The sequence below is a fragment of the Rhinolophus ferrumequinum genome, chromosome X, assembly GCF_004115265.2.
Source record: "Rhinolophus ferrumequinum isolate MPI-CBG mRhiFer1 chromosome X, mRhiFer1_v1.p, whole genome shotgun sequence".
Lineage (NCBI taxonomy): Eukaryota > Metazoa > Chordata > Mammalia > Chiroptera > Rhinolophidae > Rhinolophus > Rhinolophus ferrumequinum.
Genome location: NC_046284.1, coordinates 85779489 through 85848751, shown reverse-complemented (window position 1 = coordinate 85848751; position 69263 = coordinate 85779489). Strand labels below are relative to the sequence as shown.

The following is a 69263-nucleotide window of genomic DNA, read 5'->3' as shown; positions in this document are numbered from 1 at the left end:
ATCAGTGGAATCATGTGGTTCTCTGCTTTTTCTGTCAGATGCCCTGTTCTTATGGAGGATAAGTTCCTCCCCCCGACCAAGAGGATGGATTATGATTGGTCTAAACCAGTCGTAGCAATTTTGCTTCCTTTAGATAGTGATACATTGGGAAGCAGGGGGCGTTTGATGCAGTTTTAGCCGATGAGATATACAGGATTATCTACAGGGAAGCCTTTCCATCCCAAATAAAAAGACAGTGCCTCATTAGAAGAAAGATTTTTGTCCCGGTCCCTTCTTCCGACATCAGATGTGAGATCTAGAAGTGCAGCAGCCATCTTGGGACCATGAGGCAATAAGCATGAAGACAAAAGTTGGCATGCTTAAAGGTGGTCACGATGAAAGAGGGAAGGAAAAAAAAGAAAGAGGGAGGGAAACTTCAACCCTGCTTACAGTATCGTTGAGCCTGATACTGTCAACCTCAAATTTTCTGGTAAAGGGAGGAAATAAACCCCTCTCCCTTGAAGGCACACTAACAGGGCTTTCTGTTACTTGGAGGGAGAAGAATGCCTAACTTAGAAAGACCTTTTTCACATAATCTCTTAAATACCTTTTGAGATGGCCAGGCTAGATTCTAGCATGCCCAATTTATGGACAGGGAAACTGAGCTACAGAGCTTATGTAGTTTAAATGTCTTCCCTCAAGTACTCACAAACTCCAGATCTGATGAAAAGGCAGGCATTTTCTTCGGGGTAGAAATACACTCTCTAAACAAGCACCGTCTCATCACATTGTGTGGGCCTGTGTTTGTAGGAACATCAAATGGCCCTGAAGGTGGCCATGGTTTGGGAAACCCTGGCTGCTGCCCTATTGGTTCATCTGGGGTTTTGTCCTGGGAGAAGTGCTGGGGCCAGTGATGGACGAGGAGGAAGTATGGTGGCTTTGAGTTAATTAACAGAAAGTGCCTCCATTCTAAGGAGAAAAAGAAATCCACTCTTCGAGACATTTAATGAAATCAAAACCATCTTTAATCCATCTATGGAAAGGAATAGATGAATTCTACTGACTTTAGATGTACCCTGAAGCCTGTTATTAAAACCAAGCCAACCCAAGCTACAGACCACCAGAGCCTCTTTCACCTCTGGGTCTCTGAAGAACAGGGTCCCATGTCCTGCCCCCCTCTGCCGTGGAGCCAGTGTCCAGCTTGGAGGTACAGACGCCGTCTTAGCCCCTCACCCTGTCTGGAGCTTTGCTTGCTGTAAAGGAAGGCCGAGCAGCTCCTAGAAGCCAGGAGGCCTTCCTGGAAGAAGGCTCCCCTGTGCATGAGCTTCTCAGCTTGCAGAGCCCATCTCCACATGGATTCAATCCACACAACAACATTGTGTATTCAGGAATTAATTCTTCTACAGTAATAAACCAACCCCATAATGTCAGTGGTTTCACATAATAATAAAATTTTATTTCTTGCTCTCATCACAGACTGATGTGGGTATTGCTGATTGATAGGTAGTAGACTTCCGACTTCCATGTAGTGGCTAAGGACTCCAGGCTCTTTGTACACTGTGGCTTCACCCTCTACTAGGGCTCTACACCTCCAAAAGATGGACAAATAGCAAACAGACAAAGCACAGCTGTTTCTTAAGGACACACATTATTTTAGTTGAAGTTCCATTCAGCTGGTCTGGTCATATGGCCCCATCCAGGTGCAAGGGAGGATGGGAAATGTTGTTTCCAGCTGGGCAGCTGCTTTGCAACAGCTCATCAGTAGGGCAAATGAAGCAAGACTTTTGGAAACAGTGAACTGTCACTTTGACACCCAGTCCGATGGGTGTTATCCCCAGGAACCTGAGGCTCAGTGCAGGCAAGTGACTTGCTTAAGGTCACACAGTTAGATCCACGATTACAAACTCGGTGTCTACTCTCCAAGTTCCTTGCCTCACGCTACCTTGACCAGCTAGCTCACTGCTTTGAATTTTAGGAAGCGTCTTAGGCTTAGTGCCACCTATTACAAAGCAGTTTTAACTTGAGAACTTTACGTCATGTTCAAAATGTCTTGGCAAGGGGGGAGGAAAACAACTGATCCCCATTTCACAGAAAAACAAACTGAGTCAGATCAGCACTAAACAGAAGTGAGAAGCCCAAGGTCACAGGCACTGCGGACCTTCCAAGCAATAGATGATAGATGATTCTCTTCCTCTGGCATCCCAAATTTATATATGAAAAGAGGCCGTCTGTGGGTCTTATGTGGCAATTAAAAGAGAAGCCCACATTCTGGAGCCTCTCTGTCATGTACACGGCTTAGGTGTGTTAAAAGACAAACTGAGACACATGCATTTTCAGGAATTCATTTGAGCAAATATTGATTCGAATTGGGCAGCACCCAGAAGTGGGTAGGAGTGCTCCACGACGGGGGGAGGGCAAGGCTTTTATAGGGCAGATGCAGAAGCATAGCAAGGCGATCATTGGATTGGCTAGAGCTTACGGCTGCCTTATCTGGGAAAGCCTCCATGGCTGTTTGTGACCGGTTATTCTTCAATTTTGATGTCTCGGATACGAGTGCATTGACTCTGGTAGGTTTCGGTTTGCTTGTGTAGGCTAACAAGGCGTCAGAGCCACCTCTGTCTAATGGCCTCCTTGTCTGACTACTGTAACAGGTTATATCTGAACTTTGTCTTCTCCGTCTGTGGTCTCCAAATACACCCCTCTGCGTCATTCCCTCCCCAGTGTGTGTAGCCTCAGGAGCGGCCTCTCCCCAGTCTATGTGACACCAGGAGTATGCACACCCTGGTGTGTGATGCCAGAAATGTCCCCATCCCAGTGTGTGACTCTAGAAGTATCCAAACCCGACTCTGTGTCAAACCAGCAGTGTCCACACCCCAGGCCGTATGATCAGGAGGGTTCAAACCCCCATGTGCGTGACCCCAGGAGTGTTCACTTCCCAGTGTATGTGACCCATGAGTATCCAAATACCCATTTGTGTGACCCCAAGGCCAATCACACCACAGTCTCTGATCTCAGCAGTGTCCACTCCCAAGTTGATACAGAGGCGTGTCCATCCACTGCTCTGTGGAACCACAGGAATGTCCTACCTCGACTCTGACCCCAGGGGTGCCAACTCATCATTTGCTTGATCACAGGAATGTCCGTACCCCTTTCACTGAGATCTCAGGAGTGTCCACATTGCAGTCTATGTGACCCTAGGACTGTCCCAACCTCAATCACTCTGACCCCAGGAATGTGCCCTCCTCTGTGTAACGTCGTGGATGTTCACACCCCAGCCTGTGTGACACGAGGAAGTGTCCAGTCCACAATGTGTGTTGTTTCAGGAGTATCCACTCCCCAGTGTGTTTAACTACAAGAGTGTCCCACATGCCCTCTGGATGACCCTGGAAATGTTGTTTCTCCAGTATGTGTGACCCTTGGAGTGTTCACACCCCCATTTGAGTGACCTCATGTCTGTTTACACACTAGCCTGAGTGAACTCCAGGAGTGTCCAAACCCCCAGCTTTGTGACCCCATGTCTGTGCACACCCACTCTGTGTGACTTCACAGTCACCCATACCTTAGGTGGTCTGAGCCCAGGAGGGACTACATCCCAGTCTGAGGAACCCCAAGAGGCTCCATACTCCAATCTGTGTTACCTCAGGGGTGTCCACAACCTAAGCTATCAGCCCACTGGATGTCCACACCCCAGTATGTGTGACCCTACAAATGTCCACTAACCAATCTAGGTGACTCAAGAGCGTCCATTCCCTAGTGGGTATGACCCTAGCTGTGTCCACGTGCAAATCTATTTGACCCCAGGACTGGCCACATCCCAGTTTGACTACAGTAGTGTTGACATGCTAGTCAACCTGACCCCAGAAGTGTCTACGCCACTCTGGGTGACCCCAAGAGTGTGCAGTCTCCAGTGTGAGTGATTTCAGGAGTGTCTACTGCCTAATGCATATGACTTCTGGAATGCCCAGATCCCCGTCTGAATAACCCAAATCTGTCCACACTTCTGTGTGTGTTACCTCATGTGGTGTCCACACCCCCGTCTCTTTCACCCCAAGGGTGTCCACACAGCAGTCCGTGTGGCCCCAGGAATGTCCACATAACAATAATACAATGGTATGTTCTGAGACAGTACCACATTCCTCAGTGCCACAGCTACCGACATCCTCTGTGGGTGTGGCCTGGAAGGGTGTGGCCTAATTCAGTTTCCTCAGCTCCCTCCAGCACCAGTAAGTGGTGTCTTCTCTTCCTATTTTCCCTCACTCTCCCCAGTTGACCACTCAATTTCCATATCCCTCCTCCCACCATGCACATGCACACACACGTCCCACATCCCCAAATAGGCCACCCCAGCCCCAGACTCTGCAGATCCTATACAAAACAATGGCCAAGGCAGCCGCCTCCTGCTGTAGACCCTGGCCCACAGTGAGTAGTGGAGAGGAAATCAGTACACCACTGATGGGAGGACAACCTTCCAGGAACTTATGAAACATCTAAATAAAAATTGGATACCTTCCTCCTCCCTAATTAGAACGTCAGCTCCATGTGGGCAGAGACACTTGTCTGTCTTGTTCTCTGATGTCTCCTCAGCACCTAGAACAGTGCTCAGTACATAGAACACATACATTAGGTGTTTGTCGAACGAAAGAACCCTTTGACCCAGCAATTACACTTCTAACTCTAACACACACACACATGCCCAGAGCTGTGTGAGCAAATCTGGTAGGAGCAAACAAATGGGAAAGTCTTGTAAATGTCCACTTATGGCCAATGACTGCTGCAGAAATGAATGGTGGGGGTTCATGCTATATACCACAAAGCACCTGCCGCACGTGATACAGATTGAGTGGGACCTTTGTGTACCTGCAAGGGTTGGGGTGCCTTCCACAGGACACGTTTTTGATACGGAAAAGTGGGTGGGAGCTGGCTACGGGGTGTGTGTGTGTGTGTGTGTGTGTGTGTGTGTGTAAAGAAAAACCAGAAACTGACCCCAGTGGTTATTTGAAGAGTGGAGGTGGGGATGACCTATGTAGTCCGTATACTGATGTATTAGTGAAACCTTTTAAACAAGCCTATATTCATGTATTATTTGTGTAACTCTTTATAAAGGAAAATCATATGCTAAAAACAATATCCATCACGCGTAGTATTTCTATGTCTGTGTATGAGAGGGGGAGTTATTTAGGGTACGTCTAGGAATAAGAATCTTAAATTCACATGTCCCAGGGGCTGGACAAGTAACCCACAAGAAAGGGGGACTCAGCTCAGGTTAAGGCAAACAGCAATGGGGCTGATGAATGTTCCCCGCCTCTTTGCAGCGGAGGGTGAGGGTGAGGCGAGAGATGTCTGGGGATGGGGAAGACCCCAGAGCTCACACCCCAAAAGAATTCAGGAACATTGTACCTTGGGACACAGAAGACTTAATAGCTTAGAGATCTTGGCTCAGAAACAGACCCATAATAAGTCAGAGTGGTCATCCCCTCACCCAGCTCCTAACTTCACACCCTCGACACAGACTCTCCAACAGATCAGAGATCTCACACTCTGGAGACACACCCCTAAAGAGCTCAGAGGCCTCACACCCTAGAATAAAGGCCCCTCCCCCCAGTACTTCAGGATGGGTGGTTTTTCTGTATTGTTACAAAGGAATCCCTTACACCATATTCCCAAACTGAATGTTTGTGAACCCTCCCCAAATCCATATGTTGAAGCCCTAACCCCCCAATGTGATGGCATTAGAATATGGGGTCTTTGGGCGATGGTTAGGGGTAGATGAGGTCATGAGGGTGGGGTCCTCATGATGGGATTAGTGCCCTGATAATAAGAGACCAAAAAGCTTGATCTTTCTCTCTGCCCTGTGAGGACACGGTGCGAAGGTGGCCATCTGCCAGCCAGGTGGAGAGCCATCACCAGAACCTGACCTACTGACACCCTGATTTTGGACTTCCGGCATCCAAAACTGTGAGAAAATCAATTTTGTTGTTTAAGGCACCCAGGCTTTAGAGCATTTTGTTATGGTGGCTCGAGCTGGCTAAGACACACAAGCTTTCACTTTCAAGGTCCTTAGTTTTATATCAGAGTCCTTGTACTTGCACCGCCTACCTCTGTCACCACTAGCAGTCCTCAGCCTGTGGCCCTCCCATTCCTGCCCCTTGAGCTACAGGTGCTGAGCCAAAGGTTGTCTGGAGGCCTCAGAGCAAGGACACTTAGCGCGCCATGCTGTGCCGTCTGCCCTCCAGGCTGTCAGCCAGGATGTGGAGCAGGACATCAGAGAAGCAGGTGAACGGGGTGACCCCTAGGGGCCTGGAGCACGGGTGTTGGCACCAAGGCTGGGTATCCTCCAGCTCAGGCCCGGTAATCAGGTTCCTTTCTATGCCGGCTATCCTGCTGTGCTGACATCCATTTTTCCCTCCTCCTCTCTCTTTCTTCCTTTCAAAGACAAGCAGAGGGCAGCAGAGGGACACGGAAAGTCTCTGTTCTCACACGCCGTCAGCCTCAACATGTCTGCAGGAGTGGGCCTGGCTGAGGGCCGGCTGCTCTGCTCCCTCAGGGTGGCTAAGGGGAGTCACATCAGCCGGGGACATAAGGATGGGGCAGTGTAGGAGGTGCCAGGAGACAGCATTGACCTTAAGGTTGGCCAGAAGAATTTCAGGGATCTTTCTCACCTTGAAGAGGACCTTGAAGAGAACTTTGTAGAAAGATAGAAGCCTTCCCTGTGAAGGAGGCAGGAGGGAGGGCATGATGGCCTGGGCACTCTATTATCTATAAAGGGTTATTGCGAAGAATAAAATGGATTCTATTCTGTATAATTCCTAGAAGAGGGCTTGGCACACGGTCAGCCTTATGTGATTACTATGTCTTGATCATCTTTTTATAAACCTGCCTCTCTAACCTTGCCTCAACAACCCTGCATGGCCTGGCCCTTGCCTTCTCTTCCTGCTCATGCCTCACTCACCTCACCCTTGGATTCTCAGCTACACTGGCTTTCTTCCTGTTCCTTAAGAGAGCCAGCCTTGCTCATCCTTGAATTTACAAAGATGGAGCTCTCCAGATGCAAAACAGGATCTGGGGAGTGAGACTGAGCGGGCAGGGCATTAAAAAATGGGAGGAATAGGTTGAGTTGATTTCCAAAAGATTATCAAAATTTGGGGATGTAGCTAAGCAGTGCTTAGCAGAAAGCTACAGTCTAAACGCATAGATCAGAACAGTTGAAAATCAGTGGCTGGGCTTTCATATCAAGAAGCTGGAAAAAGAAAAACAAATTTAACCCTAAGAAAATAGAAGGAAGGAAATTATAAAGATAAGAGCAAAAACTGGTGAAATAGAAAGCAAACATACATTGGAGAAAATTGACAATGTCAAAAGTTGGTTCTTTGAACAGATTAATAAAATATTAGTAATTTCTGTTTTCTCTCAAACAATTAAAAGAAAAAATATAAATTACCAATATCAGGAATGAAAAGGGGGTGCTATTACAGATCTTACAGATGTCAAAAGGTTAATAAAAGATTTGTGTAAACATACGACTTTATTTTCAGTGGAGCCCAATATGAGTCATTTTCTCATTCTGCTGTTTCTGTACCCCTGCGGATCCTCTGTACCCAGGAGGACAGCAGAACTCATCGACTTTGCTAATGCCTCCTCCACTAATGAAAATAGAACAGCACAGTATTTTTTTTTAAGCTGGAGCTCAGTGAAATTAATTGTTTAAAAGGTAATGGTTTGAATGGAATTGAACACTGTGAAATGGAACAGAATAAAAAACACAGGGTGGAATTGAAAAGTATTGAATGGAATAGAATGGAATCATAGAATAAAATAGAAGTCAGACTTTGCACTATGCACCAGGCACTGGTCCTAATTGTAGTAGATATCCACTACTACAATATTTATAATTGAATAAATATTATTGAACAGGTACTTGTTGTTTGGGACACAATGGGGAACAAAACAGAGAGATCTCTACCCTTATGAAGCTTGTGGTCTAGCAAGAGAGACAGATATAAGCATGTGCAAAAGGCCTTGAGGCCAAAGGTACAAGGATGGCCCTTATGGGGAGCAGGCAAAGGACAATGTGGCTTGGAGTTCAAGGGCAGTGGATGAGGCTTGTAGAGATGGGGGGTCATGGTAGGGAGTTTGAATTGTAACAAGATGACCAGGATGACATCATCATCATCCTCATCAACTCTTACAGCACTTGCTATCTGTTAGGTTTGCTCGAAGGCCTTAAAAACACAACCCTTCAAAAAAACTGTTTACAACAGTACTATGAGATATGTATAAAACCATGCCCAGTTCACCGAAAGGGAAACTAAAGCACAGAGAGATCAATTAAATGTTAGTCTGGCTCCAGAGTCTATTCTTTTAACCACTATACTCTGCTACCAGTAGTGCCAGACCACAGTCACCTCATAATCCTGTAGCAGATGTAATGTAAATATACAAATTACTAAAGAATGCAAAGCAAGACAAAGACCTGGTGGGAAGTGTGAAAAGGGCGGGAAGTTGCGGGGAGGAGGTGTGCCTTCCCACTGGGTGTCAAGGTGGATCTGTAAACACTCATGCTCAGAAGTATTAATTTCATCTAAGATGATCCCTTCATATCCCGTTCTGGTCATAGCTGCAGAGCTGGAAAGGAGGGGACTGGGTTACATTGGCCAACGGAGGGTTTGTACTCCGTGTCTTGTATTTTCTTGCAAAAGAGATGAATTTCAGCTTGGGGAAAACGAGAGGGTTTGGTGTTGGCCTCCATTCCCATTATCTTCGCCGCTATCCCTCTGAAGGAGAAAGGGAACCAGAATACAGTGGGGAGTGGTCATAGCAGACATATGGGCCCTCGTGAATCCACACATGGGCAATAAGACTACTAAAGTTTCCTCCCAGGACTCTCCCATTGCAATGGTGGTGAAGAGGAAGTATGGCTATTGGGGGAGGTGAGGAGAGGGAAACAGGAAACTTGGGTGTGACCAGTGGCAATGTGATCTCTTCTGAATTTTCTCTCTTTTTTTTTTAAGTCATGGAGGGACAGCAGTCAGACCCCTTCTCCATGTCTTATTCATAGGCTTGACCACATCGTGATGACAGTAAAGAGTATCAAAGATACCACCATGTTTTATTCCAAGATTCTGGGCATGGAGGTCATAACTTTCAAGGTAATCATTTCCCCAGATGCCAAAGTGCAAGTGGAGTACAATTTGATTATAATACTTTTGAAAATAACTGAAAAAAAAAAAACCCACAACAAATCTATGAGAAAAAATTTAAAGGATCAGTGGAGGAGATTCCAAACTCTGAATAGTGAAACTTCCAGAGAGAAAATGGAGAAATGGAGGGGAGGAAATTACCATAGAAATAATGCAGAGAACTTTTCATTCTTTATAAGGAAAGAGTTAACTGAATATCCATCCAGCACATTGACACTTAGATATGATTTTATGAAATTATAGAACATCAAAGTGGAAATGAAGATCCTAAGAGCTTTCCGATGTGTTAAAAAGAAAAGTAATTCAACTACAAAGGAAAAGAAATATGCAGATATCAGATTTCCCAAGAGTCACATCAAAGACTAGAAGACAATAGAACACATTCCGGAGTCTCAGTGTTAAGTTTTTAAAGCTGAGCGTACAATTGACCCCATTGAAATTTGGGTTGTGTTTATTAAAAAAAAGAGACATGTATATTAAGTAAGCAAATTGCTGTCTCTGCCATGGGTAGTATAAACATTATTTGGAGATAACGCAAATAATTTCCAGAAGAAATACACACACACACACACACACACACACACACTGGAAGCAGTTGCCCCTAGGGAATGAGACTAGGGTAGGGAAAGAGGCTGTTGGTTTTCATTAAAAGCCCTGTTCTACTTTTTTTTTAACCTTGTTGGGGCAGATAGCGGGGCTTTGCTTCACACTCATCTTGGAGGTTTAGTTCTAGATTGTTTTCTCTCCCCAAATAGGGAGACCGGAAAGCATTGTGTTTTGGAGACCAAAAGTTTAACCTACATGAGGTGGGAAAGGAATTTGAACCCAAAGCTGCTCACCCAGTTCCTGGCTCCCTGGACCTATGTCTGATCACAGAGGTGCCTTTGGAGGAAATGGTGCTGCACCTCCAGGTGAGTCGGACTTACATTCTTTTTGAGAAAGCTGCTGCAGAGGCGGTGAAAACAGAAGCATAACCCAAAGAGGTCTTCTTCAAACTTCAGGCATAACGGGTTTCCTCACATCCAGATAACAGCCGGACACAATTGTTTACTCATTATTTTTATTGACATCATTTTCTTTCACGTGAACAAATGTATTTTAAAAGGAAACTTTACATCACCCTTGGGAAACACTATACCTAAATGTATTTATGTAAAAAGAAAATGTTCAAACAAGTAAATGAAAAAAACATTATATCTTGGCACAAAGGGAAAGTAACTAAAAACAAATAGCTATGAAAGCATCACAATGTCATTCAATTCTAGCCATTTCCATTCCCTGAATTCTCTGGGCCTGACATTCCAAAGGGAGATTTGCAAGTGGTTAAGGAGGTGCTAAGGACTTGTCAGCGTCCACCGGAGGCTTTCTTGGTGTAATCAGGAGGATTGAAAGAGGAGTGAAGAGGAAATAATTTCTGGCTCACTGTTATTGAATGTTGGTGCTCCTGTAACACTTAAAATGATTTCATGTAAAGGGGGCATTGGTTCTCCTGCTGGGCAACACAGATGAGGCCTTGAATATATTCTCTGTAAATATCCTGGACTCCCTCTTTGGAAAGGATCAGTGAAAAAGCCTGGTTTAGAATAAAGTGGGGAAAGCATAGGGGTTAAGAGTATGGACTCTGTCCTAGACTGCCTGGGTTTGAATTCCGACTCTGCCACTTACTAAATACTAGACACTATTATCATCCCCATTTCACTGATGAGGAAACTGAGGTACAGAGCAGTTAGGTACTCTGTCCAAGGTCATACAGCTGGTATGTGGCTGGAGCAGAGGGAGGGAGGGGACAATGGTAGGAGATGAGGTCAGAAAAATACAGGGGTCTCCTAGGCCACTATAAGGAATTCATTCTGGGTCTCACACATGGACTGAGATTTTTGTCTTCTCCCATTTCAGGCTTGTGATGTCCCCATTGAGGAGGGTCCAGTCCCCAGAACTGGGGCAAAAGGGCCCCTCATGTCCATCTACTTTAGAGACCCTGACAGAAACCTCATTGAGGTGTCCAACTGTATCTCCCCATGATGGAGGTTGGCGCTCCCTGCGATGTTGCCGTCTTCCTTCCTTCCTTCCTTCCTCCAGAATCTTGCCCAGGCCCAGAAACCTCCAAGGACTAAAGACTTAGGCACTTCACACATCCCGCTGGGGGAACTTGAGATGGGTTTGAGATCAAAACTATGTGTCTCAATGTCCTCCTTCTAAGCTGTTCCAATAAATGAATAACCTCTCAATTAATATGGGCACTTCATTATCATTGTCTTGGTGTTATGTATGTGTTTGCCCAGCGTGTGCGGTCTCTGAGCTGTTTGGGGGTCAGCGCCAGGGTATGACCTCTACGGACCAAATCCAGGCTTAGGCCTTTGGGATTCAAGGCCTCTAATAGATTTCTTCCTGTCCCTGAAGCCATCCTTTTTCATCCTTTTAGACTCACCTTACCCACCCAGGTGCTGCCTACTGTTTCCTCCACCCCAGAGGACTCACTGAACCCCAAGATCTCTATGATTCCCATGGGACCTTCAAGGAACAGCCCAAATGATACTATCTCCTCTTAGTATGCCTTACCTGGTCTCACCCCCAGGGGATGTAGCACTTAGGCCTAGACTCATCTCAACAGAGGTTCAGCTCCTGGCACAGTAGATGGGACAAGGACAAATTTCCTCTATTTCTGTCTCCACCACCACCACCCCATTCACTCATTCAATTAATAAACATATATTGAGCACCTACTCTGTGCTTGGCCTTGTTCCAGGCTTTGGAGAAAGAGCAGTGAACAAAAGAGACAAACATACGTATGTTTGTGGAGCTGCCATTCTAGTGGGAGAGATTCAAAATAAATAAAATGAAGTAAGGAAAATATGAAGTATGTTAGAGGATGATAAATGCTTTGTAGAAAAAGAAACGATGGAAAAGCGGGAATACAGATACAAATCGCTGAGACAGTTTCCAATGTGTAATGGGATAGATAGAGGAAACCTCCCTGAGAAGGAGGTATTTGATCAGAGACCTGAAGAGATGAAGGAGAAGCCGCACTGATGACTGGAGGAAAAGCATACCAGGCAGAGAAGAGCCATGGCAAAGGCCCTGAAGCATGAATGTGCCTGGTTTGTGTGAGGAAAGGCAGGGAGCCAGTGCAAAGAGAGGAGCAGTGAGTGAGGGGGAGCAGGAGGAGGTGAGGTTGGAGAGGTGGTGGGGTCACATTGTGTAGGGCCTCGCGGGCCATGGAGAGGACTCTGGCTTTTACTCTGAGTGACAGGGGAGCCACGGGAGGGTTGTGAGCACAGAAGAATCATGATCTGACTTAGGATTTCACAGGCTCCCTCTGGCTGCTGTGAGGGAAGGAGGGCGACAGGGAGACAGGGAGGGAGGAAGGGTGGGCAGCAGATGGGTGGATGCATGAATGGTTAGATGGGCAAGTGGATGGATGGGTAGATGAACTGATATCCCTGCCCCTGGAGAAACTCCTCCACATGTTTGTGCTCAGGAAAAAGAAATAAGTTTGTAAATTAAGATTTGCTCTAATAGGGAAGAAAGTGGAAACAACCCAAATGTCCATGAGCAGATGAACAGTTAAACAGGTTATGATACTCGGCCATAAAGAAGAATGAACCAGAGGGTAAGAAAGGAGGGGGTGGGAGAGGAGGGTAAAGGGGATCAAATATATGGTGATGGAAGGAGAACTGACTCTGGGTGGTGAACACACAATGGGATTTATAGATGATGTAATACAGAATTGTACACCTGAAATCTCTGTAATTTTACTAACAACTGTCACCCCAATAAATAAAAAAAAAGAAACAAAAAAGAAGAATTATACACCTGAAATCTATGTAATTTTACTAACAATTGTCACCCCAATAAATTAAAAAAAAAAAGAAGAATGAAATCTTACCATTTGCAATGACATGAATGAACCTAGAGAACATTATGCTAAGTGAAATAAGTCAGACGGAGAAAGACAAACACCATATGATCTCACTTACATGTGAAATTTAAGAACAGAATAAATGAACAAACGAAACAGAAATAGACTCAGAGATATAGGGAAAAAAACTGAGGGTTGCTAGATGGGAGGGGGGTGATGATGAGGGAGAAGGTGAGGGGATTAGAAAGTACAAATTAGTAACCACAAAATAGCCACAGAGATATAAAATCGTTTGGGGAAATTTTTTTTTCTTTAGAATTTTTTATTGGGGAAGGGGAACAGGAATTTATTGGGGAACACTGTGTGTACTTCCGGGACTTTTTCCAAGTCAAGTTGTTGTCCTTTCAATCTTAGTTGTGGAGGGTGCAGCTCAGCTCCAGGTCCAGTTGCTGTTGCTAGTTGCAGGGGGCACAGCCCACCATCCCTTGTGGGAGTCTAACTGGCAACCTTGTGGTTGTGGTTGAGAGCCCGCGCTCCAACCAACTGAGCCATCTGGCCACCCGGGAGCTGAGCGGCAGCTCATTGACTTCATTCTAGTTGTGGAGGGCGCAGCTCGCGGGACCCATGTGGGAATCGAACCTGCAGCCCCATTGCCCAGAGCTTGCGCTCTAACCAACTGAGCCACCCGTCCGCCCTAGTTTGGGGAATATAATCAATAATGTTGTAAAGATTTTTTAGGGGGTCAGACGGGCACTTGTCTTATTAGGGAGACCACTTCATGGACTGTGTAGATGTCTGACCACTGTACACCTGAAGCTGAAGCTGAATAATATGGAATGTAAACTATAATTACATGTATATACACATATATATATACACACATATATATACGTATATATATTATATATATATACATATATATATTCACGGGATGTGGAGTACAGCATAGGGAATAGAGTCAATGGAATTGTAACAGCTATAATGATATCACAGGGGTAGTAGATTGGGGGAGGCGGGTCATCACTTTGTGAGGTGTGTAAATGTCTATTACATTGTTTTGTACACCTGAAACTAATAAAAACAAAAAAACAGGCTATGGTATATCCATTCCATGGATACTACTCAGCAATAAATGGGAATAAACTTATGAGGTCAGCATTAACCTGATACCAAAACCAGACAGACATAACAAGAAAACTACAGACCAATATTTCATGAATATAGATACAAAAATCTTCAACAAAATACTAGTAAACATAATTCAGCAACATATAAGACATATAACATAACCAAGTGGGATTTTATATCAGGAATGCAAGATTGATTCAACATATGAAAATCAATCAATGTAATACAGAAGATTAGTAGAATAAAGTACAAAAACTACATGATCTCAATAGATGCAGAAAAAAAGCATTTGACACAGTTCAACACCCTTTCATGATAAAAACACTCAACAAACTAGGAATAGAAGAGAACTTCCTCAACTTGATAAAGAACATTTACAAAAAAACCTACAGTTAACATCATACTTAATGATTAAGGACTGAAAACTCTCCCAAAGATCAGGAACAAGGCAAGGACATCCCCTCCAACCACTTCTATTCAACATCGTACTGGAGGTTCTAGTCAGGGCAATTAGGTAAAAATAAATAAATAAATAAATAAATAAATAAATAAATAAATAAATAAATAAATAAATAAAGTCATCCATATTGGAAAAAAGAAGCAAAACTATCTCTATTTGCAGAAGGCATGATCTTGTACACAGAAAATCTTAAGGAACCCACAACAAAACCATCTGTCTCTCGAGCTCTCTCTCGAGCTCAGTAAGGTAACAAGATACAAGATCACACAAGACTTAATCATATTTGTACACACTCACAGTGAATAATCCAAAAGTGAAATTAAGAAAACAATTCCATTTATAATAGCATCAAAAACAATAAAATACTTAGTAATGAATTTAACAAAAGATGGGTGAGACTTGTACACTGAAAATTATAAAACATGGCTGAAAGTAAAAGACCTAAATAAATGGAAAAACATCACATGTTCATGGATAAAAGACTTTATAGTGTTAAGATGGCAATACACTCCAAATTGATCTATGGATTTAATGCAATCCCTAGAATCCCTGCTTGCTTCTTTGCAGAAATTGACAAACTTGTCCTTAAATTCATATGGAAATTCTAGGGATCCAGAACGGCTACAACAATGTTGAAACAGAAAAACACAGTTGGAGGACTCACACTTCCCAACTTAAAAACTTACTACATAGCTACAGTAATCAAGACTGTGGTACTGGCATAAAAACAGATATATACATCGATGGAACAAAATGAAGAGTCCAGAAATAAATTCATACATTATAGGCAATTGATTTTTGACAAATGTGTCAAGAAAAGTTAGTGGGGAAAGAATAGTCTTTTCAACAAATGGTGCTCGAACAGCTGGATATCTACATGCAAAAGAATGAAATTGGACCCCTACTTCATACCAGACACAAAAACTAACTCAAAATGAATCAAAGACCTAAATGTAAGAGCTAAAACTATAAAACTTTTAGAAGAAAACATAGGCATAAATCTTTGTGACCTTGGATTAGGCAATGGTTTCTTAGATATGACACCTAAAGCATAAGCAACCAAAGAAAAATAGATAAATTGGATTTTATCAAAACTAAAAGCTTTTGGGACGGACAAGTGGCTCAGTTGGTTAGATCGCGAGCTCTGGGCAACGGGGCTGCCAGTTCGATTCCCACATGGGCCAGTGAGCTTCGCCCTCCACAACCAGAATGAAGCCAATGAGCTGCCGCTCAGCTCCCAGGTGGCCGGATGGCTCAGTTGGTTGGAGCGCATCCTCTCAACCAGAAGGTTGAGGGTTCGACTCCCACAAGGGATGGTGGGCTGCGGCCCCTGCAACTAACAACGGCAACTGGACCTGGAGCTGAGCTGCGCCCGACACAACTAAGACTGAAAGGACAACTTGAAGCTGAACGGCACCCTCCACAACTAAGATTGAAAGGACAACTTGACTTGGAAAAACACGACTGGAAGTACACACTGTTCCCCAATAAAGTCCTATTCCCCTTCCCCAATAAAATGTTAAAAAAAAAAAAACACGAAAAAACTAAATGCTTTTGTGCTTCAAAGAACACTCTCAAGAAAATGAAAACATAACCCACAAATAGGAGAAAATATTTGCAAATCACATATATATAAGGATCTAGCATCCAGGATATATAAAAAAAGCTTACTATCCAACAATAAAAAGACAAATAACCCAATCAAAAATGGGCAAAGAATTTGAATAGACATTTCTCTAAAAAGATGTACAAATGGCCAATAAGCTCATTAAAAGGGGCTCAATATCATTACTCATCAGGCAAATGCACATCGAAACCACAATGAGATACCACATCATACCTACTAGGATGGCGAGAATCAAAAAGAGAGACAATATCAAGTGCTGGAGAGGATGTGGATAAACTGGAACCCTCATACAACTGCTGTGGAGAACTCTTTTGCATTTCCTCAGAAAGTTAAACATAGAATTAACATAAGCCTTTGCAATTCCATTGGTAGTTATATACTCAAGAGAACTGAAAACAGACGTCCACATAAAAACTTTCATTAATCAGATGAATAAAGATAATGTGGAATGTTCATACAATGGAATATTATTCAGCCATAAAAAAGAATGAAGTACTGATCCATGCTACAACATGAATCAACCTTGAAAACTTTATGTGAAGTGAAAGAAGCCCGTCACAAAAGGCCTCCTATTCCATTTCTATGACATGTCCAGAACAGGCAAGTCTGTGAGACAGAAATTAGATTAGTGGGCTCGGAATGGGGAATAACTGCTAATGGGTACAGGGCTTCTTTTTGGGGTGATGAAAATGTTCTGGAATTAGGTAATGTTGATAGCTGCTCAATTATGTGAATAGACTAACCACTGAAATGTACACTTTAAAAGGGTGAATTTTATGGTACGTGAATTATCATTCTCATAAATATCATCCTAATAAAAAAGAAGGAACTATTAATAAACACAACAACCTGGATGAATGTCACAGACATTATGATGATCAAAAGAAGCACTTACTGTATGATTCCATTGATACGAAGTTCAAACACAGGCCCCAAACCCCAGTAACTTACGTTGTTTATGGGTACATATGTATGTACTAATGGAATAAAAACACTCATGAGGAAGATAAACACCAAACACAAGGCAGTGGAAGGAGAAAGGGAAATGGAATTGGTGCAAAGATTTCAACTATTTCTGTAATATTATATTTCTTTTTTAAAAGGATCTGAAGTAAATAAGGCAAAATACTAATGTTTGACACAGGTGAATGCTTGTTATAGTATTCTTTATACTTTTCTGTTAAACAAAACGGTTTGGTTCTGAGGCGAATGTTTGACTCCTCAGCCAGGCTTTGGCTGATGTTTCTCTAGGTGCTATTAACACCCAGGGGAGTCGGGTTCTGTGCTGGCCCTGGGGGACTCCACAGTCTGGAAGAGGCACGAATAGTCCCAATACCAAGGGCTTGCACCAAACTCTAGAACCTCAGAGAATGCCAGGAGGGAGGGAACCAGTCAGGGAAGTCTTCCGGGAAGAGAGGACGTTGGGGCTGAGTCTCAAATGGAGGCCTGACAAAGAGGTTGCTTGGCCCGGACACTCCACCCCCACCCTCACCCCACTGCCTGCCCTCGTCGTTGGTCTCCCCCAAAGCCTGGCCTGGCCCTGCCGATTCCCTTATCTGCCCACTCCCAGCTGCCTCCCTGCTGGCTGAGCTGTCGCCGCAGACTTCTGGGCCTGTGCCCCCTCCACCAGGATGGGGGAGGGGATAGGGTGAGGCCTGGCCTCAGAGCCTTAGGGTTTCTGGCTCTTGATGGAGGCAGGGCTCTGAGGCCCCCCACTCCCCACCCTTTACTTCTCTTCCTGAGCCCTTTCTCCCTCCAGTTATGAAGAAATGGGCCATGAGTCCAGTGGCCAAACCCTGGTCTGAGACATGCCTCCCGCTTGCCCTTCCCCAGGAGGACAGATTTCTCTACCTTCCCACCAACATTTCAATGGCTGTTAATAACAATAATAATGAGGAGGAGGAGGAGTGACATTACAGAGCTCACCACTTATGGGGTGCCAGGCAGGCCTTGTGTTGAGTGGCCTCTCAACAACATTCCATGTGGGCTCTGATTGTACCCATTTTCCAGGCAAAAGAACTGGGCTCAGAGGGTGTCTCACCCGGGAATCATGAAGCAAGTCAGTGTCAGAGCTGAGACAAGAACCCGGGGCCTTGGACGAAAGTCTTCACTTCTCTGCGCCTTCTCTCAGTCTGGAAGATGGGGGCAATTATACGCACTGACACCCCCAGGACCTGGTGAGAATGGGATAAAATTATGTCTGGAGAGTACTGAGCACTGCCTGGTGTGGCGTGGCAAGCACTGCTGCTGTTGCTGTTACTAGTATATTAGTGCTAAGAAGAGCTTTCGCATTATCATCATTGTTGTTGATAGAATTAGAATGAAGAATTATTAGTTTAGTATTAGTACTAACAATAGCATTAGTGTTAGATTAGAATTAGCATTAATATTACTCTCACTAGTAAAATTGGTCTTAGTGTTAGTATCAACAGTAGAATATTAATATTAGTAATTAGAATTAGTGTTGTACTGGTGTCAGCATACTATTAGCATCAGTACTAGAATTAGCAGTAGTCACAGTAAAAACAGGTCCAAATACTATCCCTTGTATACAGTAGGTACTCAATAAATAAATAAGAATACTTAACAGTTATTGAGATTTCAGATTCAAGTGAGTTAAAAATCACTTGACGGATTAAACCTCATTTAGCGGCCCTATCACCCTATGGAGCAGCTACTGTTATTACCCCATCTTTATAGATGAGGAACTGAGGTCCAGAGCAGATAAGAACTCGCCCAAGGCCACATGGCCAGTCACTGGTAGGACGGTCTGTAAATGAGGGTGGGCTGGCTCAAGAGAAGATGTCCTGAAACCACGGCCACTGAAGTCACAGGGGTCTTTGCCCTCATTCCTACGAACGAGGGCTCAGCACAAGGCATGGCACACAGCAGGAGCTCAATAAATTCAAAGTCATGGCCTTGCTCTTTCCTCCTCAAAACTCCCATTTTGCATATGAGGACACGGAGGCCCAGAGAGGAAGATGAGGATGGAAAACTCCCTCTGGGGTGGGCCCATGGGTGAGCAGACCCCACTGACTCAGGGCTCCAATCTTGCCCTCTGCCTTCAGTGGGTCTCAGTCTCCCCATCTGTAGAATGGGTGGTCAGAAGAGCTCCCTGTCCCATGAAGTCCTGGGGTCATGACTGGGTAGTCTTATACCTCTGCCCTATTGAGGACCCAAGTTGGACACCTACTATGTGCCCCGTGAGTGTGTGTCTGATGATTTCCCATGGAGAAAGTGCTCAGAATGGGCCAGGCATGGGTCTACAAACAGCGTAAAACACTGGTTGTTGTCATTGTTGTTACTATGTGGGGGAGGTAGGATGGGGCAGGAAGGTAGGGGCGGAGGTGCAGAGGCCCAGCAACTCTCCAGGGGTCCCTCTCAGCAGATTTAGGGCAGAGCCACAGGCCACATGGGTCCACAGCAATCCACACTCCCCTGTCCCACCCACCACAGCACCACCTGCCCAGGGCATACCCAGGCTGCCACCTGGTGTCTCATGGACTTCCTCTCAGACTTTCTGCCTCTGAATAGCCACCTCTCTGTCTCTTTCCCCCTCTCTGCAATGTCAGCTTTGTCTCCTTCTGTTTCTGCACCTGTGTCATTGGGCTCTGTCATTTGCAGGCTTTATCGTTCCCTTCTGTCCATCTCTGTCTCTCGTTCTCTTTGCCTCTCTTTCTGTCTTTAACTATCTCTGGCTCTCCCTGTGTGTCTCTCTCCCTCTCCCTCTGTCTCTCCCTTCTTTCTGTGCGCTCTGCCTCCTTCCAGCTCTGTGTCTCTTTCTATGTGTCTCCCCATTTCCTTTTTTCTCTGTCTCTGTCTCTCTCCCTTCTCTATCCTTTCATTTCTCCTTCCCTTCCTCAAGGATCAGCAGAGGAACCAACTCTGGTTCCCACCTGTTTCCCGCCTCCAGAGCAGCATGGCGGGCAAGAAATTGAAGCCGCTGTCCCTGTGTGCACCCCCAGCCCCGCCCCCATCCCAAGACAGCCAGTTACCGGAGCCAACAGCCACAGTGGCCTCCATCTGATAAGACTTATCTGCTGCCCCAGGGCAGGCCAGAGCTGGCCTAAGCCCCAGTGAGGTGCTGAGTGAGTGTGCCCCTGCCTCCTGCCAGCCCTGGCCTGGCCCCTGTGCTGGGCCTGGGTAGTCAAGATGTCCCTCAGGCTCTGGTTCACATCCCACCGAACCTCTCTGAGCCTCATTCTTCTCGCCTGCAAAATGGGTACAGTCACATCCCTCCTAGCCCTGTGGCCACAAAGACTTGCATACATATGGACCCAGCCCACACCTGGCCCAGCACACAGTAGGGGCTTTATAAGCACTGAAAGGCCCAGCAGACTCATGAAGCCGTTATCTGCTATTTACATTTTATCTTGGCTTCAGCCCATTTTGTTTGGCCGGACACTGAAGTCCTCAGGAGCCCAAGTCAAACAGGGTCCCAGAATCTGAAGGGTGGGCAGGTGGGGTGAAGGAAGGCCCCCACTGCCCAAGAGGTGCCCCACCAGCAGGGGGCCCGCCCCCTCCCCTGGCCCGCCCCACCCACTAGGGCACCAGCCACTCCCTGGGGAGGAGAGAGGAGGGAGAGGGGAGGGAGGGAGGGAAGGAGGAACGGAGCCTCAAAGGCCAAGGCCAGCCAGGACACCCCCTGGATTCACGCTGAGCTCGCCACATCCCCAAAGCAGCTGAACCCTCCGCACCAACCAGCCCAGGTCAGTCTCAGCCCCTCCAAGAGTCCCCAGCAAGGCAAACCCCGGGTCTGCTGCCCCTTACCTCAAGGCTACTCCTCCAGCCTGCTTCAGACTCCCCAACCCACTGCTGGTCCCCAAAGTGTCTACCATCCCTGAATCCCTTGACAACTCCTTCAGACCATCGGTCTCCCCAACCCCCATTTCTACCTCAAATTTACCCCGTTACCCCACCTCTCTCTGCCCTGACTCCCATCCATGTCTTTCAAGATACCTATGTTCCCCTGATCCCTTATTGCTGCTCCCCATAACCCATCTCTGCCCCCTAAAACATTCTTTCATCTCCCTGAATCCTACTTCTGTCCCAACTCTGATTTTCACTTACCCGAACTTGTCTTTATCTCCAAATTCTCCCCCAAAACTCACTTTTGCCTCCTTCCTATTTCTGCTCCCAAAGCCCTTATCTGCTCCACACTGTCCTTGCCTCTGCCCCAGGACCCAATACTCTCTTTGACCCCCCAAACCTGTCTCTGGCCTGCCAAACCCTAGCTCCATTCTCTTACCCCCATTTCTGCCTCTCAAACCCTGTATTTGTTCTCTGTGACTTCTCTCTGATCCCCCAAAACTATGTCTTACCCCCAACCCTCTGGCTGTGCACGAAAATGTCTTTGTTACCCCAAACACCAAGTCTACTCCTCCAAATCTATTCTGTCACATGAATCCTTGTGTCTGCCTTCCCCAAGCCCCATCTGAGCTTCAGAATGTCTTCTGTTCCCCAGATCTCCTCTCTGGCCCCAAAGCTTTCTCTACTCCAGCTCTATCTCCGTTCTCCAACTCCTCCTGTGCACCCATAACCCATCTCTAACCATCAGACACATTTGTTCATGTCCAAAACCATCTTTGACCCCTGAACTTCAGCTCTGCTCCAATAAAACCCTTGGACCTCCAAACTTTTCCATGACCCTCAGAATCCAACCTGACCCCCAAACTACATCTCCAACTTCTCAACTTCATCTGACTCTCAAATTCCACCCCTGACTCCCAACCTTGTTTCTGCTTTCCCGAGCTATTTCTGATCATAAAATGGGACCTTTCAAGGTTGTCTCTGTTCCTTAAGCCCTGTGTCTGCTTCCTCAACCCCCAGAGCTATACCCCCAAACTCTCAACCCCATATCTAAACCTCAAACCCTCCTAAGATGCATCTGCCCTCAGACCCCATCTCTGCTCCCTTCAGTCCTGAGGGACCCTCCCTTGAGGGCTGGGAGAGGATCATTACCTTGGGTGAGGGGCTGGGCCGAGGGAGAGTTGAGGGTGCCGACCTGCTGCCTACTGCCCGTTGGGGCAGCACTTACTCTAGTGGGGCAGCTGATAAGGAGCTTTCATATCCCCCAGCCTCGAGATAAACTTTATCTCTGTCCAGAGAGTGATAACTGGGGGTGGGGGGGTGGGCCCCTGCCATGGGAGGGGTAGCCAGCCCTGGACCCACCAAGGTGTCAGGTGCAGGGACAGGGGGCAGTGGGGCTGGAGTGAGATTATGGGGGATGAGGCGAGGATGAGGGGATAAAGGAACAGTGGTGACAGAGACAAAAAGCAAGAGACACACAGGAAGACAGAGAGAGCAGGAAGGGAGAAACAAACAGAGAGATGGGGATAAAAAGAGTCAAAAGAGCAAGAGGCAGAGACATACAGAGAGAGAAAGGAGAAAGAGAGAGAGACTCAGAAATAGAGTAAGAGAGACAGAGAGACAGCAGGAGAGAGGGAGACCCAGGAACAGAAATGAGAGTGAGACAGGAACACAGAGAGAGACTCGTAGACAGAATCCTGGAGAGACCCAGAGGGAAGAGATGGAGGCCGAGATGAAGGGCCAAGATGCCCTCCCCAGGGAGAGATGCTGGGGCCTAGGTTGGCGGTGGACACATCCACAGGCCCATCTCTTTCCCAGTACAACCTGCAACCTCAGGCCCAACCCTGAGCCTATCTACACAATGGGTCACATAGGAAGGGGTTTGAAGATGGCCTTCCGCGCTATCTCCTGCACTCCACAGACAGGGAAACCAAGGGCTTCGGATTCACAGGGCAAGTCAGGGGTAGGGGTAGATTTCCTGGTTCAACATCCAGGGCTGTGTGCAGTGGGGTGTGGTCAGGGATATGGGGATAGTAAAACAGACACGGAAATGAGGCCAGAGGGCCCAGAGAGAGAGCCCGGAGAGACACACAAGCAGAAAGAGATGGAGTAGGAGAGAGGTAGATACGCGTGGAAAGAGAGAGAGAAGAGAAACAGAGATAAAAAGACGGAGAGATAAAGATGGAGGGAAACAATCAGAGATAGAGACATGGAAAGACAGAGAAAGGGAAGGGAAAACATTAGACATTTATGAAAACAGAGAGAGAGCGCGACGTACATCATGGTAGCATAGAAAAATGGGAGAGAAATGCAGAAAGCCAAGCTTGAGAAGAAACAGACTGTCAGGGAACAAGAGACCCAGGGAGACAGAAATACACACAGGGAAGTACAGAGGCAAAATGGTATAGACCAAGCCGCCATCTCACAGGTCTTAGTTTGGCCCTGTCACCACCTTGTATCTGGCAGATGGGGAAACTGAGGCCTAGGGATGGTGAAAACTGGACGAACCCGAAAGCAGAACTATGGCCAACCTCCCCAGAGGAGAGGGTATGGGTAAAGGGAACACCTCCCACCTGTCCCCCTCCTCAGAGGAAGCTAGCGGCCGTAGGGTGATTTCAAAAGTTGGGTGGGGATGGCAGAGATAAGCAGTGGGGGTATTGACCCCCCCATGGAGCAGGGAGGAACTCTGTCTGCAGACCCAACGGAGGTGGGGGAGGGGGTAGTCAAGCCGGAAACCATGGGGTTTCTGAGAAAGTCAGAAGGCAAGATGCAACAGATAGGGATGAAGTTGGGGAGCACAGGAGGGTGAACCCCAAGGTCCCAGGGGGTGACCAAGTGGTTCAAGGGACTCTGATTCTGCACCTCAGCCCACCCCACCCAGACTCCTCTAGAGGGGGAGGGGAGGGCAATTGGGGGTAGGGGGAGAAGAGGAAGTGGAGGAGGAGGAGGAGAGGAGAAAAGAAGGAGAGGGAGAAAGAGATGAGCAGAAATGGAGGGAGAGGAGAAGGATGGAGAAAAAGGAGGGGAGGAGAGAGGAGGGAAGGGAACAGGACAGGAGGGGAACAGGACAGAAAAGGAGGAGGGGAGGAGATATAGAAAGGGGAAGAGGGAGAGAAGGTGGCTGAGGGGAGGGGGAGAGAAGAAGGGAGAGATGGAGGGAGAGATGGAGGGAGAGAAGGGGGACCAGGGAGAGAGGATGAGGGGCCAAGGGAGAGAAAGAAAGGGAGGGGAAGAAGAGGGGGGAAGGAGAAGAGGAGGAAGGAGGAATGGAAAGAGATGGAAGAGGGGGAAGAGGAGAAAGAGAGGAAGTTGGGTGAGAGGAGATAAAAGAGGAGACAGGAGGGAGGGAGGAGGGAAGAGGGAGGAGGGATAGGAAAGAGAAGAAAGGGAGGAAGAGGAAGAAGAGTAAAGGAAGGAACAGAGGGAGGAAGAGGAGGGGAAGGAATAGGAAGGGGTGTAGAAGGAGAGGAGGAGAGAGGGAGGAAAGAAAAGACAAACGGGGCAAGACGGGAGTAGAACGGGAAAGGAAAGGAGGATGGGGAGTAAGAGGATAGAGTGGAAGACAAGGGAGAGATGAGGGAGGAGTGGGAAGGAAGGAGTGAGGAAGAGGAGGAGGAAACTAGAGAGCTGGAAAGGAGGGATATAGATTGGGAGGCGGGAGTGGAGGAGGGAGAAAAGGAAGGAAGAGCAGGTGAAGAGGGGAGGGAGGAGGGTTTCTGTGTCTGAGGTCCCCTCCTGTCCTCACAGGTCAAACCCCAGAGGCCCCATGGAGTTCCCTGGCCTGGGAGCCCTGGGGACCTCTGAGTCCCTGCCCCAGTTTGTGGACCCTGCCCTGGTGTCCTCACCACCAGAATCTGGGGTCTTCTTCCCCCCTGGGCCTGAGGGCTTGGATGTAGCAGCCTCCTCCACAGCCCAGAGCACCGCCTCAGCTGCAGCTGCCGCGCTGGCCTACTACAGGGATGCGGAGGCCTACAGACACTCCCCAGGTAACTCCTTTGGGTGGCTGTCCTGGCACTGGTGTCATGCTGTTGAGTTGCCATGGAGACCCTTCGCTATGGCAGAGCCCCACACGGAGGTCATCTTGAGCATGGCCGGAAGCCTTCACATGGCTTCCCCTGCTGAAGCCCAGACTTGGGAATGCCCATGCTCCCTAGCCTGCCACACTGGGAAGCACTGTTGGAAGCAGGTGGTGGTGGCCTTGGCTGTCAAGTGTCCCATGAGGCTCCAAATCCCCACAGTCATCCTCAAAGCCCACTGGGAAATGGCGGGAGGTTACTGCAGTTGCCAGAGTGACCTGTGGGGCTGAGGATCCAGGAGTCACCCAAGGGCCAGCAGCTGTTCTGGCAACCTGTGGGAAGGCTGGAGAGCTGGCCACCATGTTGGGGCTGTCGGGCACCATCGCGCCCTGAGAGCTTTAGGAGGTACAGAATGGCTTTAGACTATTCTGTCCTCTTCTTTCTTCCTTCCCATACCCACCCCTGTAACAGTCTTTCAGGTATACCCATTGCTCAACTGCATGGAGGGGATTCCAGGGGGCTCACCATATGCCAGCTGGGCCTACAGCAAGACCGGGCTGTATCCTCCCTCGACTGTGTGCCCCACCCGTGAGGACTCCCCTCCCCAGGCCCCAGAAGATCCCGAGGGGAAAGGCGGCAGCAGCTTCCTGGAGACCTTAAAGACAGAGCGACTGAGTCCGGACCTCCTGACTCTGGGGCCTGCACTGCCTTCATCACTCCCTGTCCCCAGCAGTGCCTATGGGGGCCCTGACTTTCCCAGTAATTTCTTTTCTCCCACCGGGAGCCCCCTCAATCCAGCGACCTACTCCTCCCCCAAGCTCCGTGGAACCCTGCCCCTGGCCACCTGTGGTGAGGTTCCCAAAAAGGGACGGGGAGGCTGAGGTGGGGATGTCCTTGGCAAAGTTGGGCTGAGCCTGGCTCCCTCTTCCCCTCTGTCCATCTCACCAGAGGCCAGGGAGTGTGTGAACTGCGGAGCAACAGCCACTCCACTGTGGCGGCGGGACCGCACCGGCCACTACCTGTGCAACGCCTGTGGCCTCTATCACAAGATGAATGGGCAGAACAGGCCCCTCATCCGGCCCAAGAAGCGCCTGGTAAGACCCCAGGCCTGCCTCCTCTTAACCCGGCGATCCCTATCCTCAAGCTCTACAAGAACCCAAGTCCCCCGTCCCTTCCCCATTCGTACAGGAAGCCAGCTTTGCACAGGAATGCCTAGCCTTGACCTGCCGTCACAGGCTGTGAGCAGGAAGCCTGTCCTCTCCCTGCACAGCAGTTTCCATCCTTGGCCTCACATGGAGATCACCTTGGGGCCCTCCCCTAGACGGGCTGATTTAACTGGTCTGGGGTGCTGCCTGGGCATCAGGATCGTTTTTAACTCCCCAAGTGATTCCAATGTCCGCCAAAGTTGAGAACTACTAAAGTAGTTCCCCACGTGATGCTGAAAGCCCCTGTCCTGGACAGGAGGCCCTGTCCGTGCCCTATACAGAAGCCACAGTCTGCACCCTGGACAGGAAGCCCTGCCTTCACCCTGACCCTCACCTCTTGGATCCTCTACCCCCCAATGCCCTGATCCTCACAGTCTCGCTTCTCCCAGATTGTCAGCAAACGGGCAGGTACCCAGTGCACCAACTGCCAGACAACCACCACAACACTGTGGCGGAGAAATGCCAGCGGGGACCCTGTCTGCAATGCCTGTGGCCTCTACTACAAGCTACACCAGGTGCGCCCTCCCTTCTGAGCCCCGCCTTCCCCTTCCCTCTCTCCTTCCCTCCCTCCTCCTTCCTCCTTGTCCCTCGTCCCTCCCTGCTCTACTCCATCTCCCCCTCCCTTTCATTCCCTCCTGCTCCCTTCACCCTCTTCCATCTCCCAGCTCCTTCTTGCTTTCCCCTTCCCTCCAGCCATCAGGTAGTCCTAGGTTGGGAGGCTGCCCCCAGTCTTTCCCCAGCGCAGGGCCTCACAACCTCAGGATTCCTAGGACCACACCTGTGCCACACCCAGGGCCTGCCCCCGAAGTCCTCCACCCAATTCCCTATTCTTAAGGAGCGGGGTGGCGAGGGTGTCCCTGGTGGTGACATGGAGGCAAAGGTCTGGAGTGGGGAAATACCCATGGCCTTCATTTTTACAGGTGAACCGACCGCTGACCATGCGGAAGGATGGTATTCAGACGCGAAACCGCAAGGCATCTGGAAAAGGGAAAAAGAAACGGGGGTCGAGTGTGGGAGGTACAGGAGCAGCTGAAGGACCAGCTGGTGGCTTCATGGTGGTGGCTGGGGGCAGTGGGAGCGGGAATTGTGGGGAGGTGGCCTCAGGCTTGACATTGGGCCCCCCTGGCACTGCTCATCTCTACCAAGGCCTGGGCCCGATGGTGCTGTCGGGGCCTGTCAGCCACCTCGTGCCTTTCCCTGGGCCCCTGCTGGGTTCGCCCACAGGCTCCTTCCCTGCAGGCCCCATGCCTCCAACTACCAGCACCACTGTGGTGGCGCCACTCAGCTCGTGAGGGCACAGAGCATGGCCTCGGGGCAGCGGTGGGGTCCTTCTCCTCTTGTTGCCAGAAGTCAGTACAACCCCACCCTCAGGGCCACGGACACCCCTTGGCCTGGACCTTCAAAGCTTTTGTAAAATAAAACCAACAAAGTCCTAGAATTGGAGGTGTGAGTCTGTGTGGGACCGAATAAAGAGCCACGGTAGGTGGGGTATGTAACAGTGTGTGATTCTTTGATGACCGCGTGAGGCTGTGTGAGACAGCACGTGTGACCCAGCACGGGTGACCCCTCACTATAGTGGCTTATGATGTGCAATTATAATAGTGTATGAACCCAGCCTGTGTACCCACACGTCATGGTGAGAGACAGCGTGTGACTGGCTGATTGCACTGCGTGGGGCTGAGGCAGCAAGAGATTGCGTGCGTGACACCAGGTGACTGCGAGGGGCTGAGGAAATGTGTGGCATTGCGTTCGTGTGACTGAGCACCACAGGGTGGTGTGCAAACCGCGTGACAGCATGTGTACTGGGCACAGAATTTGAGTGATAAACATTTTTGAAACATTGAACAAGGACTATGTATGACAGGATGTGGAGACACAAAACACTGTCACCGTAAGGGTGTGTGTGTCAGCATGGCTTTGTGGGTCTGGTAAGGACAGTATTTCTGTGCCAGTCTGTGTACGTGAGCATATCCCGTGGAATGGGGCACGTGACCGTGTCCCTCAGGGGCTGACACTGTGAGCAGCTCTGTGTACTCTTGTGTGTGGAGGTATCAACACACATCGCTTCAGTCGGTATACGTGAGGGACCCCCTTCCAAGGGACAGAAGACATACTCAGGACAGGAATGGAAGGCAGGGGATGGCTGGAATGGTAGCCAACAAAAAGGTCAGATGACCAGTCTGGGACCGTGGGGTTGTCCGTGGGCCTTCCTGTCACTCATCTCTTATCTCTCAAGGCCCAGCTCAGCCTGCAGCCCTGTGGGAAATGGTAGAAAAGGAGAGGGGGAGATTAGGGGGACCAAATAGCCTCTGGAGGGATATTTAGACCCCATAGGTGGGGGTGCTCCCCGCAGTGCCAACGCCCTTCCCAGCACACTTAGGTGAATTGCTCTCCCAAAACAGAATCTGTTCTCCCATTTAACAAACCCTCACATACCGTGTTTCCCCGAAAACAAGACCTAACCGGAAAATAAGCCCTAGCATGATTTTTCAGGATGACATCCCCTGAACATAAGCCCTAACGCGTCTTTTGGAGCAAAAATTAATATAAGACCCCGTCTTATTTTCGGGGAAACACGGTAGAAGCACGCACTGAGTCAGGTGCCCTTCTAAGCCAGACAGGTTAAATGGTCAACCGAGGCACAAAGCTGATGGCACGGGGCTGAGCCCGGCTCCGTGGCTCAGCCTCCTCTCTACCCCACAGTTGCTAACAGCAAGCAGCACCACTTACTGAGTGTTTACCGTGGGTCGGCAACGGTTGGGAGGCCTCCGCTGCTTTAGTTCATGAACACCTGAAAAAAATACTCCAAAAAAGTATGTATATTCGTACTCATTTTACTAACGAAAAAGTGAGGCTGAGTCCGGATGAGTAACCTGCCCTGACCACACTGAGTTTAACGAGTAGATTTCAGATGGTGCCACCCCAGCCCGCCCCCCACCCCCCGAGTCTTGCTCACACTTACTTGGGCTGCTTTTCTCTCTCTTTTTTAAACCACTCACTCCTCAATTCACTCAGCTCTGGATTTGCTTTTGGGCTGCTTCTCCCCGGCAGCCCCAGAGATGGGGATGGTGGGACCATATATCCTGAACATAGTCATGGGTAAGCAGCTGTCCTCGACACAACAGCACCCCTTAGCGAGTCGCCACACAAGCCCGCTGCAGAATCACAGTAGTCCACACTCATTACAGGGATTGTCTAGAACTGCCCTGGCCCTGTGAAAGCCTCCTGCCCGGCCGCCCCACAGATCCCTAGCTCTCTCACCCTGCAGGAGCCCCTCATCTGAAACAGAAAGAAACCCCTCTCAGAACCTGTGCTGGAAATGTGCCTGGCCCCACCTTGTTCAGGAACCCCAAGCCTCACCCCCTGTAAGAACTGCAGTCCTAGCCTGGTACAGGAACCTAGCTCTGGAACTCTAAGGAACCTTCTCTAATTATCAACAGGAAACCCATCCTGACCCTGGACAGGAGCACCAGTCCTCGTATTGTATAGGAGGAACCCCTGTCCTGCCATGGGAATCTCTGAACCCACACTGTAAGGAAGCCCCTGAACCACCTCTTTCACAAACGCCTATCCTGACCCTCTTTCTGAGCTGTGATCTCTCTCTAGGAATCCTACCTTGACCCTGGACAGGCCACCTCTGTCCTCACACTGTACTGGAGCCCTGCCCTCCAGGTAGCAGTTTACAAATACTTCGCTCACAATAAAATCTAGTTCTAACCCACGGACCTGACTCTCTCTGCAGAAATCTCCATCCCATCTGCAACCTCTTCAGGAACCGATTGAGTTCAGGAGCCCTTGCTTCCATTGTTGGCAATGACCCCCTGACGTCGCTCTGTACAACAATCCCTATCTTGCACCCCACCTTGTAGAGTCCACAGGAACCCATGATCCAGTCTTGAACCTACATGGAAAACCCTTTCCCGACCCTCTACTTTAAGCCCAGACCTCATTCTATACAGTTACCTACAGCTTCACGTAGCACAGAACCCCCTGCCCAGACACTGTACAGGGCTTCCCATCCTCACCCCGTAAGCTCCGTTGCCGTGACCTTCTACAGGAAGCCTTGCCTACAACTGTACTGGAAACTCGAACTGGATTCTACAGAAAACCTTTTCCTGACTTTCAATGGAAATCCTTAACTTGATTGGTTTACAGAAATCTCTGACCCGATCCTTCATAGGAACTCCCAACCTTACACTTTGGAAACACTCTCCTGAACCTGTTTGGGAAACCCTGACGTGACTCTCTCTGACAGCCCTTGCCCTGGCTTTGTTCTGGAAGCCCTACCTTCATCTTATGCAGGAACCACTGTCATGACTGTGGCTAGTGGCTACTGCATTAAGCAGCGTAGCTCTGTAGAGTCTACAGAATCCTGTAGCAGGCACCACCACAGGTTTATCAACCCTGTTCTCTTCCTAAGCTCACTCACTTTCCCAGCCTCCCTTATAGTTAGACGTGGACATGTGACAGTTCTGATCGATGAAGTGTGGGCAGAGTGACATACACTACTTCAAGGCCTGGCCCATAAAAACCTCTCATGGAATCCTCCTCCTTTCCCTGTCTACCAGCTGAATAGTAAAAACTCCGAGGGCTCAGAGGAGGGCAGAGCCACAAAACAGAAGTTGCCTGGGTCCATTAATGACCAATAGTAAATATTTACGTTGGATTTTGTATGAGCAAGAAATAAACATTTGCTAAGCTCCTGAGATTCTGGGTTTGTTATAGCAGCTAGCCTAATTTAGTTCAATTAATAAGAATCTCGGCTGAATCTGGACACAAACACCTGATCCTACTGTCCACGAGTATATGAATGCAGCTCTGAACCTGTACAGAAACACCTGTGCTGACTCTGAAGCTGGATCACCTGATCTCTTTGTAGGAATAATGCAGTCTAAGGAGCCCCATCCTGAACTTGTATGGGAACCCCTAGTCTTGAGCTCTCTAGAAACAACTGTCTTGTCCTATATATAAACCCCTGCTTGGTTCAGTGGAGGCACACTAAGGAAACTATAGAAATCCCTGTCCAGAAACATTTGCTTGACCCAGTAGAAGAACACCAGAAGTGACCGGACCTTGTCCATGAATCCCTCTCCTTACACCTCACATGAAAGGAATACCTCTCCTCAGGAAGCATGGAACCTCTGCACTTATCCTGTAAAAGGATCCCAGTCAGATAAAGGAAGCCAAAGACTGACAGTCTACTGCAGGGACCCATAAATTATGGCATTCAGGACAAAGCCAGATTGCAGCCCGTTTTTACATTTTTTTAAGAGAAAGAACGGAAAGAAAGGAGAAAAGAAAGAAGAATTTACCAGAGGCCGTACATGGCCTGCAAAGCCTAAAATATTACTATCTGGTCCTGCGTCGAAAAAGTTTGATGACTTCTGCTCCACAGAAACCTCTCTTCTGACTATACAGAAAAATGGGCCTTGACACTTACAAGACTCCCTACTCTATTACTTTGTAGGCATCACAACCCCAGAATATTCCTCAGTGTGTATCATTGTATGTGTTTTCTTTGGTGTATGAGGAGGTTTAAAGGTCTTAGGGCCGTGACCCTCTTCCACCAGGACAAAAGACATATTCAGGCAGAAAGAGTGGAAGGGAAGGGAAGGCTGGAACTGGTGTTTTCAAGAGGGTCAGAGGGCCCAGCTAGTGGGTGGTGGGGCTGTCAATCTGTTTGTTAGTCAGCGATGCTGAACCCCAGACCGCTTATCTCTCGGGCCCCAGCCTACAGCCCCGGTAGGAAATGGTGAAGAATGAGAAAGGGAGATTAGGGAGACAAACCGGCCTCCTGCGGGGCTATTTAGACCTGGGGTGGGAGGGAGTTGGCGGGGGGCCGCAAGGGGGCAACTACCCTTCCTCCCAGGCACACACTTTCCATTACAACTTGGGAGCGAAGGTTACTCGGTGGAGGAGACTGACAGGGAAAGCTGCCGCCCAAGAAAAACTCCCCTCCCTGAGTCCCTTCTGTCCCTAGGCACTATTTTATCACAATTTTCCAGATGAGGAAACTGAAGCACAGAGATGTTTAGTAACTTGCCCGAGGTCACATGGCTAAGTCGCATAACCTCAGTTTCCTTATCTGCAAAACAGCCTTAATAATGGGAACTACCTCACAGAATTGTGGCTTACAGCAATGCCTGACACACAATACTTGTTATCATTATCATTTAATACTTGCCCCTACTAAGACTCCTTTCGCCCACCATCCATTTTCACGGCAAGACATTAATAGCTAACACTTGGTAAGTGCGGCCTGTGTACCACCTTCGTGAACATTAACTTAGAAAACCCTCGCTACATTTAGCATCATCACCAATCCCATTTGGCCGCCAGCAGCCTTCCTCCAGTTTCAACCCAGCTCCAGCCCGCCCGCGCCACGTCATCACAGCGCGCCGCGCGGGAAGCTGCAGGGAGGAGGGAAGACGCCCTTTCCCAACTCCCTCGCTTGCTCGCTTGCTCTCTTTAGTCATCGCACGGCACAGTAGCCCCAGATCCGGAGGGCTCCTAAGGTGACTGGACAGGGATTGAGTGACGGCGACCAGGAAAGCCAGGGAGACCGCGGCAAGGGTTGGGGGAGGGGCGAGCTTGGGTTTGAGCGCCGCGTCGAACCGCCGCAGCGCGCTTCGCGCAGGCGCAGCAAGGCCCGCGTCGCGGGCGGACGCGCAAACCCGCGGTTTGTGCGCTCGCGGGAGGTGTGGCCCGCACGAGGGGCGCGGTCCTGCGGCCCGATCCTGGTGTGGGCGGGACCTGGGCGGGCAGTAGAGAGACTTGGCCCAAAGGAAAAGCTGGCCTCCGGCTCCCACAGTCCCACAGGTCGTCGGGAATTGGGCGGTCCTAGCCGTGGGCGGAGTTTGAGAAAAGGGCTGTGCCCAGTGAATGGAGCCGAAGGGATTGGTTGGCGTCAACGGGGGGGGTTGGCGGGAGGCGGCTCCAAACTCGCTGAAGGGGCTTGGGGAAGCGACGGGGGTAGGGTTTGGCGGGGGGTGGGGCCTGGTAGAAGGAAAGGGGCCGTCCCCAGAGGGACAGGGCCTGTTGTAACAGTAGGGGCGGGATCTGGCCAAGTGGTAGGTGCCGGTGCGGCCCGATAAGGGGTGGAGTTAAGTGGTTCGTTAAGGGTGGAGTTGGGGCCGGGGTCGGTCTTGGGTCTGGGTCTGGCTGAGTGAAAGGGTGGGTGATTATCCCGGGCGATTGGATGGAACGGGCGTCTATGAAGAGGCGAGGTCTGGGCGAAGCTGAGAAGAATGAAAGGATCTGGGAATGGGGCTTGGTAGAGCGGAAGGGTTGTGATTTGCTGGAAAGAGCAGGCCCTAGAGTGGACTGAGCCTGGGGGTTAATTGCTCTTTGAAAGGGTAAGACTTTGAAAGGGGAAAGAATACAGTTAAAGGGGTGGAGTCTAGTGGAATGGGCGGGACCAGGTGAATTAGACACCCGAGTGGAGGGAGAGAGCCTTGAGAGAGGCGGAGTTTAGAAGGCAGTGGGGAGTAGGATAGCGGGAGAGATGGAGACTAGTATAGGGGGCGGGGCCTGAGAAGGGGCTGGGATGTGGGGTCCTCAGGGCACCCCAGCCCTTTCTGCACCCCTCAGAACCGCGTCAGGGGTGAAATCTCCCCGACCATGACCTCCACCGGTCAGGATTCCACCACAACCAGGCAGCGAAGGAGTAGGCACAACCCCCACTCGCCCCCCCACGACTCCAGCGTCACCTCGGTGAGGCCCCAGACCCGTCCTGATGAGGGGGAGGGGGAGCAGCCGGCCATGCAGTGGACTCTGACCCTTCTTTCTGTTTGGCAGAAGCGAGGTGCTAAGAAGGGTGCCGTACTCCGCTCCAGCCCCAAACTAGCGGAGGTTAAGAAGAAAGGCAGAATGAAGAAGCTCAGCCAAGAAACAGGGCAAGACCTAATCGTGGGCCTGCAAGGGCTGGTGAGAGTGGCCTGGCCACAATTTAGCCTCCTGTGACAATCAAAATCCTGAGGTTGTCCATCCTGGACAATATGGGATGTTCTCTCTGACTCAGGCCCTAAATCGATCCGTGTCTCACATTTTTTTCCTTGCAGGATCTGAACCTTGAGGCCAAGACACTGTCTGGTACTGGCTTGGTGTTCGATGAGCAGCTAAATGAATTCCACTGCCTCTGGGATGACAGGTGAGGCTGACTCCTCTAGGCTGTCCCCGAACCACACAAATATGCAGACTTAGAGCTACTAGCAGGAACAAATCCTTTCTTACACTAGCCTAGAGACCAGAAGCAGACGATTTAGGGAGGTGGGGCTCAGGCTTGAAAGGGTTCTTTTCATTTAGCCAGCAAATATTTATTGAGCGCCTACTGTGTGCCCCGAGTTGGTGATACAAATGTGTCAAACAAGACAGACAGGGTCCCTCCTCAAGGAGCTGATAGGTGAGTAGAGCAGATCATTAAACACCCAGACGCAGTGTGAAATGTTTAATGAAGGAGGACTTAAGACCACGGGCTTCAAGAATGTTTGATAGGGACCCTAGAGTAGCATCCAGGGTTCCCAGAAGGCATCCTTGAAGAAGCGACGTTTGTGCTGAAACAGGAGAATTCCCCCTCCCATTCGCTCACAACGTGTTGTAATTCATCAGCAAATTCTTTTGGCTCTCTGCTCGAAATGTATTCAGTATCTGACCTTTCTCCTCACTGTCTGCACTGCTACCACCATCATCACTCATCGAGACTTGCAGAGGCCTCCTCACTGGTCCCCTGCTTCCACCTTCTCCCCTGCTGTGTTTTCCACACAGCAACCTACAAAAATACGTACGAGGTGATGTTCTCTTTCTTAAAATCTGTCAAGGACAGACCATTGCCTTCCAGGTGAAGTCCAAATTCTTCATCCCGGCCTCTTAGGTTCCACGTGATCTGGCTCCACATCACCTTGGTGACCTCATGAGCTCATCCTCCCCCCTCATTCGCTTTGCTTCACTTCACCCACACTGGTCCCCTTGCTATTCTTCCAACATGCCAGGCACTCCCTCGACTCGGGTCTTTCCCCTGTCCAGTCTCTCTTCCAGAGATCCGTTTCTACCTTCTCTCCTCCCAGTTAATATGCGTATCTCAAGGAGACTTTCTCAGAGAGAGCTTTGCCTGGTCTTTCCCCTCCCCCCACACCTGATCTTCACGCTCTTCCTAACCCATGCCACTGTTTGCTCATTACTATGTTCATGTGTTTACCGGTTGAGTATCGATGTCTCCTAACCCCGTGGAAGAGTCAGGATGTCAAAAGGCTTCATTATTGAATGTAGATCTACTGTCTCCTGAGGAGCTAGGGACGTGGCCCTGGTCAAAGCAAACAAAACCCCTGCCTTTGTGGAGACTACGTTTTCGAGGCGGGGAGACAGTCCACAAACAAAAAGTAAATGGTACAGTGTGTTAGAGAAGTGCTATGGAGAAGCACTGAAGCAGGAGGGAGAGGAGCAGAAAGCGCAGTGGAGGGGACTCTTCAGTTTCGAATAGGATGGTCAGGGCAGGCCTCGCTGATATTTGAGCAGGGACCTAAAGGAGGTGAGGGAGAGAGCCGTGAAGACATCTGGAAGCAGAGGAGGAGACATCTAGGCAAGGAGGAGAAAAGTACTTCATTTAATGAGATGGGCTCCACGAGAAGGTTTGGAGTAGACGTGGGATACAATCTGATTTGGGTTTTAACCAGTGTCTGCTGCTGTGTGGAGAAAGAACTGTTGGAGGAGTGACGACAGAAGCAGGAAGGCCAGCGAGGAGGTGACTGCAGTAGCCTAGGCAGGAGGTGATGGTAGCAGGAGGGGAGGTGATGGGGAGAGGGGCAGGCCCTGGATACATTGTGAGAATGGAGCCAACAGTCACCAAGGGTGACTGCAAAGCCTCTGCTGTAAGCAGCGATGGTAGGATGGGTGAGAAGATATACCGGGGCACATATGCTGCTCATCCATGTCTGCACATATACCTATGGGTGCGTGTGTCTGTATCCCCGTCGCCCCAGCTTCCCGGAAGGCCCTGAGCGGCTCCATGCCATCAAGGAGCAGCTGATCCAGGAGGGACTCCTGGACCGCTGCGTGTCCTTCCAGGTGAGTACCCCGCCGACACACTGGGTGCAGGGCAGGAGCTGGCAGGACCTGGGCATGGCCAGCGCCTTAGCCCTTTTTCCTTGTGTCTCCCCAGGCCCGGTTCGCCGAAAAGGAGGAGCTGATGTTGGTTCACAGGTGAAGGGTTGGGAGCCTTGTAGTGTTGTGGGGGAGGCCTGGGCCCACCCGGGCAGACTGGATGCTTGGGGAAGAAATGTCATAGGCTCCGTGGCCTTGGGCGGGTTGCTGAGCCTCTCTGTGTCATCGCCTGTAACATAGGGGCTAATAAACGCAAGTTCCTCAGGAGGGTTTGATGTGTTAGGGGCTTAGAATGGTTCCCGACCTATCATCTGCCCAGAAGATGTTGTTGTAATAATCTGGTGTGTAAACAGCTGAGGAGAGAGGTATCAGGATGGCTGCAGGAACTTAGAGTAAGAGGCCTGCTGTGGTGTGGCCCCAGGACATCTAGCTTGGCAGAGGGGGTGTCTGAGCTGAGCTGTAAGAGGATAAAAGAATGAGTCAGATGAAGAGGAGAACTGAGGGAAGGGGGATACCGACAGCTGGAACAGTGTGACCAAAGGCTGGCCGTAGGATTTGGTGTGGCTAGAGCAGAGGGCAAGGGATGTCATGGAAATGAAGTGGGCTAGGGAAGAAGCAGGGAATGTGGCCTGTATCCCAGCTGTTCCCCCAGATTGGCGATTGAGGAGGTGTGACTTGTCCAGGGGTCAGGTGCATGGAGGGCTTAGCTGGGGAGGGGATAGGGCCCTGCCTGGCTCAGGCCCGAGGAGGGAGGGAGGCCCCTGAATCTCATCCCCTGTCTGTGTTTACAGCCTCGAATACATTGATCTGATGGAGACGACTCAATACATGAATGAGGGAGAACTCCGCATCCTGGCAGACACCTATGACTCAGTTTACCTGCATCCGGTATGGATGAGAACCGTGAGAACAGAGGGTGGTAGCAATCCTGGGGTTACCCGTCCCCACCCCCACCCCACCCTGGGGGAAGCAGCTAAGTAGAAAGGGCTGCTCTCTCCCTCACTCCCTTTCTGGCTCCCCACTGTCTCCAGAACTCGTACACCTGTGCCTGCCTGGCCTCAGGCTCCGTCCTCAGGCTGGTGGATGCAGTCCTGGGGGCTGAGATCCGGAATGGCATGGCCATCATCAGGTAGGACCCGCCAGCGTTTAGTTTTTTACATTGTGAAAAATTCCTTCCCTCAAATGTAAAATGTATCGGTAATGCATAGTGTATTCACATGCTTAAGGTACAAAACGGGGTACAATAAAAAGTCTCCCTCCCACCTCTGCCCGAGTCCCCCAGACACCTGCTTCCTTTTCTAACCAGTAACTCATGTGTCCTCCAGAAACAGTCTGTGCCTCTTCATGGAGTAAATACCATATTTCGTTGATTCTAAGACGCATATTTTTCATATTGGCAACATCTTGAAATCCAGATGCATCTTAGAAACAGTGACATCTCAGAATTCAGTTGGCAGCATTTTCTGCTTTGTCGTTGGCATGTGAAATCATAGTACATCTTACCATCATTGGCATCCCAGAACTGATGAGATGCGGAAGACAGCGCCTTTCTCCTCCCTCCCCTTTTTGTAGGGGAGCTCTCCAGCACTCAAATGCTCCCTTCCAAACTGTACATTTTCCACCTAAACATCTTGGAAAGCTTTCCTCTAACAGTTTCTAGCTTAGACCCATGTAGAATACCAATTTGCCAGCGTACACTAAGTTAACCAGCTCCCTAACGTTGGCCATTTTTTTCTTCCCAATCATTTGCTGTTTCCCAAAAATGCTGCAGCAAATATTGTCCATTTACAAACATGTTATTTCACACTTTTTGTTAGCTAGGCTGTGGGCTAAGGCCCCAGGAATAGAAGGACGGGGTGTGAAGGTGCACGCATTGAACATTTTAATGAGCATTAAGCTGCCTTTAGGGGGAGAGCAGCAGACGGGTTGAGGGGCTGAGAGCCCCCGTTACTCAGTTCCTGGCAGATTGGCAGGCATCAGCACTGGGGGGGTTGGTAGCCCAGGAGCAGAGGGCAGGGGAGAGTCCATCTCTGCAGAGGAGGGCCCCCCAGTCTGTGGCTTTCCCGGTCCTGCCCAGGCCTCCGGGACACCATGCCCAGCACAGTCTTATGGATGGATATTGCATGTTCAACCATGTGGCCGTGGCTGCCCGCTATGCTCAACAGAAGCATGGCATCCAGAGGTCAGTAGCAAGCAGCAGGGGTGGGCGAGATGGGGTGACATGGGGTGGGGGAGCCGGGTCTGGCCACTTCCCCAGAAGCACGTGGATCCTCTTACATAGCATCCCCCACTCTCCCGCTCACAGGGTCCTTATCGTGGATTGGGATGTACACCATGGTCAAGGAACACAGTTCACCTTCGACCAGGACCCCAGGTATGCCCCAAGTGCCACCCCAGATGCTAAGACTCGCAGCCACCTCAACCCCTTAGAGGCCCAGCCAGAAGGGGTCCGGGAGGGAAGGGAAAGCATTCACGTTCATTGGGTCTGCCCTGGGACCAGGATCTCGGCCGCTCTCTGCTTGTCTGCTCTCTTAATTGCAGTCCGAGGCAGGGACTGTTGGGTTCCCCATTTTATAGATGGGGGAACTGAGGCTTACACGGTACAAGATCACACGGAGAAGAATGGGAAGAGATGAGATTTGAGCCTACAGAGATGTTGTTCACCAATTCACCCTGGAGCTGGAATGAACCTCAAATTACTACTTTATTTTTTTTCTAATTATGACTGCTGCAAAGAACTTACTAAAAAATAATATAGAAATGTCTATAGCAATGAATCTCCTGTATTTCCCATTACCTCAGAAGTAACTGTTGATAGTTTAGGTTTTATCCTTACAGAATTTTTCCTATAGATGTATGAAGATTCATTACCGTTATTATTAACACATTGCCAAATAGGATAATCCTCTACATGGTCTTTGGCAACTTGCTTTTTGTATTTTTTTTTAATTTATTGGGGTGACAATTGTTACTAAAATTACATAGGTTTCAGGTGTACAATTCTGTATTACATCATCTATAAACCCCCTTGTGTGTTCACCACCCAGAGTCAGTTCTCCTTCCATCACTATATATTTGAGCTTTTTGTATTTATGGCATGCAGTGGACACTGGTCTATGTTACTGTCCCTAAAAGGCACCCTGTTCTTTGTAAGAGCTATCCAGTGTTCCGTGGTATGACTGGACATCTGGTCATTTTAATTCTGGGACATTTACGATACTTCCCAGTTTTTGCTATTACAGACAGTTCTACAGTAAATAGTCTGGTAAATACATAATTTTGCACTTCTCTGAGTATATCTGTAGGATGAATTTCCAATCATGGATTACTGGGTGAGAGGGTTGGTGTGCTTTAAAGTCTGGGATCTAATGCCAAACTCTCCTCCAAAAAGGGTACTAGCTTACCCTTCCTGCAGAAAGTGATTGAACGAGTTCTCAGTAGGGGACACTACTAAGTAGTTGTTGTTTTATCCAGCCTTCTACTGAACCAACTGCGTAGAATACACTTTTTCCCCATAGATACTGAGCTCCTGTGGTCCTTTAATCTAATCTAGGTTGGCTGTTGTCTAGACATTGCTTTATCACTTTCTATCATTCAGTGTTGCTGACATGTCTGATGTCAATCTGATTTTCATTCCTTTCTGAGTGATGTATTTTCCTCTCTGAAGGTTTTACGTTCTTCTCTTTATCCCTGGTGTTTGGAACTTTCACCTTGGCCCCTCATTCTGCTTAGCAGTGGGTAGACATTTCACATCTGAAGAGTCATGCCTTTCTTAAATCCTTGGAAGTTTTCTTCTATTAGATCTTTGATGATTTCTTCTACTGTATTTCTTTATGGTCTCTTCTGTTGGTCAGATGTTAGACCTCCAGGGTTGATCTGTGTGTCTTATTTTTTCTCTCTTGTTTTCTGTCTCCTTTTCCTTTCACTCTATGTCCTGGGAGATGACCACCACTTTACCTTCAAAGCCCTTCTATTGGATTACGTATTTAGATATTCTTTTAATCTCCAAAAGCACTTTCTTCCTCTTTGTTTCTGTGCCCTCTCATTCCTGATCTTGTTTTTATAGAGTAATAATTACAAGAGTTTTCAGTTTTCTTCAGTTTTCCTCGAATGTCTAGCAATCCTTATTTGGCCATTTATACCTAAGAACGAAGCACTGTTGCAGGTGGCTGTCTTGGGGCTACTTTGCTGTGATGCATGTGGGTCTGTTTCCTGAAAGGCATTTCTCCAGGATGGTGGCAGGAAATGTCCACTGACAGGTCTCAACTTTAGGGAGTGTGGGCAAGGAGCCTGGCATTAGATGGGATCCTGCCAAATTCCAAAAAGGGGGGGCTCTTCTTGGGGTGACATCTCTTATTTCCCCCTTAACCTTGCCAAAGGTTTGCCAATTTTACTTATCATTTCAAATCTAGCATTTGGCTTTTTTAGCCATCTTCAGTTTTTATTGTTTGTTTTTTTATACTTCATTATTTTTTCTGTTTTTATCTTTATTAATTTCTCCATGTGTTCTTCATTTTGTTCTTTTCTGGCTTCCTGAATTGAATGCTTTGACATTTATCAACTGATTGGCCAATCTTGTTTCATCTATACCTGCCCTCGCTGCTGCCCTCTTGTATTATTTTGAAATTAATCCCGGATACCAGATATCGTTTCTTCTGTAAATATTCCAGAACATATCTAAAACATAGGACTTTACAAAAAAAAAACACATAACTATAGTATCGTGCCTAAGCAAATTAACAATGATTCTTTAATATCATTAATCTTTTGTTTGTTTGTTTGAATAAATGCATTGGAGGCTCTGGCTGTTATTTTGTGGAGATAGTGTTGACGGTGTGCATGGATATGGGGAAGTATGAATGTATTCAATGCATTCTTCCTCATGATTAGCAATGTCTAGATGAAAAAGAATTTATCCTTGGCCTTCAATCTCCCAGCTCTCCATCTCTCAGTCTCTTAACTCCAACAGCCGGGTCCTGAGATGGAGACAAGTTGGACAGTCCTTAAAAGACTGTTATGAAGATAAGGAAAACAGGCAAATTAAAGCTAAGTAGTTAAAAGGAACAAGTAAATTTAGTGAATTGGTCATTGGGCGAGTTGGCTATTCAGGATTCATTTTGTGTGCAGTGACCTGGATCTGTGCTTGATTTCTCCAGAAGGGAAACCCGGGTCATCCCCGCAGGCCTCTGGAGCCTCTTAAGTACCTTCCAGGGATTTGTTGAAATCTCTTATTGTCTGACTCCTTCCTCCCATTTTGTCTTTCTGGGCGGATACTCGTTTAACATTCCTTCACTGTCTTTTGACAGGGTCGGAGGAGAGTGAGGTGGTAAACCGGTGCCATCAGCGCACCGTTCCTTCACTGGAAGTCAGCTGAACTTATTTTAAAATCTGTTTCCTTTATAAGCTTAGTTTCCTGGGTCTTATTTTTTCTGGTGACTCTGGTGACTCTCTTGTGGGGTGGCTTTCTTCAAATCTTTTCTTTAGTCTTTTCTTCTCCCTGATGATAATATTTATGTTCTACTTTGTATTTCTCCTCCTTTAATGGTTAACTTCGTTTTTAAAAACTTTAGAACTGATATTTATCAGAGTCAAAACAAAAAATCATCCCCCACCTACTCCATACCAGAGCTTTCACTTGGGTTGCATTCCCTAATTCCAAGATATTTTTCTTCAATTTCAAAAATCTTTTTATACGAATTGTCTTACATTTCACAACTACATTATCAACATTTATTAAAATAGGGCTGTCAAGTGTGTCTAGATTCATTGCTTACCACTCTTTCTTGTATTTCCCTAAAAAAGGGGTGGGGGAAATGCTGCCTTAAATCCTTCCTGGAACAAGGCAGGGAGCCGATAAACAGATGGATGGATGCATGAGAGATTATTCATTTGGAATGCCTCAGTCAGAATTAAGCCCTCCCACAGTTCCCTGCTGGGCTTTCTGGACCATCATCTCTTTTCAGTATCTATTCTGTGTGTCAGTGCCCCTAACTGCTTTGAGTGCTCAGTTTCTCACCTACACAACAGAAGAAGTAGCAGAGATAGTCTGGGAGGTATTGGGAAGAACTGCCGCCCTCGCTGGCTTCATGGAGCCCTAGCCAGCATCCCCATTCCAGTTCCACACACAGAACCAAGTGCCACCCTCCTAACCCTAGTCCCCAAGTCTCACTTCTTTCAGGGGAAACACTGAGCTCCTCAGCCTGGCCTGATGCTCTTGTCAGCCTTAGCTGGCCCCTGCCACTTTAGAGCCGCATGCCCCCTGTGGGTCTCCCGACATGATGGGGTTTGTCCTGCTGTTACCACCTTGGTCACAGGGGCAGGTGGGTGGGCGGGCGTGATCTACAGTCCCCACAGGGTCAGGAGCCCTCAGGGACTAGCTAGCTCTCAGGGTCTCAGAGCTGGGCACTGAGCGGGGCAGCAGTGTTTGCTGAGGGAGGGAGTCCGGTAAGACATGAAATGAATGAGTGAGGTGGATAAATAAGTGGAAGAATGAATGAATGTGTGAATTAAAGAATGAATGGGGGAAGTAATGAGAGAATGAATGAGCAGTTGAGGGAACTGGTAGCTGTGGGTTGTGGGGGGGTGTGTGGGGGGATTGACTCCTCAACCCTCTGCTCTCTTTTTTTCTCTGCCCCCAGCGTGCTCTATTTCTCCATCCACCGCTACGAGCAGGGTCGGTTCTGGCCGCACCTCAAAGCCTCTAACTGGTCCACCACAGGTTTTGGCCAAGGTCAGGGATACACCATAAATGTGCCTTGGAACCAGGTCAGTGTCTGTCCACCTTTTGCACCCAGAGTGAGGCCCACACCCACCCTTCATCCCGTTTGGGGCTGAGGGCAGAACGTCCCCATCTCACCGTCGTGTGCCTCTGTCTGCAGGTGGGGATGCGAGATGCCGACTACATTGCTGCTTTCCTGCAAATCCTGCTGCCGGTCACCCTTGAGGTCCTGGGGGTCTAGGGTGTGACGGTGAGGGATGGGCTTTGAGGGCAGGTGACCTCATAGAGTCCTTTCCCCCCTCAGTTCCAGCCCCAGCTGGTCCTGGTGGCCGCTGGATTTGATGCCCTCCAAGGGGACCCCAAGGTAAGATGGGCTCCCTGAGATGGCAGGTGGACAGAAGGGAACTTCACGGAGCCAGGCTGACTCTACATTCCCCCTAGGGCGAGATGGCCGCCACTCCGGCAGGGTTCGCCCAGCTAACCCATCTGCTCATGGGTCTGGCAGGAGGCAGGCTGATCCTGTCTCTGGAGGTGAGTGACTCACTCGGTCTCTGAGCCAGTGGATTCTACAGAACATAAGAACGAAGCTCTCAAGTCTAGGAGAAGTTCCTGCCCCGGCATTTCCACGTCCTAGCTGGACAACCTTACCTGAGTCGCTGAACTTCCTCGTGCCTCTGCCTTCCTTATGTAAAATGGTCAAAATACTAATAGTAATCACCTCCTAGTACTGTTCAGGGAGTGAAATGAAGTCACCCAAATTCCTTGTTGGTTGACATGTAGTCAGCACCCGAGTAGTAGTATTACCACCACCCTTCCCCGGTAATGTCTAGTTCTTTCCTGACCCCCCTCACACACTTCTCCTAGGGTGGCTACAACCTCCGTTCCTTGGCTGAGGGCGTCAGCGCCTCGCTTCACACCCTCCTGGGAGACCCTTGCCCCCTGCTGGAATCCCCTGGCGCCCCCTGCCCAAGGTGAGTCCAGGTGGAGGAGAGGAAACATGGGACCCTCACTGCGCACCCCAGGGGCATTGGGTCACACTTTCTCCTCCCCTTCCCTCCAGTGCCCAGTTGTCACTGTCCTGCACTCTGGAAGCTCTGGAGCCCTTCTGGGAGGTCCTTGTGCGATCAGGTAGGAGGCAGGGGGTGGGCTTAGTGGGGAGGAGGTCAGCGATGGAAGGAGCCCTGGGGGGAGACTCTTCCAGACCCCTCTCTGACTTTCCTGAGCTGCCTCACTGGAGGAGGGTCAGGCCCTCTCTCTCCCTGGGTCCTGGCTACATGCCTCCCACCCCTTGTTACGTTCAGGTAAACTGAATTCCAGAGTATTCCAGTGATCCAGAGTGAGGGAGTAGGGTGAATGTGGTCTCCCTTTCCAGATGATACCCTGGAGGAGGACAGCGTGGAGGGGAACAATGCGGAGGAAGAGGAGGAGGAGGAGAGGCCGTGGCAGCCCCCTGTGCTCCCGGTCCTGACGTGGCCAGTGCTGCAGGCTCGCACAGGGCTGGTCTATGACCAACGGATGATGGGTCACTACAACTTGTGGGACAAGTATGCGGTCAGAGGGCCAGGCTAAGTTGTCAGGGGTCCCTCCCCCTCCTCAAGCACTAAGCCCTGCCTCTGTGTTCCCCATCTCACAGCCACCACCCCGAGATGCCCCAGCGCGTCTCACAGATCATGTGCCGTCTGGAGGAGCTGGGCCTTGCCGAGCGCTGCCTCATCCTGCCCACACGTCCCGCCACGGATGCTGAGCTGCTCACCTGCCACAGGTCAGACCCTCGTGCCTAGGGTGGGGTGGGGCCTCGGTGCACACGTTCCACCTGGGGGCTGGTGCCTGGCGACGCAGAGCTGCTGGGGGACATGGAAGGGGCTGTGGAGGGGACAGAACCACCTGACTATCCCCGGTGCCCTCTCTCTGCCTCCAGTGCTGAGTATGTGGGTCGTCTACGGGCCACAGAGAAGATGAAAACCCGGGAGCTGCACCGCGAAGGTGCCAGCTTTGACTCCATCTACATCTGCCCCAGCACCTTCGCCTGTGCAAAGCTGGCCACTGGCGCCACATGCTGCCTTGTGGAAGCTGTGCTGGCGGGAGAGGTGCGTCTGCTTTGGGGTGGGGCTCCAGCTCCAAGACGCGGTCCTGGTGGGGGGAGAGAGGTGGCTCGGAGAGAATTGGGCAGGGCCTGGGGAGAGGGCAATGGGGAGGAGACACCTGCTCCCCAGAGGCCTTGCTCACGGGGAAGTGTGGCCAGACGGGTGGGGCTGCGGGGCCGGGAGCCCCTAGAAGCTGGTAGTGGGAGGATGGGAGAGAGGGAAGAGGAGAGAAAGCAGTTAGGGCAGTGGTCTGATCTTGGCTCCCTGCTCCTCCTCCAGGTTTTGAATGGTGTTGCCGTGGTGCGTCCTCCAGGACACCACGCAGAGCAGGACGCTGCTTGCGGTTTCTGCTTTTTCAATTCTGTGGCTGTGGCTGCTCGCCATGCCCAGGCCATCAGTGGGCATGCGCTGCGGTGAGGGATCCCACCCCCACCCCCAGCCCAGTGCTTACCCAGCAGGCCCCGTGCTGCCCCAGGACTTACCCAGAAACAGCCAAGGGTCCAGTTGCCCAGTACTTCCCCATAAAAGGACCGAGGATCTAGCCTCTCAGTGCTTATTACTCAGAGAGGACCCCAAGATTGCGGCACCCACGTGCTTATAAAACAGAATCCAGGGTGCTCCCCAGCATTTCTCACCCCTGATTACTATCCCGACAGAACCCAGGGTCCAGGTTCCGATGCTTCCCCACGCGGGCTGGGGTCTGTCCGTGAGCACTTGCTCAGGATCCGGGCTCAGCTGTCATCCTTACTGTCATAGGACCCCCAAGCCTGCCACCCAGCACTTTCCCTAGGGACCCAGGATCCTGCCACCCACAGTAAATGCCCCTGCAGGCAGATCCTAGGGGTCTAGCCCCTGCCCTCTCCTAGCGGGCAAGTGTCCTGGGTAACTGAGAAGCTGTCCCTCTCCAGGATCCTGATCGTGGACTGGGACATCCATCATGGTAATGGAACTCAGCACATATTTGAGGAGGACCCCAGGTGAGGGGCTGGGCAAGCGTCGGGGTGTGGCTAGGGAGGTGGACGGGCCATGGCTCAGGTGCCAGGCCACTAACCAGCCATGGCCCCCCTTCCCACCCCATCTCCGGCAGCATACTCTATGTTTCCCTGCACCGCTATGATCATGGCACCTTCTTTCCCATGGGGGATGAGGGTGCCAGCAACCAGGTGGGCTGGGCTGCAGGCATGGGCTTCACCGTCAACGTGGCCTGGAATGGGCCCCGCATGGGTGACGCCGAGTACCTGGCTGCCTGGCATCGTCTGGTGCTTCCCATTGCCTACGAGGTACACTTCAGGGTGTATGTGACACAGCTGTGTGCGTGGCAGCGGGGGCGTATGTGCCTGACTTCTGGGTGACTGATTCTGTGAGATGATAGACAGCAACGGGGATGGCGGGCGGCTGCGGGTGTGATGCTGTGATGGCCTTTGCGTATGTCTGGCTGCATGTGACCCTTCTCTGTGCAACTGTGAGAGGCTTCTGGGTATGGGGGCGTAGTCTGCATGTGCCTAGCTGTGTACATGCCGCATGCGTACATCATCACCAGTGCCTGTCTCTGTGATGGAGGCCCCATCTGACTGTCATCTCTGTGGGATTGCGTGTGCAAGGTGGGTAGGGGTTTGAGTATGTGTGTTCAGCTCTGTGCAGGTGGCTGTTTCTACCGTTTCTCTCTGTGATGGGTGCTCTCTCTGTGACAGCCAGTGTGTGACTTTCTGCCATGTCGGTGGCTGTACATGACAGTCATCTATCTGTCTGTCTGCTATGGCTGTTTGTGTGTCTTTTTCTGACTGGGGTTGGCCTGTATATATTTGCCTGACTCTGCATGAGTGGCTGTAGGTAACCACCTTCTCCATGGGTAACCTGTGTGTGTCTGTGGAGGATTGTATGTGTGTGACTAACTCTGAGGCTGGATAAAAGCGCCATCTCTGTGACCTCTGTGTAGACATGCATGTTCAGATGTATGTGTGTCTGACGATGCACAGTGGTTGTGACTACCTCCTGTGTGTGTGTGTGTGTGCGTGTGCGTGCGCATGTGTGTGTGACTATGTAAGCAACCACCTTCTATGGGTGCAACAGTGTGTGTGTGGCTGTTGTGACTGTGGTGATGGCATGTGTGTGGTTGTGTCTGCGCAGGGGTCACTGTGGATTACTGACCCCTCTGAGAAACTGTGTGTGTGCATGACTAGTACAATGTGTAGTCTGGTCTTTATGGGACTGATTGTGTGGGGGTGGGTGTGGCTGTATGTGACCGTCTTCTGTGTGTGGCACTTGCATTCTCATTTCTTGTGATGGAAGTATGTGTGTACCTCTGTTTGGTCCCAGGGGTATAAAACCCTGTGTCTTGCACATGTGTGTCCCATGTTTGACCAGGGAGGGGAGCGTGTGCCTCTCGATCTCACCCTTGGGTATGTGTATGAGGACATATCTCTGTCTCTCTGTGTCGCATGTCCTCATCTCTTGACGGTTGAGTCTCCACATCTCATGACTCTACCTTATGTCCCCGTCCATCTGTTTCTAGTGTTTCATGCCTTTAGGTCGGTCTGATGTGCCCAAGTCTCTGTTGATGCTTCTCATGTATCTCCGCCTTGTGTCTCCACATCCTCCCCTTCCTAGTTCCAGGGCTCTGGTCTGTGTCTCCCAGACTCCAGGTGCCATGTCTGCATCTCTCTGACTTGCGTCGTCATGTCTTCATTTGTCCTTGTCTCAGTGTCTCTAGGCTATGTCACCTGCTGCCTACCCAAGCCCCTACCCTCATATCCATGCATTTCTTCTCTCCCTGCCGCAGTTTAACCCAGAACTGGTGCTAGTCTCAGCTGGCTTTGACGCGGCACGGGGGGACCCACTGGGGGGCTGCCAGTTGTCACCTGAGGGCTATGCCCACCTCACGCACCTGCTGATGGGCCTTGCCAGTGGCCGCATTATCCTAATCCTAGAGGTAAGTCTCTCAGTCCCTCTTCCCACAGTGGGGGGTGATTTGGAAGACTGGGAGTCCTGCCCTTTCTGCTGGCAGCAACACTTGCGGCTATTTCCTAAAATCTCCTTTGAGTGTCTCCACCTGGGACTGTTGGCATATACTGGGCGTTAATAACACCAGCATGAACAAATTTCATTGAGCACTCACTATGTCCAAGACACTCTTCTCAATGCTTTATATATATTATTAATTCATTGACAAAGCAGCCTTCTGAGGTGGGGTCTGCTGACCTCATAATTTTCCTCTCTCAAGATCAGAGAAACTTAGGCACAGAGAGGTGTGGTGACGAGCCCGAGACCACACTTTTAATAGTGGCAAAGCCAGGGCTTGAATCCAGGCAGCCTGGCTCCAGAGTTTATGCTTTTTACGTCTGCTTGAACTGCCTCTAACAAGTTCCTGAGACAAAGTAAATTCACTGACCTTTTGTAAATGACTCAGTGTCGCTGCCCCCTAGGCCTCAGTTTCCTCATCTATAAGATGGGGCTGGCTAATTAATCATGGAGGAGGGCCTGGCATATGGTGAGCACTGTAGAAGCGCTGTAGCTTCTTAGTATTATGCATTGTTCATAGACTAGTTTAACCCTCTCAGCAATCTTACGTATTTGTTTTCACTACTTTACAGATGAAGACAGTAAGTCACAGAGATGAGCTGGGTGGTAAAAAGTCCCACACTGTATCCAGACGACTTGTGGCAGCGCAGGCTGGTGGTTAGGAACAGGGACGCTTTCGTCACATAGCCCAGGTTCCAAGCCCAGCACGGCCTCTTCCATCATTATGGCCTCAGACAAGTCATCTAACCACTCGGAGTCTCAGTTTCTTTATCTGTAAAAAGAGCAGAGACTGAGGTCCCTATAGAGCTTGAGAAAAGGGGGTTCCTGTACCAGGTCAGGACGGGTTCATATAGAGAGAAAGACCAGTTGTTCCTGTACCAATTTGGGGCAGGGGTTTCTGTGTGGATGCAGCCAGGGGCTCCCATACTGTGAAGGCAGGTTCTTGCACAGATTGAGCACCTGTGGTTTGAGGATTAAGTGAGTTAATATGCATAAGGTCCTTAGAATAGGGCCTAGCACGTAGCAAGCACTTAACGAACGGCAGCTGCTACTGTTACCGTCAGTATTGTTATTGTGGTTACTATTATCTTGCACGTTACATCACAATTTATCCCCCTCAACAACCACCTCACACAGTGGGTGCTGCCCATCTGACAGATGGTTCTATTCACTTGTCCCCAGTCCCCACCCTCCAGACTTGCAGGGCCCCGAGGCAGGTATGGGAGGCAGGATATCTTGCTTCCCAAATTCCCTGAGGCTAGCCAACATTCCTTTCCCTCCCCTTTTCCTTCAAAAGGGTGGCTATAACCTGACATCCATCTCGGAATCCATGGCCGCCTGTACCCGCACCCTCCTTGGGGACCCACCACCTGTGCTGACCCTGCCACGGCCCCCACTATCAGGGGCCCTAGCCTCAATCGCTGAGACCATCCAAGTCCATCGCAGATACTGGCGCAGCTTGCGGGTCATGAGTGAGTAGGCGTGGGGAATTGGGGACAAGAGGGGCTCAGGAGAGGGCAGGGACTAGCGGCAGGAGAGGGGATAGCACCCACACTCAAGGCTCTCCCTCCTATGGTTCCAGAGGTGAAAGACAAGGAGGGACCTTCCAGTTCTAAGTTGATCACCAAGGAAGCACCCCAACCAGCCAATCCTGGGTCAGCCGAGGGGCTGACCACACTAGAGGGGAATATTCTGGACACAAGCATGGGGAAGACCACCTTGGCATCATCTGTGCAAGAGTCCACTCCACCCCAGACCAAGTCAGAAGCAGCTGTGGCAGAGCTCACTCAGGACCAGTCCTCAGAGGCAGCCGTGCCGGACCCGACCACCTCAGAGGGAGCCGTGTCGGACCCGACCACCTCAGAGGGAGCCGTGCCGGACCCGACCACCTCAGAGGGAGCCGTGCCGGACCCGACCACCTCAGAGGGAGCCGTGCCGGACCCGACCACCTCAGAGGAGGCCGTGGGAGGAGCTGAGCTGATCCAAACCTGTCCAGCTTTGTGCACAGACAACCAGACTCCTCCAGCCTCACCTGTGCAAGGAGCCACACCTCAGAGCTCCCCCACTAAGCTTACTGGGATTCTCAGGATCTTGGAACTAGACAACAAGGCTCAGGTAAGGCCCGCTACCACACCCAGGTAGGGGGAAGAAGGGACAAGAATCAGGCCTCTCGGATACATCTCTTGCCTCTGTGTGTCCAGGGGTCCCCACAACCTCAGATCCCAGAAGAGGAGAGGCTACTAGGAGAGGCAGCTGGAGGTCAGGACGTGGATGATTCAGTGTTGATGCAGGTCTTTGGGGACACTGACCAGGTGAGCTCAGGGAGAAGAGGGGACTGTGGCTTCCTTCTCTTGCCTATTTGTGCTTCAGGTAGGAGCATGTAATGAAGGAACGTATAATGGGGAGATAAGTCCTTAGCTTACTCAGTTTCACCCACCCAGGCCATGTTTTACGCTGTGACACCACTGCCCTGGTGTCCCCATTTGGTGGCAGTCTGCCCCATTCCTGAAGCAGGCCTGGACGTGACCCAACCCTGTCAGGACTGTGGAGAATTCCAGGAGAACTGGGTGTGTCTGTCTTGCTATGAGGTACGCAACAGGAGGTGGATGGGTGGGAGGTCGGCCCAGGAACAAGCCACAGGTGGGTGCTGATCCATGCCCAACACTCACGCCCCAACCTCAGGTCTACTGCAGTCGTTACGTCAATGCCCATATGCTCCAGCACCATGAAGCCTCGGGACACCCGCTGGTCCTCAGCTATGTTGACCTTTCTACCTGGTGTTACCAATGTCAGGCCTATGTTCACCACCAGGTGGGTCCTGGGCAGACCCCCTAATGTGTGTGCACTCCCTCCCTGCACACACATACCTCCTGTGATGGGGTAAGGGGGAAATGGAGGCCCTCCTGCATGTGGAATAGTCCAGGAGACAGGGTGGTTGAGAGCCGGAGTGGGGGCAGCCTCCTGGCTGAGGTAGAGGGGGTCCCCACTCTCTCTCACCTACCCGCTCTTGCTTCCTCAGGCTGTCCTAGATGTGAAGAACGTCGCCCACCAGAACAAGTTTGGGGAGGACATGCCCCACTCACACTAACTCCCAGGACGTGCTCCTTTTCACCTTGAGGCCCAAGATAGCCCAGCCTTAGCTCATTCCAACCTGTACCTTGGATGAGCCTCCATCCCATCCTGAAAACCCTTTACAACTCCCCAAGGGTGCTGATTTCATTGTAAATACCTGTAAGAGGACTGTGGTGAGGAATTGTAGCTGTGCCCACTGCCTACTCCTGGGACTCCATTTATTCCGCCCCAGAAGGAAAGGGGGGCAAACGGGGAGCAGCTCAGTGTCCCTAAGAGGGGACTGATATCAAGAAGATGCTTTGGAGAACGGGGGGATCAACTGGCAGATATGGCAGGGTTGCATATGTAATAAAATACAAGCTGTTACAAAAATCTGGAGAAAGTCTTTTAACTTTGAGTGGATAGAGAACTCCACACTCCTGGCCAACAGGGCTGATGAGTAATGAAGGATGAGGGCATGCGTCTTTATCGGGTCAACCCCTTTCCCAGCCAGTACCCAAAAAACTAACTGGAAATAGAGCAAGCAGCTTGACTGGTTCCACAATAGAGTAAATGGTGGAATCCATGAGAAAATCAGTGCCTGTCTTAGAAATAGGAGCTTCACAGCCAGTCCCAGCTACACCCTAGGCTGAGAAGGCAAGAAAACTATCAGGAAGTGTCCTCACCGGGCCTCAGTCTCCACACCTGTCTTTTTGTCCTGATGGTGGGGAGTGGCCAGGTGTAACATACTTAGATTTGGTGGTCACGTGTAGCTTCCTGGGGGAAGTAGTACCTACCATTGACCAGAGGTGGGGAATTGGAGGATAATTTGGGGGTTTTATGTCTCCCAGATAATGAGAATTAATTTGGCAACTCAAAGGAGTCCATAGCTGAGGTTTTCTGGATTTTTTCTTCATGGCTATGTTATGACATGAAGATGACCACCAGAGCTCCAGCCAGTCAAGAAAGAAAATGGGGAAGGGGAAGGGGCCTGTGGCCAGCTCAGTCCATCCTCCTGTTAAGGTGCATTTTGGATGACACACACAGTAACCCATGCTTACATCTCATTGGTCACAACTGTCACGTGTCATAGCTGCAAGGGAGTCTGGGAAATGTTTTAGCCTTGAAGTATGTCCGCCTCAAACCAGGTTCTTTCTGCCCTGACAGAATAACCACTCCTCCACAACTCTTTACCTCCAGGAACGGACACAGCCCTCTCCCGCAACGGATACAATCCTGTCTGGCACCTCTTCCCCTTCAGGAACAGACACAACTCGCTCCCAAGCTACCAAAAAGCCTGCTTGGGGCAGCACAGGCTCCATGGCCTCAACGAGGCCCTGCCAAAATATTTCCCAAAGTCTGGCTACTCAGGTCAAAACTCCGACACACACACCCTCCCCCCCACCTCCCGCACAATAAAAACCCGAAACCGCAGCCCAGATGGAGGCCAGGTAAGGGCGAGGTGCCGCAGGACGCTGGCGCCCGCCAGAAAGTCTGGCTGCCAGCAACGAGCGCATCCCGAGCGGACCTCCTTGGTGCGCACCTGCCGGCGGGGTCAGGACCTGCGCTCTCCCCAGGGCGGGGGGATGAGGGGAGGGGTTTCGTCTGTGGAGGGGCCTGAGGGCGGGCCCACGCGCATGCGTACCCCTGGCCCCCGCCCCCGCGCTGGGGCGAGCGCAGCACCTCCTTTCCTGTCAGTCCTGTCAGAGCTGCGGCGGGTTCGGGTCCCAGCGCAACCTCCTCTCCGCGGACTGAGGTGAGCCAACCGGCTGGGCCCTAGCCCAGACCTAAGCTGAGAGGGCTTTCTGCCTAGGGCTTTGGGGCGCAACCGAGGTGCGGTTTGCGGGGAGCCCTTCCCCTGCCATCACCCCTCCTCGGGGGCCCGCCACCAACTCCCGGACCCCCGGCGGCTGGCTTTGTGGAGGCCGAGCTGGGCCCCGCCGCGCCGGTCGGGAAGCGGGACCGGGCCTCAGGGTGGTGGCGTCTCTTCCCCCGCCCTGCCTCGTCCCCCCTAAAGAAAAACTGGCCGATTTGGTGCAGACTGAGTATAGGGTCTGGTCTTTGAGGTGAAACTTGGGGGTTACCCCTCCCTGCCCCAAGCTTTCCACCACACCTGGCTTACTCAGGGGAAGTGTAACCTGGTGAGGTTATCCGGAGCTGGCCCTGAAAGGGGAGTCGTAAGGGCTCACATTGGGGTGGTCCCTCAACCCCCCACTCTCCCTGAATCTGTGCCCCCCCCTCACCCCCAGGTCAGTTAGGCGAACACAAAGGACACACAAAGGCTGTGGTCCAGGCAGCGGGGATGGGGGAGGGGTCGCGGCGGGGTGGGGGAAGGGGGTCAGAGGGTCCCGAGGCCCCGACAGTGACACTACAAGAGCACTTTCCACAGCAAGTTTCCTCTATTACTTGAGAAGGGTGACACCTCTCTTCCGTTGATCTGCGATGGGCTGTGGGACCTCGGGCCCGTCGCCGTCGCCTCACGTTTCTGAGCAGCCTCCTGTTCCTCATTGATAGAGAGGCACGAGCTAGGCTCTCGGTAAATAATACCCACTGCTTTGGGGATCCTAGTCACCGTCATGGCGACCTTTGCCAAGAGGGAGGAACCCATCCCACCTGTCCCCACCCTTAAATAATGGCGACCTCAGATTTCCATCTGCTCAGGCCCCAAACTGAGGAGTCATCTTTGACCCCCTCCCCTGCCCCTTAAATCTCTCAACAAATCCTGCCGATTAATTCCACCCCCAGAAAATAGCGGAATTCGACCTCTCCCCTTCACAACCACTGCCGTCCCCAGCCGGGGCCACTGCGGGGGCCTCCTCACTGCTTCTGCCCTCGCCCCCTCCTCAGTCGTCCTCACAGCTACATCTTCTCCCTTTCTCCGTCCCCGATGTTTGGGGCCCCCGGAATTCTGTCCTCTGTTTACCTCTTTCCTCATCACGGCCCCCTTCTTTCTGTGCCACCACATCCAAGGACTATTTTCAGGGATCTTTCTAGGCTGAGGACCCCACAGCTGGATCCCCGTCTGGGACCCTGACCTCCAGGTCCCAAACTCAACAGAAACCCCCATCTACCCCCAAACTGCCATCGCTCCCGGCAGTTTCCAGAGAGACTGGTAGCAGCCATGAAGATGCTGCATTTCCTGCGGCCACACACTGAACTAAGTCCAGGATGTGTATTGAATGAGTTAACGGTTATTTGCTATTAATAGCTAACACTAATTGAGCGCCTGCTGTGTGCCCATCCTCTTCTAATTGCATGGTAATTTACTTGCTTATCTTGTTTATTGTCTCTTCCTCGCTTTTAGAATCTAATCCTCCCAAGGCCAGGGACTTCATTTTGTCACTGCCAGATCCCCACCCCCATCTTGGCACCCATCACAATGCCTGGCATGCAGGAAGCTTCTCAAAGTAATGAAAGAAAATTAAATTGTAATGGAAATGCTTACATTAATCGAGCACCTTTTGTATACTTATCACCTGTTGCTGAACTAGCCTGATGTCTGTCTTCCTGACTAGATTGTCACATTTTTGAGGGCTCGTGTGTGTTTTCTATTTTCCTCCACCTTGCCACAGGTAGGTTCCCGGTAGCAGTATGCTGAATAAGTAATAAAGACTGAATTCTAGATAATGGCTAACATACTTCACAATTTCTTTATTTATTTGGTTCATTGTCATCATCTTTCAGAACATAAACTCCCCTGGGGCAAGAATATTGCTCATCACATACTGTATGACAGGCATTGTGCTGGACTGGGGTTCAGTGGTTCAAAATTCAAAATCAAAACCAACAAAATCCCTGCCTTCCCTCCGGAATGGGGCAGGACTGCCAATAGGCAGGGGTTTCTTTTTGGGGTGGTAGAAATGTTCTAAAATTAGATTGTGGTGATGGTTGCACAACTCTGTGAATATGCTAAAATTCATTGAATTGTACACGTTTAACTAGGTTAACTTTATGGTCTATAAATTATATCTCAAAGCTGTTTTAAAAAATCCCTGCCTTCACAGAGTTTATGTCATAGGCGGGAAAGAGAGAGAATAAACGACATATATCATATACGTAGCATATTAGAAGGTGACTAGTACACACTGGACACTCAGTAAATGTTGATTCAATGACACTAGCTGCCCCCTTGCCCCCAAATGGTCTCCTCTCCTAACCTAACACTTCCAACCCCCTAACCCCCAACACCCCACCCCACCCCACCCCGCGTGCTGTTGTCTTTCTTCTCTTCCCAGTTGCAAGGCCTGCTGTCCACATCTCTTCCCTGGGCATGGCGCCACCCACAAAACCTAACACGCTTGATCTGGGCCTGGGCACGTGGAGCCCCAGCACCCAGGAGGAGAGCCACAGGGCTCAGGAACCCTCTAAGGGTGTTGGCAAGCAGCTGCCGGAGTACAAGGCGGTGGTGGTGGGCGCCAGTGGCGTGGGCAAGAGTGCGCTGACCATCCAGCTGAACCATGATTGCTTCGTGGAAGACCATGACCCCACGATCCAGGATTCCTACTGGAAGGAGGTGACCCTGGGCGAGGGGGGCTGCGTTCTGAACGTGCTGGACACGGCAGGGCAGCCCGCCCATAAGGCCCTGCGTGACCAGTGCTTGGCTGTTGGGGATGGTGTGCTGTGTGTCTTCGCCCTCGACGACCCCTCCTCTCTGACGCAGCTGCAGCAAATGCGGGCTACCTGGGGCCCTCACTACACCCGGCCCCTCGTCCTTGTGGGCAACAAGTGCGACCTGGTGGCTGGCGTCGGAGATACTCATGCTGCTGCAATAGACCTCGCGAAGAGCTGGGGGGCCCCCTTCGTGGAGACCTCAGCAAAGACACGGCAAGGTGTAGAAGAGGCCTTTACCCTGCTCATCCATGAAATCCAAAGGGCCCAGGATGCCATGGCAAAGGAGGCCGAAGCAAAATCAAGTGGGCATAAGGGCCGGCACCGTAAGACCATGTGCCATGGTGGCTGTACCGTGGCCTGAAAGTCTTTGTCAAGAAAGGTGGACCCTCCCCCAGGCCTGGGTGGTGGTGCCTTGGAATGAGACCCCCGAGCAACTAGCTATGTGGGACACTGGGTGTACTAGAGATAGATGGACCCCTCTTCTGGGGAGGTTTTTGTTTGGTGGTGGGCTTTTTCATAATGTGCAGCATACTAGTGTTGGTTATATTCTGGCAAGTTGAGAGATTCTGTGCAAAATTGAATAAATGGTGTTCTCAGGTTTCAAAGCTGCCTCCGTGCTAAGTGTTATGTGGGTGGGAGTGAAACTGGGGAGAATGTTACTTGAATTGTGAGGATCCTTTCATTCAAGAAATGTGAGGGAGCCTGCTGTGTGCCAGGCCCTGCGTTGGGTGCAAAGGATGTCGAGGCAAGCAAGACATTAAAAAGAAAAAAAAATCCCTGCCCCAGTACATAGGACATAAAGTTACATATTAAAGTCAGGTGATAGGATAAAGTGTAACAGGTGACGGGATAAAGTGTAACAGGTAGGTCAAGGAAAGCCTTATTGAGGGAGTGACATTTGAGCAAAACCTTGCAGGTGACTAGGGGCAGCGGGATTAACCAGTGCAAAGGCCATAACCAGAAACCGGCTAGCAACAGGCCAACTCCCGATACCTTCCGGGTGGGCAAGAAGACAGATACAGTGGCCTCTATACTATATAACTAAATATTTAAACGTTACAAATCAAGCTAACAAATGTAAACAGCATACATTCTAGCTTCCTACCTTGACAAATAACGCTTAACGACCTGGAGGCCGAGGGTCGAATTGTTGGTACTTCTCAGAGTTTCGTGCCAGGATGCGAGTGCGTGGGGAGGGCTGAGCCCTAGCGCGCAGCCCACTCCCTTCCCTTCCTCCGGTGGCCCCTCCCCACAGGAGGAGCTCAGGTGCACGGGGACATGCCAGCTAGCATAGCTCAGGCTCTACTCCGCCTCACAACAGGAGGATGGACCCCGGAAGACGCTGCTGCCGGCCCTGAAAGTGGCCCCAAAGCCTTCTGGGCTCCCCATACCCAAGTGGGGCGCTGGGTAGGCACTGCCCCTGAGGCACTAAGGGGGTGTCTCTAAAGTGCCGGACCGAGGTCAGGGGCCGCTCTTCCTGGTCTAAGGGCCATCACCACCTAGCCCTCCAGCCCCCTAAGAAACTGCCACTCACAAACAAGCACATAGCTGCTTCAGATCGTATTTATTGTGGGGATCTTGGGGTTCGAGGGCAGGAACTGCGGCTGGCGGGGACCGTGCCGGCGGGGAGCAGTCGGGGTGTCCGGGCAGGGGCAGCCCTGGGCCCGAGGGCGCGCAGGACCCACGCGGTGCTCAGGGCGGCAAGAGGCGGCGCGCCGGGGGCGCAGGGGTCTCCAAGCGCTTCACGCGCAGCAGGGCACCCAGCACGCCCTCAGGGGGCACCTCAGGGCCCAGATCCTGGTCGGCCGCGCGGCGGAGGCGGCGCGGGGCAACCACAGCCTCGGGGTCTCCGTTTCCTGCAAGGATCCGCCCCAACAAGTACCTGTAGGGGAGCAGAGCGGATGCAGTGAGGACGTACGTGTTGGCGTGTCAACGCCCGGGCCCTAGGACCCTGACGGCCCTGCAACCCCATACTGCCTGGGGACCCACCGCCTCCAGTCTCTTCTCCACCCCGGCGTCCCCAGCCCTCTGCTTTCCCGAGACGAAGCCCCCGCTTCCCACCCCAGAAACTACAGCTTCCCGCCTTCTCCTCCCCTCGCCCGAAACTGGGCATTGGAGTCCCTCATCCACGGGCCCGAGAGTGCAGTCCCCCAGACCCCCCAGCCAAGCACCTCTGCCCCCACACTCCCTCCTAGAGTCCCAGCTCCCAGGTATTCGCACCTCCACCCCAGGATTCTGGCGCCTGCTTCCCGCCCACCCCGTGCCGGCTACCTCAGCAGCTCCGGGTCCACGTCGGGTGTGTCGTCGCCGGTGTCCTCGGCCTCTGGGCCCGCGGGGCCGTCCTCGTAGATTGGGGGCCGGGGTCGGAGCGCAGCGGCGGGGGCAGGGGCGGGGACCAACTGGGCAGCGAGCGCGGCAGGGTCCAGGCGGGAGCGGAGCAGGGCACGGGCCAGCTGCGCGGCGGGCGCATCAGGATCGTCCTCCAGGCCCGGGGCCGGATCGGTGGTGCGGGGAGCGCCCCAGACACGCAGCAGCTGCGCCAGGACCCGCGCCTGCTGATCCTCCGCCTCTTGCGCCTCGGCCCGCGCCCGCTCCTGCCGTTCGGCCTCCAGCAGGTGCGCCAGCGCCCGCGCCAGCTCCTGCACGGCCCCCGCCGTCTCGCCCCTGGGCACTGCCCTCCGGAAGCGGCGGGGAGCACCAGCCTCGCCCAAGGGCGGCGAGGCTGCACCCAGGCCGCGGGGCTCCTGCGGAAAGACGAAGTGGGGGTAAAGATGTTGTCAACGTCCGTCGGGCCAGGGACCCCCAATTCGGGGGTCTCCGTGAACCTCAAACATCTCCAGATAACACCAAAGGAACCATGGCCCTTCAAATTTACCCAGACACCCCTAAAGCCATTAAAGGCCCCCAAGTATCTCCAGACGACACTTAAAACTACAAAAGACCCGGAGAGATGCACTCCCCCCATACACACAACGATTTCCTCCTAAGGACTCAGAACTTGCCCTAGGGCTGTTGGAGACCAGGTTTCTTTATATTAGTGACAATGGTAGATATGACAGCTATAGATTTTTCTATATTAATGTTGTGGACAATAGGAACCTATATTTGCATTTTAGGTTCCACTTGTTTTACCCAAAAGGTAGCAGACCTTTCGGCACCTTGTTTTTTGGAATCTATATCTACATCAGTTCATTAAAAGCAACCTTTCTCCTCTCTCTCTCTCTCTCTCTCTCTCTCTCTCTCTCTCTCTCTCTCTCTCTCTCTCTCTCTCTCTCCCCCCTTTCTTATGCATTGAATGCCTTAATAGTGTATTTAACCAGTCTTTAATTGATGAACATTTAGGGTGTTTCCAATCAATCTTTTGCTATTCTTGCAAATAATGAATAACATTTATATATCATTTGGCACGTGTGCAAGTCTACCTGTAGAGTAAATTACACAATGACTAATTTGTAGTTCAGACAGTTTTGAAACAATTTAGGTTAGTTTAAATAAATAAATGAGGGTGTTGAAAGTATGAGCAAGGAATAAGAGACCATAAAATTGATGATGAATGAAGATTTGAAAAAAGAAACACCTAGAACATCTGGGTTACTAGACTTATGGTGATCACTGCTTTAGGTCTATAAGTGTTGAATAACTATGGTGTACACCTGAAACTAATATAATATTGCATGTTAGCTATATTTTAATAAAAATCTTTTTAAAAGAAAAATGAAACACCTAGAACACCTGGAAATATATTTTAAAGCAAATTAAAAATTAAACAGGCAAGTTAAACAGAAGTTAGATACTGCACATGAAATAATAGGATTGAACAAAACTTAGAAACAGATCCACACATATTGACACTTGCTATATGACAGGTGGCACTGAAGGGTAGTAGGGACAGGACGAACTCCTTCAATAAATCATGCAGGAACAAGTGATCCAAATTTGAGAAAATGGAAAAGACAAATAAATTTGACTACATTAAGAATTTCTTTTTATCCAAAGATACCATAAAAAGAATGAAAAGTAAACCATAGTGGGAAAAAATACTTGCAACACCAATAGTCAATAAAGGATTAGTATCCAATATTCAAAGAATGTCTAAAAACCAATAAGAAAATAGGCAAAATTCATGATCAAGTATTTCACAAAAAGGAAACAAAAGCAGTTATTAAATATGAAAAATAGTGAACCTCATTAGTAATCAGGGAAATGCAAATTAAAATGCCAGTGAGGTACTATGCAAAATAGTCCAAAAGATTGCCAAAATCAAAAAGTCTAATAATGTCCAATGTTGAAAAGGATGTGGGAAAAATGGAAACACTCATACATTGCTGGTAAGAAGTCAATTGCCAAAATAACTTTGAAGAACAATTTGGCAATGTCTAAAAAGATGCACTTCTACAATCTGCTCCTGGGATGTTACACCCCAGGGTAGCTTTTTTACATATAAGGTGCTACTGAACACAAATTCATGAAAAACTACAGTAGCACTGTTTGTCATGGTATAAAAGTGGAGGAAGAAAAAAAGAAAGAAAAGCCTGGAAACAACCCAACTGTCTACTGACATATTGAGAATGCATCCATACACCATGATATACTCATAGGATAAAATACTATGCAGCATTGAAAAATGACTGACAGCCACACCTCATTCAGTGTGGAGGAATCTCACAATCAATGTAGAGGGGGGAAAAAAAGGTTGGGGAATTGTACTGAGGCGGCCTGAGACTGACACCTGATGACTTCCTAGTGACCCCTAGTGTCGACCAGAGGCCAGACACCCAGCATGCTTGCATTTCTACGAGGAAAAACTAAACAAAATATCATTTATTGTATATGTTGTAAGTTACAAACAAAAATAAGGGATTAAGGAACAGAAAACACAGGGTAATGATTATGGAGGAGAGTGGCTTCTGTGGGGAGGGGTACCCAGGGGCTTCGATTTGTCATGCTCTATTTCTTAAACTGAGTGGTAGGCACACACAGGAATTTTATCATAATTCCTTACATTGTACATATATGTTAAATATATTATGTCATATATATAAAATATTTAATAATTTTTAAAATCCCCCAGCTCTGAAGAATTAGAGGAGGGTGTGCTCCAAGTGACCTTGGCGTCCACCACCCCCAGGGAATCACACACTCACTGGGAATCACAGCCTCACTCACACTGACATGGGCTGACAGGCCTCGAGATGTCACATATGCAACCCAACCCTGCCACATCCACATGCAAGGAACTGTACAAATTCACACAAATGGCTGCTCATCCAGTTACAATCGCCAAGCTACCCCGATGCAAGGTCACGCAGCACCCTTAAAGACACAATGCAATACAGACATCATGGCTTCTCTCCCCACAATGACACAGCTCTACAAAGGAACAGTGAGAAACAGCCTCATGAACACACATACAAAATCCTAGTAGTCACTCAGTCCAACAGAACCAAAATGGGATGTGCACCCGGGGATTCAAAGACCACTCCCTCCAGAACACAAACGAAATCACACAGACACACACACACACACACAGACACACACACACACACAGACACGCCCATAGGTCACGCCATCACTATAGGATTCACAAATATACACACGGTACCACTGAGAAAAGACACCCAGAAGCACCCCCAGCATCACACACACTGCCCAGCCGGAGCCACAACGTCACCTCTGTACGGATTCTCTGAAGCGCTCACATCAAAGGACACACACAAGGTCACCACAACCTCACCCCCCTGTCATCACATCACGCGCGCACAGACACAGATGCGCGCACCCCCTTCCTTAATACGCGCTAGTCCCATGGACAGCGCCACCGGTGCCGGGCAGGGTGGGATGGGCAGGGCGCGGCTGCCGGCGAAGCCCAGGACACCGCCACCCGCACACCCAGAGACACAGCCCGGCCCCGCGGTCACCGGCATGGCCTGGGCGCGGACTGGCGGTTGGATCCCGGGCCACCTTGGCCTAAGTTTCCCCATGTCCCGGCAGCAGGGGCTGGGGAGGGTGAGGTAGCATCCTCCCCCCGCCCCCCACCCCGTGCCCGACCCGGATCGCACCTTTACGGGCCGTGCGCAGAGCGCAGGAGGTGACCGAAGTATACCCAACAACAGCAGCACCAGAAGGCCGACGCCCCCGGCCCGCGGCCCGCCGAGCAGCGGCGACCCCGCCATGCTGCCCCAGCGAGCCGGGCTCCGGACGGGCGGACTGGCTGGCAAATGCGCAGCGCTGGGACTAGCGGGCCAGGCTGCGGTGCTCTGCGGCTGCGCACGCCGGCCTGCCCTCTCCTGCCACCCACTCGCGCCACTTGACGCAGGCGCAGCCTGGGAGATTCCGCAGCCCCTCCATCCTTCCGGTTGCCATGGAGATGCCCAGGGGGCAAGGGGGCGAGCTGGAGACTGATGGCAGTTGCCAGGCAGTTGCCAGGGCAACAGTCCTTGCTGTCGCCTTAGCAGAGAGGAAAAATTCACTCAATGGAGTGGAATGGGGGTCTGGTCCCCACCTCTCCCTCCTTGAGGAAGAGATATATGACCTTGTTCGTTGGATAAACAGTTACGGATCGCCTATTATGGACCAGGCACTTTACAGAGCCATGGGTTCAATCCTGGTGATGTGACCATGAACAGGTCAGTTCACCATTTTAAGGCTCAGCCCCTCACCTGCATAAAGGGGTTACTAGTAACTGCCCCTCAGAGTGACTTTGAAGGTTTAATAAGAATGACATTCAGTAGGAGCTCAATAAATGCTCCTTTCCATCCTGTCCTTATCTCTTTGCTAGTATCTTCACCCTTCCATGGCTGTCTATGTTTCTCTTTCTGTCCTTCTGTGCCCATAACTCTCTCTGCCTTCCTCTCCCATCTCTCTCTGCCTCTGATTCTTTTTCTCCCTTTATCTCTACAACCCTCTGTCATGCAGGGTGTCATGTGGGGTCTCTAGTCCCACTCCCCACATAAGAACACAGGATATGGTCAGGCCTAAAAGGAACACCCACGGAGCCATAGATAGGGGAGTCATACCCCTATATTCTCGCTGGCAGCTGGGTTGGAGGCACAGGAAGCAGCATCCACAATCCGCTGGCCGCTTCTCTGTCAACCAACAACCAACCAACCAACCCCTTGCTAACTGCAATCCACGCTTGCCAGCCACCATCATTCGCTGCTAGCGTAGCCACGGCAGTTATATGAGTGGCCAATGGCTTAATGGTTACAGCTGACGGCCAACCAGCCACAGCTGATGGTTGTCTACTACCTGAGCCAGCACCTTGCCACATGAGGCCGAGAGCCTGGAAACTGCACTCCTGGCTCTGTCCCCACACCCTCCTTTTATCAGTCTTTATTTCACTGTCTGTATCTACTTGTTTTTCCATAAATACATAGATAGGTTTTACCCATTTATTGTTCCAGAAAGGATTTCAAGCCACTTAAAATGACACATCAAAGGAAACAAAACTTTGGTAAAATTTGTGGATCCACAGAGGAGAAAATGTTGGGAAGGAAATGTTAGTGGTTATGTATGGGCGGGTAGATAACTAATGATTTGTCACTTTCTCCTTTACACTTTTCTCTGTTGTCTGAAAAAAATGTTGTAATGTGTATATATTACTGTTATAATCAGATAAAAAAATAAAGATATTTTCATTTTGGAATTAAAATGAAGTATGGTAACATGACATAAAAGTGAAGAAAGATACATTTATGTTGCTGTGAGTATATCTAATCCATTGATTCTAACTGCCTCCATCTCCTCAGTATTACAAACAACTTTACAATGAAAATCCTTATATGCATCTCCTTATGGACCTGAAGATTATATACCCAAGGATGGTGTAATGGACACATGCTTAAGGTAGCTCCCATGATCCTTGTGTCCTGGTGTTCATATCCTTGTGTAATCTTCTCCCTTTGAGTACGTGCATGACCAAAGATGACCAGATGTATGTGATTACAGGTATATAATTATGTTAAAAATGAGTTTGAGACAACCATCTTGTCATTTCAAGGAAAGAGACTCCCATTCCTCTGCTGGCTTTGATGAACCAAGTGGCCACTTTGGGGAACCTCATGAGACAAGGAACAGGGGGTGGCCTTTAGAAGCCCAGGGTGGCCGGCAGGGCACAGACAGCATGAAATTGAAGCCCTCAGTCCTACAACCACAAGAAACTGAATTCTGCTCACAACTCGATCTTGGAAGTTGATCCTTCCCCAGTCAAGCCTCAGATGAGACTGAAGCCCCAGTCAACAGCTTCATTTCAGCTTCGCGAGACCCCTAAGCAGAGAACCCAGTTAAACCACGCCCTGACTCCGGGCCCACAAAAATTGTGGGACAATGTTGTTGTACATTGTTTTAAGCTGAGGAGTTTGTGGTAATATTGTTACACTGCAATAGAAAACTAGTATAAATGGGATACATAAGACCTTTATAGAGAAAATTTTCAAGCTTCATTAAAAGGTATAAAAGAAGATCTGAATAAATGAAGACACATTTCACTCTCTTGGATGAGATAATCTCCTATTATAAAGATTTCAATGATCTCCCAATTAATATATAATTTCAATATAATCTCCATTTAAATCCCAGATGAATATTTTAAGGAAAATCAATAAAACTTATTTATTTATTTTGGAAAAAAATATTCTTTTATTTAACGTTTGCAGAAATGACAACAAAAAAGTATGTTATGGAAGAGAACAGTACTGTGGTTACCAGAGGGAAAAGGGAGGTGGAGGAAAGATAAAGAGAGTCAAACATATGGTGATGGAAGGAACCAGAATTTGGGTGGTGAGCACGCATGCAATATACAGATGATATATTACAGAACTGTACACTTGAAACTTATATAATGCTATTAACCAATGTCACCCCAATAAATTTAATTTTTAAAAATATCAAAAATAAAAAAAAATAAAATGAAAAAAAGTAAGTGATGGTGATCAAATACCACGTTAAACATAATGATGACTACAACAGTTTCTTAATAAAATTGAAGAGTGAAAACTTATTTTTAAATGTTATAAAAGCCACATTTTTCATAATAGCCATATAGGAGAAACAATCCAAATGTCCATCAACTGAGGAATGGATAGACAAAATGAGGCATATATTCATATAATGGAATATTACTCATCTATAAAAAGAAATGAAGTACTGATACATGCTGCAATATGGATGAAACTTGAAAATATGTTAAGTGAAAGAAGCCAGACACACAAAACAACACCTACTACAAAATTCCATTTATGTGAAATGTATGGAATAGGCAAATCCATAGAGATAAAAAGTCGATTAGCGGTTGCCAGGGGCTGGGGGGAGAAGGAAATGGAATGGGGAGTGACTGCTAATAGGTGCAGGGTTTCTTTTTGAGGTGATGAAAATGTTCTGCTTAGGTAGTGCTAATGGTTGCACAATTTAGTGAACATGCTAAAAACCATTGAACTGTACACTTCAAAATAGTGAACTTTATGGTATGTGAATTATATCTCAATACATAAATAAATAAATACCTATATAAAAGAATAAAAGTTTGCGAATAGTTAAACCAATTCTGAAAGGGGGGAGTAAAGAAGACGGAAGTGGTGTGTGTTGCTTCAGGCTGGAGCACTTGCCAGTGTGAGATCCTCCAGAGCTCTCTGTCTCTCTAATTTCTTTAAATAGTGTTTATTTACTGTTACTCCCAAATTCCTATCTCTAGCTTGGGCCTATCCAGATTCAAAATCCAACTGTCTCCTCAACACTTCCCCTTGGCTGTTTAATAGGCATTTCAGTTAACTTCCCCAAAATTAAACTATTGATTGACTGCCTCCAAGGCCTGCTCCTCCGCCACACACACACACACACACACACACACACACACACACACACACACACCACGCACGCGCGTGCGCTACTTCTCCCTCGGGATCTACCATCTCAATAAATGGTTCATCATTCACCCAGCTTTTCATGTCAAAAACCACAAAGCGTCCTTGACTCCTCTCTTCCTGCCCCCATATCTAGTCTCTAAGGAAATCGTGTTGGCTCCACCTTCAAAATAGATCCCAAATCCAACACTTTCTCATGCTCTCCACTGCCAGCACCACATCAGTCATTTGGACCCTCACAGTAACCTCCTCATTCGTCTCCCTGCTTCCTCCCTTGCCCTCTTACACTCTCTTTTCCTCGTAGCAGCTAGAGGGATCCTATTGTAACCCAATAATGTCCCTTATCTACTCAGAATCCCTCCCCCCATTAGAATAAAAGCTAAAGTCTGTGGTCCAGATAAAGCCCACGGTCCACAAGGACTTGTATGGTCTAGGTCCTGTCACGTTTCTGACCACTGTTCCCCTCACTCACTCTGCTCCCACCACACTGGTATCTTTCTTGTTCTTCATACATGCCAAGCATTTTCACAACTTTAGGGTCTTTGCACTTGCTGTTGGCTTTGTGTGCAACTTGTTCCTTCATTTCATTCTGGTCTTTGTTTAGAGACCTCACTCCCTCAGTGAGGCTTTCCCTGATCTCTCTACTTAATGTCCTCTGTCTCTGTAGTCTGCTTTATCTTCCATTGTATCACTGATCACTTGCCTTCATCATATTATCTCTGTATTGCTTTATAGACTGTCTCCCCAACTACAGTGTATATTTCATGGGAACCAAGTCTTTGATTTCTTCACCATTGCATCCCCATGCCTGAAATACAATAGGTGCTCAATAAGTAGGTATGAAGTATTGAATTAATTTAAGAAAAAACAATGGCACAAAACAGAAGGACAAAGAATAAACAGGACAGGAAAAATGAGAGGAAAGAAAGATAATCAAAGGAACATGGAAACTTCTTAAATATTGATACTACACTCATAAAATAAGAGGAGGCCATGTTCAGTGGCAGAGGATATTGGAAAATCTATGTATCTTCCTCTCAATTTTTCTGTGAACCTAAAACTGCTCGAAATAAATAAAGTCTTTAACAAAAGAGGCTGCTATGAAAAGAACAATGAACACAGGGCTGAATACATAGAATGGACATAACTGAAGACAAAATTAGTAATCTGGCAGATACGAAATTTAAAAAATTTTCCATTTGCAATAGCATCGAAAAGAATAAAAACCTGACAAAAGCTTACAAATGATTTTAATAAAATAAGACTTGTACACTGAAAACTACAAAATCACCTAACATAAGCTCAAATCCAATAATAACTTATTTCTAACTCTCCTTTTTCAGAATTCCATGGTTCCCAGGGTGTGTGATCTCCCTCATTGCAATAACACACCCAACCTGGTCTGACCACAGCTGTGTTCCTGCCGGTCTTTAGCTGACAGACATTAACACAAATGGAGGTGTCCTTGAGATTCAGCCGAAGCCCTCACTGCCCTGGACTGTGACCTTCAACTCAGTAATAGTGCACATTTCTGAAACCCTGTGTGTCTTCAGCTAATTGAGTCTCCTCCCTGCGTGTGCCTGGGAGTTAAGTTCACAGTGAACCGAATATAGACATTGCACTAAGGCCCTTCCGCCCTGGATTTATTTGTTTTGTTTGTTTTCCTGGGAATAAGGTTCCCCGGGGAATTTGATCATCTGATCAGATATGTATTATTACTTGGTAAAATTGTTTTCTAGCTTCCTACCACCTGCTCCTATGGTCTGTCCATTTGAATTGCATGAGTCTTATATTTAGTTACAAAGTTGAGTGATATTTTGCAGCAAAAGGAAAAGTCTACGGGGAGAGAATGAGCATCGCGGTGATTCATTTATTCTGAGTTGGCCCTGGGGTCTGAGGAGTTCATATGTTCTCCTCAGATCAGCATCCTTTGGACAAACATACCATGGACCACCGTTAGAAAACCTTATGCGAAAGCAGGGTCTCAAAGAGACAGTGTTCATAGCAGCATTCTTCACAATAGCTAAAATGTAGAAGCGATCCAAGTTGCCTATTAGCAGATGAATGAACAAGCAAAACGTGATATATACATACAATGAAATACTATTCAGCTTTGAAAGGAAGGAAATTCTGACACATGCTACATCATGGATGAACCTTGAGGATGTTATGCAAAGTGAAATAAGCAAGTTACAAAAAGACATACACAGTTGGTCCTTGAACAACATGGCTTTGAACTGAATGGGTCCACTTATACACAGATGTTTTTCAATAAATACGTACAGTACTATAAATCTATTTTTCTTCCTTATGATTTTGCTAACACTTTCTTTTCTCCAGACTATTTATTGTAAGAATACAGTATATAATACATGTAACCTACAAAATATGTGTTAATCAACTGTTTATGTTATCAGTAAGGCTGCAGGTCAACAGTAGGCTGTTAGTAGTTAAGTTTGGGGGGAGTCAAAAGTTTCACGCAGATGTTTGACTGCGTGGGGGTTAGCTCAGTTAACCCCCATGTTGCTTAAGGGTTAACTCTACTGTATGAATCTACTTATATGAGGTATGTAGAGTAGTCAAATTCATAGAGATAGAAAGTAGAATGGTGGGTGTCAGAGGCTGGGAGGAGGGGAGAATAGGGAGTTAATGTGAAGGAGGAATGTGTCTCTGTGGGTCCCCAACTGATGTAGGGGACCTGTGAGTGAGTGAGTGCCGGGACCGTGTCTCGTGAGACCGCAGAATGGAAACACGGACCCAGGAGAGGCAAAGAGTTTTACAAAGAGGATAGTTTATTGAAAGCAAAGGGTCAGAGCCCCCGAGCAGGAGGGAGTCTTGAATGGAGGTGGCCCGTGACTGAGGCAAAAGCTCTTACTTTTTCATACCTTCCCTTGTCTGTTTGGGGAAGGGGAGCTGGTGCCTTTTAATGAAATTCCTCTACCAGGTTCGTCCTGCTTGCCCATCCTGAAGGAATTAGCAAAGTAACCCACTCTTACCTATCAGATCTGCTCCGTTTGTCAGGCCAAAAGGAATTTTATGATTAACCTCAAGGCCTTGTTACATTTTCTCCTGGAGGGAAGAAGTGATTTGAAAACCTGGAGTTTCAGGATATGACTGTCTTTGTTTATTCCACCAGGGACCTCCCTGTCTACCTAGGGACATGCCAACTAACCTGTCTCAATTGTTCAATGAGTGCTGAGTTTTAGTTTTACAAGGTGTAACAGTTTTGGGTGGTGGTGATAATCGAACAACATTATGAATGTATTTAATACCACTGAACTGTACACTTACAAATGGTTAAGATGGTAAATTTTACGTTATGTGTATTTTGCCATAATAACATAGAGAAAAAAAACATGGGAATTTCTTCCTCAGTCTTGTCTCTGTGTCCCTGAGAATTGCTGTTTCATTTCATCTGTCCAGAATCAGGAGGTTTTTTATTTATGGCCTACAGTCAGTGACAATTAGCCTTTGGCCAAAATCTGAAGACAAAATTACACAAGCAGCACCCTTAGAGGACATTGTAGTTCTCATGGGATCCTCTCAGTT

General features: G+C 49.4%; 5 protein-coding genes across 8 annotated transcripts; 4 read left to right on the top strand and 1 right to left on the bottom strand.

Annotated features, from left to right (window-relative positions):
- The first annotated feature begins 6129 nt into the window (after positions 1-6129).
- GLOD5 (glyoxalase domain containing 5) lies at positions 6130-11554 on the top strand. Its single transcript, XM_033113030.1, has 4 exons — positions 6130-6252; positions 8988-9125; positions 9932-10087; positions 11073-11554. The coding sequence occupies exons 1-4, from the start codon at positions 6190-6192 to the stop codon at positions 11196-11198; spliced, it is 483 nt and encodes a 160-aa protein (XP_032968921.1). The 5' UTR covers positions 6130-6189; the 3' UTR covers positions 11199-11554.
- Positions 11555-20833: 9279 nt separating this feature from the next.
- Positions 20834-27712, top strand: GATA1 (GATA binding protein 1). The gene is made up of 6 exons (XM_033109322.1): positions 20834-20959; positions 24807-25045; positions 25547-25924; positions 26024-26169; positions 26670-26795; positions 27201-27712. The coding sequence occupies exons 2-6, from the start codon at positions 24826-24828 to the stop codon at positions 27570-27572; spliced, it is 1242 nt and encodes a 413-aa protein (XP_032965213.1). The 5' UTR covers positions 20834-20959; positions 24807-24825; the 3' UTR covers positions 27573-27712.
- A 4961-nt stretch (positions 27713-32673) lies between these two features.
- HDAC6 (histone deacetylase 6) lies at positions 32674-51637 on the top strand. Of its 4 annotated transcripts, none has more exons than XM_033112753.1 (29): positions 32674-32795; positions 33871-33993; positions 34078-34206; positions 34341-34429; positions 36255-36339; positions 36434-36474; positions 37167-37263; positions 37407-37504; positions 38453-38557; positions 38681-38749; positions 43014-43140; positions 43254-43319; positions 43398-43457; positions 43535-43624; positions 43958-44064; positions 44154-44221; positions 44466-44637; positions 44727-44855; positions 45012-45180; positions 45457-45590; positions 46086-46154; positions 46265-46457; positions 47957-48106; positions 49493-49667; positions 49778-50310; positions 50397-50507; positions 50637-50783; positions 50878-51006; positions 51215-51637. In XM_033112753.1, the coding sequence occupies exons 2-29, from the start codon at positions 33901-33903 to the stop codon at positions 51281-51283; spliced, it is 3504 nt and encodes a 1167-aa protein (XP_032968644.1). In that variant the 5' UTR covers positions 32674-32795; positions 33871-33900; the 3' UTR covers positions 51284-51637. The 4 variants fall into 4 exon arrangements, with proteins under 4 accessions (XP_032968644.1, XP_032968652.1, XP_032968662.1 ...); XM_033112761.1 differs by lacking the exon at positions 32674-32795 and adding an exon at positions 33306-33350; XM_033112746.1 differs by lacking the exon at positions 32674-32795 and adding an exon at positions 33389-33635.
- Positions 51638-55465: 3828 nt separating this feature from the next.
- ERAS (ES cell expressed Ras) lies at positions 55466-56218 on the top strand. Its single transcript, XM_033115493.1, has one exon. The coding sequence runs from the start codon at positions 55517-55519 to the stop codon at positions 56216-56218; it is 702 nt and encodes a 233-aa protein (XP_032971384.1). The 5' UTR covers positions 55466-55516.
- A 1184-nt stretch (positions 56219-57402) lies between these two features.
- On the bottom strand, positions 57403-62141 carry PCSK1N (proprotein convertase subtilisin/kexin type 1 inhibitor). The gene is made up of 3 exons (XM_033113317.1): positions 61917-62141; positions 58129-58601; positions 57403-57739 (listed from the first exon to the last, which is right to left on the bottom strand). The coding sequence occupies exons 1-3, from the start codon at positions 62028-62030 to the stop codon at positions 57550-57552; spliced, it is 777 nt and encodes a 258-aa protein (XP_032969208.1). The 5' UTR covers positions 62031-62141; the 3' UTR covers positions 57403-57549.
- Between the last annotated feature and the right edge of the window lie 7122 nt (positions 62142-69263).

Bases quoted from the DNA above. Each gene is read 5' to 3' on its own strand.
- GATA1 (XM_033109322.1), top strand. From the start codon at position 24,826: ATGGAGTTCCCTGGCCTGGGAGCCCTGGGGACCTCTGAGTCCCTGCCC. The intron at 25,046-25,546 runs GTAACTCCTTTG...CCCCTGTAACAG, and splicing joins GGCCTACAGACACTCCCCAG to TCTTTCAGGTATACCCATTG. The intron at 26,796-27,200 runs GTGCGCCCTCCC...TCATTTTTACAG, and splicing joins TCTACTACAAGCTACACCAG to GTGAACCGACCGCTGACCAT.
- GLOD5 (XM_033113030.1), top strand. From the start codon at position 6,190: ATGCTGTGCCGTCTGCCCTCCAGGCTGTCAGCCAGGATGTGGAGCAGG. The intron at 6,253-8,987 runs GTGAACGGGGTG...TTTTTTTTTAAG, and splicing joins GCAGGACATCAGAGAAGCAG to TCATGGAGGGACAGCAGTCA. The intron at 10,088-11,072 runs GTGAGTCGGACT...CTCCCATTTCAG, and splicing joins AAATGGTGCTGCACCTCCAG to GCTTGTGATGTCCCCATTGA.
- PCSK1N (XM_033113317.1), bottom strand. From the start codon at position 62,030: ATGGCGGGGTCGCCGCTGCTCGGCGGGCCGCGGGCCGGGGGCGTCGGC. The intron at 58,602-61,916 runs GTGCGATCCGGG...GTCTTTCCGCAG, and splicing joins TCTGCGCACGGCCCGTAAAG to GAGCCCCGCGGCCTGGGTGC. The intron at 57,740-58,128 runs GTAGCCGGCACG...GCTCCCCTACAG, and splicing joins GTGGACCCGGAGCTGCTGAG to GTACTTGTTGGGGCGGATCC.
- ERAS (XM_033115493.1), top strand. From the start codon at position 55,517: ATGGCGCCACCCACAAAACCTAACACGCTTGATCTGGGCCTGGGCACG.
- HDAC6 (XM_033112753.1), top strand. From the start codon at position 33,901: ATGACCTCCACCGGTCAGGATTCCACCACAACCAGGCAGCGAAGGAGT. The intron at 43,458-43,534 runs GTAAGATGGGCT...CATTCCCCCTAG, and splicing joins CCCTCCAAGGGGACCCCAAG to GGCGAGATGGCCGCCACTCC. The intron at 50,508-50,636 runs GTGAGCTCAGGG...TCACCCACCCAG, and splicing joins TCTTTGGGGACACTGACCAG to GCCATGTTTTACGCTGTGAC.